This window comes from Carassius auratus, chromosome 29, assembly GCF_003368295.1.
Source record: "Carassius auratus strain Wakin chromosome 29, ASM336829v1, whole genome shotgun sequence".
NCBI classification, from domain to species: Eukaryota; Metazoa; Chordata; class Actinopteri; order Cypriniformes; family Cyprinidae; genus Carassius; species Carassius auratus.
Window position 1 is genome coordinate 14,594,173 of NC_039271.1, and position 71,348 is coordinate 14,665,520.

The 71,348-nt window shown below is 37.2% G+C and overlaps 6 protein-coding genes across 9 annotated transcripts; 2 read left to right on the forward strand and 4 right to left on the reverse strand.

The window, feature by feature from the left end:
- The first annotated feature begins 1,066 nt into the window (after window positions 1-1,066).
- Window positions 1,067-1,937, forward strand: LOC113048626 (uncharacterized). Its single transcript, XM_026210491.1, has 2 exons — window positions 1,067-1,425; window positions 1,518-1,937. Exons 1-2 carry the CDS (start codon window positions 1,317-1,319, stop codon window positions 1,775-1,777), a joined length of 369 nt encoding a protein of 122 aa, XP_026066276.1. The 5' UTR covers window positions 1,067-1,316; the 3' UTR covers window positions 1,778-1,937.
- A 496-nt stretch (window positions 1,938-2,433) lies between these two features.
- Window positions 2,434-8,348, reverse strand: LOC113048182 (L-lactate dehydrogenase B-A chain). The gene is made up of 8 exons (XM_026209804.1): window positions 8,183-8,348; window positions 6,466-6,601; window positions 6,041-6,158; window positions 4,603-4,776; window positions 4,182-4,355; window positions 3,936-4,053; window positions 3,195-3,318; window positions 2,434-3,055 (listed from the first exon to the last, which is right to left on the reverse strand). Exons 2-8 carry the CDS (start codon window positions 6,592-6,594, stop codon window positions 2,888-2,890), a joined length of 1,005 nt encoding a protein of 334 aa, XP_026065589.1. The 5' UTR covers window positions 6,595-6,601; window positions 8,183-8,348; the 3' UTR covers window positions 2,434-2,887.
- A 4,339-nt stretch (window positions 8,349-12,687) lies between these two features.
- On the reverse strand, window positions 12,688-16,856 carry LOC113048627 (phosphate carrier protein, mitochondrial-like). 2 transcript variants are annotated; one of them, XM_026210493.1, is made up of 8 exons: window positions 16,571-16,856; window positions 16,304-16,448; window positions 15,368-15,495; window positions 15,067-15,246; window positions 14,740-14,921; window positions 13,865-14,037; window positions 13,605-13,715; window positions 12,688-12,998 (listed from the first exon to the last, which is right to left on the reverse strand). In XM_026210493.1, the coding sequence occupies exons 2-8, from the start codon at window positions 16,431-16,433 to the stop codon at window positions 12,835-12,837; spliced, it is 1,068 nt and encodes a 355-aa protein (XP_026066278.1). In that variant the 5' UTR covers window positions 16,434-16,448; window positions 16,571-16,856; the 3' UTR covers window positions 12,688-12,834. The 2 variants fall into 2 exon arrangements, with proteins under 2 accessions (XP_026066278.1, XP_026066277.1); XM_026210492.1 differs by having other exon boundaries at window positions 16,304-16,451.
- Window positions 16,857-17,111: 255 nt separating this feature from the next.
- On the reverse strand, window positions 17,112-26,691 carry LOC113048183 (lamina-associated polypeptide 2, isoforms beta/gamma-like). The gene is made up of 6 exons (XM_026209805.1): window positions 26,380-26,691; window positions 23,173-23,290; window positions 21,749-21,898; window positions 21,524-21,666; window positions 18,927-19,030; window positions 17,112-18,326 (listed from the first exon to the last, which is right to left on the reverse strand). Exons 1-6 carry the CDS (start codon window positions 26,614-26,616, stop codon window positions 17,978-17,980), a joined length of 1,101 nt encoding a protein of 366 aa, XP_026065590.1. The 5' UTR covers window positions 26,617-26,691; the 3' UTR covers window positions 17,112-17,977.
- Window positions 26,692-27,275: 584 nt separating this feature from the next.
- LOC113048184 (serine-threonine kinase receptor-associated protein-like) lies at window positions 27,276-33,377 on the reverse strand. Its single transcript, XM_026209807.1, has 10 exons — window positions 33,167-33,377; window positions 32,883-33,007; window positions 32,618-32,753; window positions 32,439-32,520; window positions 31,780-31,852; window positions 31,571-31,670; window positions 31,288-31,425; window positions 31,041-31,177; window positions 30,762-30,911; window positions 27,276-27,980 (listed from the first exon to the last, which is right to left on the reverse strand). The coding sequence occupies exons 2-10, from the start codon at window positions 32,992-32,994 to the stop codon at window positions 27,919-27,921; spliced, it is 990 nt and encodes a 329-aa protein (XP_026065592.1). The 5' UTR covers window positions 32,995-33,007; window positions 33,167-33,377; the 3' UTR covers window positions 27,276-27,918.
- A 1,736-nt stretch (window positions 33,378-35,113) lies between these two features.
- On the forward strand, window positions 35,114-49,510 carry LOC113048185 (ethanolamine kinase 1-like). Of its 3 annotated transcripts, XM_026209808.1 has the most exons (8): window positions 35,114-35,320; window positions 39,759-40,018; window positions 40,813-40,953; window positions 41,417-41,559; window positions 44,954-45,037; window positions 45,128-45,288; window positions 47,933-48,006; window positions 48,103-49,510. In XM_026209808.1, the coding sequence occupies exons 1-8, from the start codon at window positions 35,174-35,176 to the stop codon at window positions 48,173-48,175; spliced, it is 1,083 nt and encodes a 360-aa protein (XP_026065593.1). In that variant the 5' UTR covers window positions 35,114-35,173; the 3' UTR covers window positions 48,176-49,510. The 3 variants fall into 3 exon arrangements, with proteins under 3 accessions (XP_026065593.1, XP_026065595.1, XP_026065594.1); XM_026209810.1 differs by lacking the exons at window positions 47,933-48,006; window positions 48,103-49,510 and adding an exon at window positions 43,199-43,293; XM_026209809.1 differs by lacking the exons at window positions 44,954-45,037; window positions 45,128-45,288; window positions 47,933-48,006; window positions 48,103-49,510 and adding an exon at window positions 43,199-44,945.
- Window positions 49,511-71,348: the final 21,838 nt, after the last annotated feature.

Here is a 71,348-nt window from a genome sequence, read left to right on the forward strand (position 1 = left end):
AACCTGCCAAAACTCAAATGGAATCCCAATTACTTTAGCATCTGAATTTCCAATGCCTCACATGGAAACCTGTCAATCTGTGTCAAGGGTGGGACAATAATATGGCCGTGTTTGCATTGGGAGGTGACATCAAATGCATTTTGCATTTACACTATGTCACAATTTATGCGTCCACATGTGGAAAAATGCAATTAAATATACAATTGCAATTCCTTGTGAAAATTGTCCAGAATATCCTTACCTGTCCATTGATTATGATCGATGCCTGATAGATCTGCTGGCATTTTTAAATCACCATGACAAACGGATGGGGGTTTTGTGGACTCTCCTCGGTTAAGGAATTCCATGTTTGTTATTTCATCCAACCTACAAAATAAAGTAAACAAAAAACAGTGTTTTAATAGCAGTGATTCAATTCAATGAACTGTGTTAAGTTCGTCATGAAATTGAGTTCGTCATGATTATTAGTTCAATGCACAGGTCCACAGAAGCTCAAAATATATTAAATGGCTTTATCGATACATAGATTCAGAGTCACTGACACAAAGATATGGGATATCACCCTGCATATGTACACACAGACATTTCTATGACAAGCCACAGATGTACTGGGTTACTCCACAGCTTTAAAATAGTATATAGGTTATATAAACACTTAGGTGTACCAAAAACGCGATTTGGAAAAATGGGCATAGCTTTTTATCTGTGCACCATCACAAATGTGCTGTACCAAAAAAAAAAATCCTACATTTGCATTATTCATACTCACACCATGTAAGATAATGCTCTATGCCAGGAATATTTTCTTCTTGTTATGATATCCAGGCATGACCGTATGCTGAATGCTGAAGACAAGATTACAATGAAAGCTTATGGTGTTCTTCCACAAGTTACAGAAAATGACCATGATTGTGCACCATTACGGTGGCTTCATTCATGATTCCCTATAACAAGCCCTCATTTTACTTTCATATCATGTTTTCCCTGGCAACAAATGAGAGTAAACTCAAATCCAAATGTGTATAAAAACACACATAATGTGCTTTGGTGGGATCTGCAGAACTTCAGCAGCTATCTGAATAATCACAGTGGATTTCAGTGTACAATTTATCACGAAATAAAACATGTGAACCGTGAAAACGCTCTGGATGAGGCTACAGGGAGGTCCTATTTGCCAGAGACACTCATACATGTAAAATAAGGTCAGAGGATGTCAGCAGCAAAGCTTTATATTGAAGCAGGACAGCAGAGCATGGGTTTGTTCACTGAAGAGAGAAAGGCTCAGCTGTGCTCCATAAGCTTTCCAATTCAGCAGCATGAAAATCAAGGCACTGATTCTCTTCATGTCTGCAATGATCTGTCAGTCCACAGCTTTGAGAGCATCATTCACGGACATGGATATATCTGATTCTGAGCCCGTTCCAGGTAAGGCAATGCACTGCAATCGAAACGCTTGATAAATAAATAAAATAAAAGCTTGTTAAAGAGTGCTTTGAAAAGCGTATATTACTTTCCAGACTCCAAGCAGCACTATCTCTCAGTGGAGCGGAGGCAGTTTGATGAGCCCAGTTCTTCAGACGATGCAAGCCTTTGTTTTTTCTTCCAAGAAAAAGACGAATCGACACATATTTCCTGCCAACATCGATTACCACGCAGTAAATTCAACTACAACCCGTTTGGGCTGCGCTTTGGGAAGCGAAATGAAGCGCCAACTGACAGACCCAAACACCTGCTGCCAATGATGATTTACCTGAGAAAACAGTCAGAAACTTCTTGAAAATCACATTTCTGTCAGTCTTCTTCAGAATGGAAAACTGTGGGTAATTATTTCAGGCACGCCTTGCCTGTTATTATGCTTTTTTTATTTCCCAGTCATGGAATTTTATGGCGCGCTTGTTTCAGTCCGTAATTGTATTTGTGCAATAAACGTTTTATTTAGTTTGATGGCTTCGTTAAGTAAATCAAATGTATTTGATTGTTGACACGGTTTGAATTGGGAGTTTAATTATTTAAAGTTTAATTATTTTTTTTACAAATCGGTAAATATTATTTTTAATGTGTTTCAAACATTTTAATAACAGCTTTAGGTTTACAAGTATTTTTAGAGTGAGTATTTTCACTTGGCCGTTTACTGCAGATCACTTTTATTCAATTCAGAACATTGACAAAAATACTTAAATTTCCACTTATTAAACATCAGTTTTTAAAAAGTTTTTTTTTTATATCGTTTTCAAAACTGTTAGCTTAATGTGAAATGGTGCAAAAAAAAAAAAAAAAAAAAAAAAAAAAAACGAGAAAAACCGTTTTAAAATTATTATTGTATAATTTGCACACATACTGTTGAAAATCCTTTAAGTTCCTGAATTTAACCACAGAAAGGTACAAAATATTTGTATTAGTGCATGAAGATGACAAAAACAGCTAACAGACAGATTTGAAAAGATTGATTTATTAACTTCTTATACACACTCCTATGACTGACACTTACAACATGATTCAGAAGAATGAATACATTTGTATCTATTTCACTTCAGTCCCTTCTCCTCTTCAGTTTAACAGAAAGCCATAAGAATGGTCCCTTCCCTAACGATCACACTAAATGATGTCCAGACAAGAGAGGTGTTGGTTCTTTCTTCACTGCCCACGCAGAATGACTTGGTTAACAAGTGCAAGTGTGAAGAACCAAAGATATTTCCCTTTGATCATTCTCTTTAGAAGAAGAAAAATTCCACATTTTGGATTATTATGCCTACACTAGCCACCATGAAAAAAAGCAATCGTGTCCAAAAGCAAGTGATAAGAAGGAACCGACATAGAGAGCGTGTAAAGATACAGAGGGAGTGTGAACAGAGTTGAGGGAAGCGGTGCAAGGTGTCCAGCGGTTGATCTACAGGTCCTTCAGGTCTTTCTGGATGCCCCACAGAGTGTCTGCACTCTTCTTCAGCTGAGCAATCTCTTCATCGGTCAGGGTCATGTTGATGACGCTGCCCACTCCACCGCTGTTCAGCACACAGGGCAGGCTCAGGTACACCTCCTCACCAATACCATACATGCCCTGCAGAAGACACCATAGGAAACACATGAAGTGATCACTAATAATAATAATAACAAAAAAAGGATGTTTACACATTTCATCTGTGCAGTTCTATGACATGGAGGATCATGATTCTACTGCTACTGTAAACTCCGCTCACCTTCACCATGGTGGAGACAGGGTGGACCCTGTTCAGGTTCTTCACTAGGGTTTCAGTCAGGTCGGCCACACTGAGGCCGATGGCCCAGTTAGTGTATCCCTTCAGCCTGATCACTTCGTACGCACTAAGAGAAGATAGCAGCAACTAATTAAGAATAGATATTTATTTTCATTATTCAAGCCTGTCATGCAGTTTCAATCCTCGCAGCTGCCATTTCTTTGTTTCTGAACACAAAAGGAAAATTTGGAATACAAACCCTGCATCCAAATATACCTACTATATAAGCAGTATGTGAGAGGACAAGTATGTCCAAAATTAATAGTATTTTGAAAACAGTAGGCGAAAAGTACCCAGATGAGATGAAGATTCTGAAGTGCATTTCTGATTAACATTTTACCATCCCATAAGGTCATGGATTTGAGATGGAAGGTGCTGGTAGGTCATGTGACAGTGGCAAAATATAGATATTAGATATAGAACCAACTTTTTAAAGTTTAAATCTAAACGTAGTACCAACTAGAAAGTACGTGATTTCGTTGCGTCTTTTTGGAGCAGTACAGATGTGATCACAGTGTAAACTTTGAGTTTTAGTGTAAGAAACTTGACAAAACTTCCTTTGGTTTTCAAAAAAAAAAAAAAAGTGTGTCTGAAAATTATTTTACCTTCTAAACAGCACTGTGGTCATCTAAAATGCATTGATATATATTCCCGATCAGTCAGATGACAAAAAATGTGCCCTACCTGTCCACAACCATCTTGTGAGCTTCCTTCCAGTTCTCGCTGTCTTTATCTGTGCCGATGTCAGGGTTGAGTTTCTGCAGGCTCACTCCAGCCACATTTACTCCACTCCATACAGGCACTGTTAAACACAAAAACAGCACTTTACGCCGTGACTAACTGAAATCACGCCACATCATGCAGCAGTTCACATTCATCCATCTTATTCTTTCTACCAGCCCTTCATCCCCTTCCAGCTCCCCCTCTCACCGCTGGAGTCTCCGTGCTCTCCCAGGATGTAGCCGTTGAAGCTGCTGGAGTGGATGCCCAGTTTCTCGGCCATGATGTAGCGGAAACGAGCGGAGTCCAGGTTGGTCCCGCTGCCGATGACGCGGTGCTTTGGCAGGCCGCTCAGCTTCCATGTCACGTAGGTCAAAACATCCACTGTATGAACAGAGATCCACACTTACAGTTATAAATGCAGCACAGGAGTATGAAAGGGACATATCTTTAGAATGCCATTTAGAATTTTGCATTCTTGATCTCATTAGGAGTTGCACAATATCTGGGGCTAATATTTTATTTGCCATTAACTATTAAACATATACTGGTATTTCTTCACATTGGTTGTTGTGCTGCACAGGAAAGCATTGAGATTAAGCATGATGTGGGAGTGTGTTCGTTTGCTCACCTGGATTGGACACCACAATGAGGGTGCAGTCAGGACTGTATTTGACAATCTGAGGGATGATGTGTTTGAAAATGTTGACGTTCCTCTGCACCAGGTTCAATCTGCTCTCACCCTCCTGTTGACGCACTCCGGCCGTCACCACCACGATACGAGAGTTAGCGGTCACGGAGTAGTCTGTCAAGCAAATACAAATCATAAACATAAAAACTTTGGATACCTCTATTGAAATAAACATATACCTTCAAACATTTCAGCATTAAGGCACAGTCCCATTTAACACTCACTGTTCATGGGCAAAATCTAGTCATTTCACTAGGTATGCATGTGATCTGGAATTTCGTGTCAGGGTGAAAGATTACCCCATGCTGATTTCGCAATGAGTTCAAGTTGTTTGAGCAAAGGCTGCTTGGTTATGAGTTTTTTTTTTTTTTGAGAGAGAGCGAGAGAGAGATATGTGTCACTACACTATTGACAATAAAAAAAAAATAAATAAAAAAATCAGCAACTGACATTTGTCTAAAATTTCACTATTGTGACCACACCTTATAACTTTAGCTAAAAAATCATAAGATAATGGGTCTCATTCATGAAACATTCGTAAATATACGAGTAAATATCTGAGTAATTTGCGCCTAAAGAGAACTTCCCGAAAACTCTTCTCCTGATTCACAAAAACTTCGTAAACGTCAGATGTGATAGTGAAATGTGTGTGTGTGTTAATGAATTCCAATCAGTCGTAAATGGGACGCGCGTGCACACTCACTCTCAATTACCATAAATCACGCCCATTAAATCCGACTGACAACTATAAATGAGCATCATATTATGACAACAAACGAAGGATTTCAACATGTCTTCTCAAAAGCGACTGAAAAAGAAACATTTCTCAGCTGCAGAAATTGAAGTTTTATTATCAGAAGTTAATTCAAAAGGCCACATTTAATTTTCAAGCTTAGGCCTACTAGTGGCGTATCAGGTCCTAAAAAAGGAAGTTTGGCAGCATATTACAGATCCTATTAATGGCTCTCATAATAAAAGTTAAAAGAAAAACCGTATGTAATTAATATATATAATATTTTTTTTCAAAATGCTGTGTAAATATGTACTAGATTAAGGTGAATTAAAATGCAGCCGTATTAATGAGCAAAACGTTCAGACTTTAAACGCACTATTTACGCGTGGCTGGGAGCAGGTGTAGACTTCTTTCGTACCAACTAACATTTGGAAAATACGAACGTTTTAATGAATCCGAAAATTTACGCCAAAACCACTTTACACGCGATTTACACAAAAATTCGTTCTGCTCGTGTTTCATGAATGAGACCCACTGAGTGGAAAAAATGAGTCCTTCTCAACTTAATATACATAAATATATCATTTATAATAATCCGATTTTTAACAGTAAGAGTCAGCCCCATGCAATGGAAGTGCGACCCACCCTTATCAGCCACAATCTTAGGGGTCTTGAGGAAAAGGCTGCCATGTTGCAGATCCAGCATCTCCCCCTTCAGTCTATCCTCCACAACATCCACCAGAGCCAGTTCATCTGCAAGCTCCTACAAGACCGAGAACAAAGTGTATGGAACATTATAATAGATTAAATAGCTGACACAATAATAGTATAAAGGTGTGGTGGTCTTGCATGTGAGTGAAATCTGCACAGGGAACGTTTGTGCCCTCAAGTGAAACTCCTGATTGCACAGATTTCTATTGCAACCACTGGATTTTGCCAGTGGAACTTCAAGCAATGGTAAATGTGATTCAGTGTGATACATTTCAAAATATAAAAGCTTAAAATAAAAAATATTTGAATACTTTGCTCAATACACAAATAAACCTTCATTGGTGATTAAGATCTCTTACCCGGAGCAGGATGCTGACAGCACATGCCATGCCCACCTGCCCCACGCCAACAATTGTGACTTTGTTCCTGGGGGGCTCAGCGGGGCCGCTGGCCAGAGGGGTGATCAGCTTCTCCATTACTGAGGCCATGATCACGCTGGAAGAATGGGACAGATCATGTTCACAATGTAAACTATTAAGAGTGTACAATAATAGAAAAAGAAAAGTTCAGGGACAACCACAGTTATCAGTGGGGTAAACCGGAAATGTTAACTAGGTAGAAGTTTCAGTTAAACTTAACATGATCAGGCACCAAAGCTGGGTCAACATAACGAGTTACAACATTACTCCATACTGAGAAAATTACCATATCCTAAATTTCAAGCAGAGGCCCACACAGTAATATAATTAGCCACTGGAGTCAGGTCACTCTGCCCACCTTTGCTAATCTAGACAAACTGTAGGAGTGTTTCTACACATACACACAAGGTTATTTAGGCAATGTGTGCTCACTTTAGTCAATGAACATTTTTTTTTTCATTCATTACAAGTGCAAAGGGAAAAATCCATTACTGATATAAACTAAATTAAAATTAAGTTTATGCATCTAAAGGGACTTTTAGAGAGACATTACACAAGTAGAAATTTATATTTAGACCGTTAGAATTCCATCCAATCAAGTTTATTCCAGTTGACTAGACGGTTTATGAGCTTGCAAACCCTGACACACACAGCCTTCACGTGAAACACTAATCCTCAATGGGCTCATGAGGATTATGTCAGACATTAGATATATTCAAGAAAACGTCATATATTGCCACAATAAAAGGTAAATCTCTTCCTTGCCAAAACACGGTCGTGTGCTTTTATATCACCCAAGATAAACCTTATCTTGGAATGCTGGCACTACTTGACATAACTTTCTTAATGAATGGAGAGCCTATAATGAGTGGATGCTGATAGCGCTTGCATTTTAATTATAACAACAACATATACATACATACCGTACGTACACACTTCAATTTTGTTATGGTTCAATTATTTTGATATGGATTCAAACAAGCATAAAATAAAGTTTAGTTTAAAATGTACACATTTTATTAAAAGTTAAAGAAAAATTACTGTATAATTCAAATAAATATTTGCTCATTTTAGATACAATAATAATACATAGGTTGTTGCAATTTCGTTTACAACAGAAAATCACAAATGGTTAAAACTCTGAAAGAGAAAGTATTAAAACATAATTTGGCGCTATTACGACACAACCGTCCTTATAATGTCCTTGACGATTCGGATGCAACGATTGCGTTTGAAAACAAACTGTTAAATTGTAAAATCATGACGGTAATCGATCTGCTCTTATTTTAAGCGTCTCGAGTTAATCACACATTCGCAGTTAGGTCTCGTTCCATCAGATCTTTCCAAACAAGTCCAAATTCAAGTTTAGCGTGCTCTGGATTCCTCCATGTTCATGCGTGCACCACTTAATCGTCATTGGCTGCTCAGCTAACAATTCAGAATGGAAATACGATTGTGGCTTCACTTGTAATGCAACAAAAAACACTTTTAACTTCGAGATGTGGTGCACGGAAGTGTTGCATTCATCACTGAACAGCCGATTATCCGCCACTCTTCAATGTCAATGACACTGGTTTAACGCAATGCTAATCGAGAGAATTTATTTAGATGAGGCATATGCAAAGCAATAAAACAGCCATTCAAAGTATATACATACATTTGTAGCAGGAATGTTAAATAAGAATCCTTAGCTGCAGGAAGGGCAAGTGAGAGCCGCTGTGCACCGGTGAGAGAGTGCGTGCGCGTTCGCGTGACTCGTGGAGGAGCAGAATTTGAGCGTGGGGCGTTACGCAGAGAGCGTATGACCTTCTGCTACAAGTGCATGCGAAGCCCTTGATGATATGAGGAATATGAGAACGACTGACCAGCCCACTTTCTCCTTGGATAGTTGTGTCAAGGATTTCACTGCCATCATCATACAAATACTTCCTCTTCACTGACCTTGGTGTTCAATGGCATCTGTTTTAATGCAATATTTGCCACATTAGAGACGTATCCCAGTCAGCACGATGCAAAGTTAAATATTACAGTTAATGTTTTGTGATCTTGGTTGCCCAATGGAGTAGGTGGAATTGCATGAAGGGTAATCTCTGTTATGCAACCAAGGCCATGAAAAGGTTTTGACCTGTCTAGTAAACACATCCAGAAGACAGCAACAAAATTAGTGAAACTTGTGGGAACTCAATTATAAATATATATATTTCTTTTTTTTTATGCTTGGCTACTTTATGTAAAGAGGACATATAAGAAACCAAATGTTGAAATACACATGCATGTATGTACATAAACATGCTCTAAATTTTAAAACCCAAGAACTGTTTGATAAAAATTAGTGTTTCAAATGATTTTATTTAATGTTGGAGCCATATAAATGTTTACTAAAGAGTGAGGTCTATTATAGATAGATAGATAGATAGATAGATAGATAGATAGATAGATAGATAGATAGATAGATAGATAGATAGATAGATAGATAGATAGTGTTTGACATGAACAAACAATACTTCCTTTACTCCTAAATATGGGGACCAATGAGGCTCCTGTTCCTCCCACTGGCTTGTCCAATAAGAGCATTTATCAGTCAGTGACATTTGAGCAGCATTAAGGGCCTTGTCATTATTTGCTAAAAGGAAGAATGTGTGTCATACTTTAAAAAAGGGAAAAAGATGAAAGATAAATGGAGAAAGATGAAAAGGAAAAGAGCAAGAGAGAAGAGGCGATGTGTTTGTGTGTGTGTGTGTCACAATAAATTATCTATCATTATTTACTCTCCTTCATATGCTCCAAACTCATTTTTCTAAAATGGTTGATTTCTCAAAGATGTCTTGTGTTCCACAAAATAAAGTCATACAGTTTGGAATGACATGAGGGTGATTAAATAATGACTGAATATTCATGTGTGTGTGTGTTTACTATTCCTTTAAGGCAATCAAGCTGCCAAAGAACACTCATACACTCATCAATCTCACATACTTTTTATCTAAACTGTGTCAATCCTGCTAAATTTAGATTTTTGTAGTCTAAAAATGACACTTTGTAAATATCCATGTACAAATACAACCTTTCATGTCACTGAAGTTAGTTATCAGATGCTAGTTAAGAAATTGAAGTTAAATATTTATCTCTTACCACGGCTAATACGTGTTTTCTGTTTAAACAGTGCAGTAACTGTGTACACATCATGGGTTTGCCCCTTATTGACATAATTTACCTCATTTTTTTTCTCTCCAAAGAGTAACCAATCACTGCAGAGAGAGAGAAAGAGAGAGAGAGAGAGAGAGAGACTGTTCTTCATAAGGGTAATGAAGGCAGCTGGAACATAGGATATGTATAGGATTTCTTCCATGAGTTCTGACTATGAGCTTGCTCTTCAATCTCTCTCATGGAATATTACAGCGGCTGCCAATCCTTTGGTTATTAATGAACTCGTGAGACCCGGCGAGAGGACCGTATGCTATTTCAGACTGACCTTTATGAGACAAGGGTTGTGACAATAAAGAGAGACAGACACATTAACTCACACTCAAGTGCACTACTCTCTTGTGAAGCTGTACAGGTTAGGATCTCTTCTTCTGGCCTAAATGTTCTACTTCAGCCTTTATTATAAACTATTATAAATGTGGTAAAACTTTACAAAAAAAATAAGTTTCATTTGATAACATACGTCATGAATGAAAAATACTTCTAAAGTATTTATTAATCCTAGTTGATTCCAACATTTACTAATACTTTATTCGAATTAAAAGTATCTAATAATGTTAGTTAATGGATGTGAGCTAACATGGACTAACAATGAACAGTTGAATTTTTATTAACTAACGTTAATACCAACAAATATATACTGTAACAAATGTACTGCTGATTGTTACTGTAGTTCATGCATTAAATACAGTTAACAAATGGAACCTTATTGTAAAGTACAAACAGTACCAAATCTTTATTTTTGTCAAATATGAAGCCAAAACTAAAGGTAAAGCATCACCATTACTGCCCAAGATCTCAGTACTGTAACAAAAATAAATGATTATTATTTAAAGTTGTAAATTAAACAAAGATAACTGTAGTATATTTTACATGAAAATACCATTTCAGTTTTTCTACTTCAAAAAGTCATGTTTATTTAATTGTTACTTGCTGTTATTGTTTATTTGTTTGAGAAAACAGTTGATCAGTTTATTGATATTCTATTGTAGTTTGCAGTTTTTATTGTTTTAAAAGAGTTTTAAGTTTATATATATATATATATATATATATATATATATATATATATATATATATATATATATATAAAATACACACACACACACACTTATAAGTAAAAATAAGTTTATATTCTTTTATATCTTAAGTTTATTTTTATCTTATTTCAAGCCTATAATAACTCTGTTTCTAACGTTCTAATTAAGTAACTTTCTAATGAAATGTTTCATCCAAACACCGCTGCTTTTAAATTTTTCGAGCCATGCCAGACTGAAGTCTAACAAAGTCAAACTGAACTTGTGTGATTTTACTGCACATGATCACAAGAGCTCCACAAATAGCTGTTGGAACCCTCTATGCATGTGTGTTCACTAAAAACAGCCAGCTGCACTAACAGTATTATGCACTCATGTGGGTTTTGATTTATTCATTCATTCCAGTTTGTATGATTTGTAAAACTAAAGTTCAGTTATATACCAAAGGCACCGTGAAATCATGTGCTTTCAACGCACTTTGGATGTCTTGATGCTGCATTACTCACTAGGGAGGTGAAGGTGCATGTGGAGCCATTACAGAATGAATGCATTAGTGGCAAAAAAAGGTTACAGTGAAATGCAACTCAGAATCCCATAACCTTTGACCCTCAGCATCAGTGGCTTAGTGAGAAAATCAGAGAGCATTAGTTTCTCAGAATTCAACTTCACAGTCCTGCCACTGCAAACCACATTAACAAGACAAACCTAATGGGATATAATGACAAAAATGGAGCACACCGACTATCCCCTTCCACACTTATATGTGAACACCCAGTCCCTCGCTCTCAAAAACTCATACACTCTCATAAAGACGACCCAAATGTAGGCACACTCTGTGAAGTCAATGACCCCTCTCTGCTTGGTGTTTCTTTGATAGTCATTAGGTCATGGGTCATCATATTCCTGTTGCTTACATCAAGCTGATGAGGAAAGAAGAGGAGAGAGAATCCAGGGGCATTGTGACATTACAGTGAGACTGAGCAATCGAGACCCTGTAGATACCACATCTCTTAATGTGACTGAAATATTCTATAAAACATTCATAAATAAAACTAATTAAAGGTGAATTCAAATGATATTCCAGAACAGGAATTTGAATCTTGTTTGCTTTTGTTAGCAGAACTGGTATGACCTAAAATGTGTACTTGACTTAATGCTTACCTTTCAGAAAATGTCATAACAGCTTCACATGTAACTTTTAAAGATCACATTCTTGTTTTTTTTTTATTCTTAAATTGTGTGTTTTTGTTTTAATGATACACTTTTATTTAACAGATCTTTGCATTAGCATTTCTATCAAAATCTCATATTGTTTTTTTGTATTATGTATATACTATTCTAGAATTTTGAATTAGCCTTTATTAATATAATACATTATAAATATAATCATTTATATTCTAGTTTTAATTTTTAGATGCTTTTGTCTTTTATAAGTATTTCTTCAATTTTAATAAAATGTTTATTTGCATTTTATTTTCAGTAATTCTAATATTTCAGCTTAAACTTACAGTATTTTATTTCAGTTGGGTGCCACAGCAACATTTGTAATTTTCATTTTTTGTGTTAATATTGTATTAGCTTTATTTCAATTAACAACAACTTTTAATTATTTTTAGTTAATAATAAAAACAATGAAACCCTGTTTTATTGCATGCAAATAAGAGTATATAATTAAACTACATATAAAATACGTGCATACCAATATTACCTAATTATAGAAAAGTGTTCTACATGTATTGTCAAAACACATAATGTCTACACTAATGTCAATAATACCCAAAATTATATTTCTAGTAGATAAATACATTACTCTTTGTGGTTTTAGTTACCTAATGAGAGCAAAACAGTTTGACAAAACACACAGGAGTCACATAAAAATCAACAGATGTTTAGTGTGTGATTGATTTTACTCTAATACATGCACACAATGTCCCTGGGAGAACCTAGTGATAATTAAATACTGCCTTCAACACTGATAAACACTTCCGGGACTGGAGTTTTTTGCAAGTGGTGAATGTGGAGAAAATCTCTGACTTTGTTTAGTTACTCAGGATACTGCTGATGAGAGAAAAGTCTAGCAGTCCAGGAGACCCATCTTCCTCTTAAGGGACTCGGGCATCTCAGGGGGCGGTGGACGAGGCAGACGGAAGTACACCTTCACTGAGTCATAGATGAACCACTGTAGAGCGGTCAGTGTGCCAATCATAATGATTCGAGCAAAAAGACCCTTCCACACACCTGTGGGAAAAACAGTGCCCACATCAACATTCATTTACACACAGAGTGACTAGACCGGTTACTAAAACTGTGCTAATCTATCCCTCTTATCTCATGTCATGACACTTAAACATGCCAATAATTAATCATCTGAGAGAAAAGAACCAAATGAATTGGTCATTATTCATTTCTAATGAGATCCCTGTGATACTGAGCTGATCTAAAAGGAATAAACATTAGACAACAGCCTCCTCTTTTGGTAATAAGGGGTATTACATCCCACAGCAACCTCAGTGAAAAGGTGCTTCAAGGTCTTTTATGAACAATATAATAACAATAAACATGTACAAACAGTTTTTAATCAAATAAAAAAAATGAGAAGGTGAATAAACAATACAAAAACTTTCGTTTTTTTGTTTGAGGGCAAAATTGATTCAGTATAATGTATTACTTATTTTTTAAATACCAAAAAAAGAATGGGTTCTTTCCTGAGAACTTGCATTCATCCATTAATAATTTAGCCTTCACGAGATATATATACACACACACTCATCTGTATCTTTGATCAGCAAAGTATTTATCTGATCTGCTGTTGACTATTATGTTTTATATACGTGTCTGACTCACCTGCGGGGCCCAGCCTTTTCAGCACCTCAACAGCTGAACTGCCGCTCTCTTTATTCAGTACAGACACCACAGAGTCAGCGGGATGGGACACCACAGCACAGAACACGCCAGCTGAGAACAGACATTCATCTTAGCTTATTTGGATCAATCTCTTTTGAAGCACTTCTCTTTTCAGATATATATTCACATCAGGCTAAACTGTATGTCTAAATATTTCTAAATTGTACCTAAGGGCCTAACCACTATTAAAGTTAACTTACCAATATAACCAGCAACGAAGGTCACCACCAGCTGCTCAGGTTTGGAGCACTCACTACGCGGTTTTGGTACTATGTACTTGTACAGCATCTCCACGGTTCGCTCGAAACAGGCAAACTTCATCATGGTGTAGGGGATCTGCCTCAGCCACAAGGGATAAACACCTTTATAGAACCTGCACAGACAACACCACCCACAATCAGGACTCCAGCATGTTTTTGTCTACTAAAGAACCCTTAGGTTCTTCATGGAACTGACGATGTTGATTAAAATGCCTTCATTATTATTATGAATGTAATGCAGTCAATGACAATGACTCACATTTTGTACAGCCTTAACACTCTGGATATCTTTTTAGAGAAGTAACAAAACTGTGCTTGATGCGTTATATTTATTCAAATACAAAACCTAATAAAAGTTAGTTATTATATCTGAAAATATTATATATATATATATATATATATATATATATATATATATATATATATATATATATATATATATATATATATATATATATATATATATATATATATAATATATATGTGTATATATATATATGTGTGTGTGTGTGTGTGTGTGTGTGTGTGTGCGTGTGTTACATATATAAAGAATATTTCATTTATACAATATATAGCCCTGTATAAACATTTAGAAGATACATTTGCCTCATTTTAACTGTAATTGGAAATAATGAATTTTTGTATAGAAAAGTAAATATTACTGAATAATAAATATTACTGAAATAAAATGTAGCATTCATTTCATAACTCATTTCATTAACAAAAACGTTTATTTGGTATGTTTTTTTAGACCTCCAGTGATTATAAGTGTGGCCCCTGAGTGACGAGTACCAGAGGGTTAAGGATCTACTCACGCTTTTAGCCCCTCCTCAGCATGCATTTTGGGGGCGCACTCTCTCAGGGTGTTAGCATAGCCGGGCTGCGTCTGGATACGCACTTTACATGCTTCCATAGGAGCCAGTGCAATATCAGCAAAGAATTCAGCACTGGCAGATGCGGCCAGATACACTGAAGTCCTCCACAAATAAGCATTCTCCTGCTCACCAGACCAAAAAACAAACACACCAAAAATGACAGCAGTTAGCTGGTGATCTATCACAAATAAATGTGCAAAAACATGTCAAATTAAGCATTTTGGAATGATATTTGCAAGTTGTCTTTGTATCCCAAAGACGACTTACCTCTCCAAGCATGTCATTGTACAAGACCTTAAAGACTTCATAGAAACCAAACTTGCAAAGGCCTTGCATGGAGTAACCAATAAATGTAGGAGCCCACCCTTTGCCCAGCCCCCTCAAGCCATCCTCTCTCAGGGTGACGGAAAATCCATTGAAAATAGACTTGTACTTAACCGGGTCCACCTGGAGGACAATAGAAATGATGCATTTGCCCAAGTCAGGTTACACAGTCAGTCAAAACAAGTTGGTAACTTCTCTAATGTAACATTAAAACATCTAGAAACTAAAGTAGTAAAACAGACACCTGTATGCGGCATTTAATGAGGTCGAGGGGCACGACTGCTGTGTGTGTGAGACCACAGCTCAAAACCCCACCGAAACCGCAGAGGGCGTAATATTTATTTGACCCATATTCACAGCTCACATCTGCATCTGAGGGACAAAAACACACATTCAACAACAAAACTGCTCGCCAACATCAATACTGTGTGTGATAAAACAGAGGACAAAATTGTTTGAATTAACAATCAAAATTGTGCATTTCAGTCCGATCCAAATTATTTACTTCTGAACCGGATATTGTGCCTTTCTCGAGTTCAACTCACTAATTCAATGAATGGTTTGCAGCAGTTACCAGTTGATAAATTGAGTTTGTTTTGAGTTTGTCACACAAAACTATGGCACGACTGCAAAAGACTTCCATTATTCATATAAATTATATATTCTTTACAAACCATTTGAAATACAATCATGATGATTTTGCAAGCGTTGTCCTCACTTATTGCAATTGCATATAGAAACCAATCAGCACAAAAATGTCTTCTTTTGTGTCCCATGGAAGGACGAAACAGGAACATAATGATATTTGGGGTCAACTATTCTTTTAACAGGGAATAGGCGTCCTACATATTCAAGTGCAATATTTTCTTGAGAAAAAGGGTCTAGGAATTAACAGGCAATCATGACAAGGTAAAGTCTATTAGCCAGACGCGTAATCCTCGTGGAAGAGGTGAATTCTTTACGAATGGAAAGGACGAGCATTCTGACAGTCGAAGTTCACTTTAAATATAGTAGAATATTTCCACTCTGCATCATCACAATGCCAGCAAGCCAAAAATCTTACAACACATAATAACTACCATAAAAGCAATACAATTATCTATTTTGCACAAAAGTCATATTCCATGTCTACTACTTTCTGCAACCAACTTTCCAATTCAGAAGATAAAGAACTTCTTACCAGCATAAGCTGCTGCAGCAAGTTTGCGTTTTATCTGTCGGCTCTCTTGTTGCTGATCTGGTTTCATGAGAAACAGAGGAGTCTGGAAAGGATTCGACCGTGCCAGCTGTGTAAGGGTGGTTGGGTACATTTTCACCAGGGTTTACTGCTAAAACAGACCGGTGACAATTCAAATCAAATAAAACTAAGCCGATTGCTTTGAAACAAAGCATTTATCTCTCATTGACATAGTTTAGAAATTCATATTGAAAGAAACGGTCCACTCACTTGGTTGTAAAGAAACGTTGCCTCCTGGGTGCATCAGCGGCGGGCGAATCTAAGACATCAGATGACCTCTCGGACTAAATCACCGACCTTCTGTGACGTCATCACACGGAGAACGAACACCAATTCATTTCAAAGAGGAATTATGGGCCTCACTAGCATTCATAAAAATGAACAGTAAAATAAAAATACACCACTTTATTGGTGTAAATAGGTGTCCAGCTAAATTATAGTAACTGATGGCTGAGTCTCAATGCAAACTTCAGCTCATGGTAGCGTGTCTGAGCTTATTACGCACAGCAGTTGCAAGTGTAAGGCGATTAAACTCATTGAGACGGTCTATTCCTGGACCTTGCAGTTATATCCTCCTTACCTATCCCAGATCAAAGTAAGGTCAGCCTTTCCAGTGTCTCTGTGAAGAACTGCAGCAAACCCATTCCCTCAACCTGAAGACAATGCATTAGGTAGAGGAAAGTGCTAATAAATAAGGTCAAACATATACATGAACTTATCCAAATAAACCAGCCAACTGAGACATAGCTGATATGAGGTAAACTGCTTTATTAAAACATATTCTGGCATATACATAAAAAGTACCTGAAAGCTCCCAGCTTTCCCTCATAAATCTACAGCACCTTATGAAAATTAAGTACATTTTCAGAATATGGAATCGTTAATGCATCAATCTTAAAAGCAGAGTAAAGGGCATAACAGTGGCCATTCTACTCATTGTCGAGTTCTACAAATGTAACATATCAAGTATCAGGGTCTTACAATGTCACTTAAACTTAGAGAGTATATTTTTTCAAATTTGAGAACTAGACGAGTCGAGTTTTGTTGCAAATTCTCAGTTAGTGTTTAGGTTGTTCAGATTAATTGTTGACATTTTATGAAACTGCTTGTAACGCCAAGATCCTGAAAATTATTCAACAAATTTATTGAAAATATTTGTATTTCCACAACATACACAGATACTACAAGGGCCTTCAATGTTAAGATACGGCACCTATAAAGAGCTACATGTGAAAATAAATGCAAAAATATGGTCACAAGTAGACACTAAATGTGGTTTACAAAAAAAAAAAAAAAAAGTATATTTAGCCAACTCCTTCAGCACTTCTACTCACATTCATGGACAGCACCAACATTTATCTGGAAAATAATGTACAAATGACACACACACACACACACACACACACACACAATACAAAAGGCAAGAAAAGTGACAATGAAATTAAAGCCAGGCTTCATTTGAAAGAGGGTATGAACAGACATGATGCAAAATCTGGGGTTTTCTGTCTTTGTATGAATCTATAAAGATCGCAGATAAAAGTCCACGGCTGCCGAATCATCAGAGATGTACTGGCTGAGTACGATAAAGAAGGAAGAGTGGGGTGATCCGCATAACATTCATTTGCTGGTGCTATCATCTGCTCCGCTCTGCTTGAAGAGTCCAATCTCATTAGTCTCCATGGCCTGGTAGACAAAGAACAGGAATCCAGCGACTGCACTGAGCAGCAGAAGCTGCACCCACACTGGCAGGCTGCGCCGCGCTCTGCTCTTCACAGCAGGGGGCGCCGCAGGCTTGGAAGCGGTTAGAGGGACTGCGGTCACACGCGGGACAGATCGGGTCTCAGTGTAAGTGGAGGAGGAGCTGGTTTCTCTGAGCTCCTTAAGATGGAGACGGGATTCATCTAACCATGAATCACCGACCAGGGGCCGGCCAGCTGCTCCTCTGATTGGTCGGCGACAGGTGGCACTATAAAATAGATTGAAAAATAAACTTCATTTAAGATGGATTCTCTTAACTTTTCGAAATATAAAAAATAAAAGATAAAAAAAAAAAAAAAAAAAACACTAAGAAAAATGTACCTTGTTTTTATATATAAAAAAACAAGACAAAAATAGACAATTTTCTAAACGTACTTTTATTTTGTCCGTACGTTTTAAAAATGTTGGTTTACAGTGGTTTATTTGCAATCTTTTGATACTTTTTAAGATTAGCTGAAATTACCTGTTGTTTGCGTATATAAAAATTCAGTTTTAAAGTTCACAACACTCATTTGGTTCAGTTATTTTACTCAATTTTAATAAAATGAATGCAACTCATGCCTACAATCACTTAAATAAACCTCTATTATAAGCATGTTAATACTTTTTCTATTTTTTGGGAGACAAATTCAGTGTAATACAACGATCCACAATCTATTATAAAAATAAATAAAAATATTAAATAATATTTTTCCCCTTTACATTTGTATAAGTTTAAAGGGAGTTCAAAAATATTATTATTTAAAGATTATTTAAAGACATGGACACACTTCTTTCTGTTTGATCTAGAAACCTCTTCCCTTCGTACCTGATTCCAGTAGGAGTGCTGAGGTTTTCACTGGGAAAGATCTCTTTAAGCACATCTCTCTCTACCGTCCTCGGGGTCTGATCAATAGCCGACACCTTTTCAACCTGCGCACAGAGACAACCACAAAGATGTGAACACTAGTGCGGGATATAACACCACCACAAACATTGCAATGCTGAAGATCCATGTATCAGCTTTCACTTTAAAAACAAGAGAAACTTGTTTCATCACACCAAAGCCGTGCATAACCTAAGTGTCTCGAAAATCCCAAGTTTCCTCGTTCCCTTTACACACTTGTGGAGCCCAAAACCATAAAGCTCATGAAATTACCATTGGTGTCTTTGGCGTCTCTGTCTGGCTGCTATCAGGTCCTTGGACACAAGTGATTTGAGGGGGGAAAAAAGGGGTTATTTTGGACTGTCTAGTCTTGGTCTTTGGTGAGCCAAAGCTCTCCTGATAAACCAACAATGTAAATTACAACTTGAAATTCATGTAACATTGTAACCTATTACTGAGTGACACACATACAACAAAACAATTACCAACTCTATTAAATGTGTTGCTTTCATTCTCAAGTTAATACCTTGTCAGCAGAAGTGGCACCGTGTAAACCAGATACGGTTGACTGGTAAGGAGTGATTCTGCAAAATCAGTTGCAGACATAAACGGTAGGAGCACTCTGAGAGTTTGGGATCCTTTGGTAAAAGAAAACACTGTGGCACTAGAAAATGAGCTGCATCACGTTCATGTGTGAGGTTCATTCTGGACCTACCAAAGGTTGTGCTTTCACCCTCACCTGAGGAATAAAGACCTCCTTCAATACTAAGGGCTCAGAGCAATCCTAAGAGACATGACCTCCAAACCTGTATGAATTTTCTTCTGTTGAACACAAAGTGACATTTTGAAGAATGTTGGTAACCATCGACTTCCACAGTATTTCTCCATACTATAGAAGTCACTGAAAACCTGTTTAGTTGCCAACGGTCTTCAAAACACCATCTTTTGTGTTCCACAGAAGAAACTCCCTCACAGATTTAGAACAACTTGCAAGTGAGTAAATTATACGATTTCATTTATCACTTTAATCGTTTTCCCTTTTAAGTCAAATTTAGATCTCAGACAAGGGCTTTTAAGCAGGAAGACACCTCATCAGTAACAGGAGCCTCATTCAAATCAGTCTTAGATGAGAGCTTTGACATCTTATCTGTGAGCAAAGGTCTGGGCTCTCTTCTTGTTGGCTTGAATATAAAGGACCAAAGCATGTTCATAAAGCAAGGATGATATTTTAGACAGTTGGCACTAGGCCAGTTTCATGGCCACCTACCACAAGTCCTGTCCTCCTGTCTTGAGTAACATGAGAGCTCAGTTCTCCTGAAAACACCACACATGCATACAAACCTCATTAACTATTGAGTAATCAAGTATATTTCAGCTTTGGCTCATTTGTGAAGCAAATAGGAGCTCAACCAAACCCTGTGCACCCCGTGTGCAAACCCAAATAGGTTTTTAACTTTAATCACCACACACAGAAACCCGGTGACGCACATTAATATCATAACCACAGATTATGTTACATTGTCGTTGCTTGCAGGAACTAACTGATCCAGCCTGTGAGAAGATCTCTGCAACTTTCTCTTGATGTTGGATACTGGAAAATCCTCCTCCTGCTTATGTGCCTCATCCTCCTACACGTCGCACAATGAAAGGTCTAGAGTTTTCCAGACATGAACAAATGGCGTATCTGAATTCTTACAGCAGGTATGACAACATTCAGATGTGGAGCGATCAAGGTGACCACCTGCAGTAGGCCAGATCTCTTCTACACCAGGTGGTGCTACTGAACCCTGAACAGATAATGCTGGGAAAATATGCAGGCAGGAATATCACATGGGGGGAAAAAAATGCAACAAAGTATAACAGACAAAATAACTTTTTTTTTTTTTTTTTTTTTAAATAGTAAAAGCTTTGATGGGAGCATATTATTAGCTATTTGTTTACAACTGACTTGAACAAGTCTACACAGAAATGCAAAACCTTCACACAGGAATGAGAAAGTAAAGTGCGCCTGGAGGAAGGGAGGAAGGAAGAAGATAAACCGGATTAAAGTCTGGGCCAAGTTGAAGCTAAAGTGAAAGAGAGAAGGGATAGGAAACGGTAGGAGTGCTAGCTGTAATTGAGATCATGTGAACATATCTTCAGTCTGCAGAGTTTGCTTCATTTGCCACATACGCACAACTTCTGCCAGACTGATCAAATCGGCTTTAGGCTAATCATTTACTCCTGGAACCAGATGCATTTCTGAATAAAACAACAAATATTAATGACTTTTTTTTTTAATGACAAAAGAAGCATGATCACCAAAGCTGGATTTATTTGATGACAAACGGTAATTTGTGCAATATTAATCAAAATTTCAAACAATCGCTTTCTATTTGAATACTCCTGTAATGGCAAAGCTACATTTTCAACAGCCATTAACACCAGTTTTATATATGAACAGTAGTGTATATCTGCCACCTCAGTCCCTAGATACCGACAGCTAGAGCTCGACCACCCAAAAGGCAAGGAAAAGCACAATGCACAAGTTTGGTCCTCACCCTGTTGTGCTGGCCACTGCGTGTTCTGCTGGTCACTGGGGTTTTCCCTCTGCTCCGGGTCGGTCTCTCCACAACTGGGATCGGCTCGGCCTCTACATCCGGTTCAGGTTGGGGCACAAACACAGGAGCTGCAGCTACCGTTTCTGACAAACAGGCAAAGGAGCATTTTTTAAATATTTATTTCTATAAGTATGTGCTTAAATAAAGGGATCTTTTGTCCAATACCTTCCTCCTTGTCGCTGTACCGGTCTGAGTCTGTGTTGCCATTCTGGCTGCCGTCTGTCTGTGATGTCTCTGAGGGAGGGACCAAAGTCTGAGGAGGACCTTGATCCAACAGCTTCTGAAGCCTCTTCTCGTAAATCTTCCGAGTGGACGCTGATGAGAAAACATTGGTCAATGTCAGTGTCAGATCAGTAGACTTCTTCGGAGCATGACAGACAACGCTGCTGAAAAATATCGTCTGATTTAGATGAAAATTTATTTGCCCGTTCAAAACAAGCAGTGAGAAAGTCAGCTGCTTTATCGGAGGAGCTTTCTAACATACATTTAAGGACATTATAACCATTTAGGCCAGAGTTGGATAAACATGCAAAGCTGATTGCTAGGTGAAACTACCGATTTAATGATAGCCTTGCACAGGACCACAATTTTTTGTTGTTGCTTGTTTTGCGCGGTGACAAAAAGACAGTTTGTGTATATTACATTTCATGACGTTTTTATGGTATTGTATTATATTCCATGTCCATACATGTAAAAAATTTATTTCATGCCTTATTTATGCTTATAGGTCATTGTACTTTTTTTCTGGCAACATTTCAGTAATATATAATATATATAAAAAAAGGGGAATAAAAAAAAAATTCAGTACATATCTTAAAATATTTTATATCACACAAATGCTGTTTAACATACAGTGGCACTATTTTTTGCAGTTACTTTTAAGCAACTGTTGCCAGGTTTTTTTATTTTAAGGAATATATGAAGCCAGTTCTCATCCAACAAGTGAAGTTCACACACACACCAACATTTTTGCTGTTTTCATTGTGTCACGTGGTTGCAATTAAAGATTATTTGGATAATCGACTAGTTGGTCGACAATTTTTTCGATTAAATTGATGAAAACTCCTATTTTCTTTCATTTTTACTGACAAAAACACACTATTCCACTTTCTTCCCGATGTCCTTAAAACAAATAAGCCAACTTAATGCAATGAAAACATACAGGGCTTAATTTATTAGACCACCAAATTCTAAAAATGTCATTTTAATTGTTGTAATAAGAGGGCCTTCTTTGCCTTTGATAACTGCTCACATGCTTGCTGGCATTGTTTAGGGCAGCTTGGATCACATACTTTTTTAGCAGGAGCTCATTCTGTTTCCTCCAATATTTGTAGATGCATTTTGTTCACAGAAATGTGTTATTCAGTGCTGTAATTTCATGCGACCGGCTTCTGTTGTACATGCACTGTGAGCAGACTCAACTAATTGACAATGAGAATCATCCAATTAAAATAATCTAATTTTATCGATTAGTTGTTGCAGGCCTACAATTATGCTCAGTGTAAGTGCCCAAATACTTACAGTTAAAATGATACATGATCTGCAATATTTACACTTTACAGGCAGTTTGAATGTAATAAACGGCTCACCAACAATGGGTCCAATGATCAGGCCATACTTCAGTAACAGGTCTTTCAAAGCCTCGTTGCTCAGTTCAGTGACATCAACATCCTCTGGACGAACCTTGTCTGTTTTCCTGGTGGCTTTCTGTGAAGAGGATTCAGTGAAGAATCAGTTCTGTGACTTATCATTTTCAGCTAAATATTCACATGCACTTTGCAAAGCTGTAGTACAAAAAAATAAAAAATAAAATAAATATTGGCATGAAGGTAAAGTATCAGCGCTTGTTAAGCAATAGGTGCAAGGTAGTTTCAAAGGAAAATGAGGGTACATTCATTACATCCCCAGACCATAAACATACTATACACACTATTGCCTTTTTGAGAAACTCAGGAGCTTAGCGCCAACTGGGTGGAGTTTAAAACAAGCCCTATTAAGAATACACGCCTAGCATGTAAGTACAGGAGCAAATGTTCATTTGAATAAACCAATCAAGTTAAATTAGTCAGTGAAAATAAAAAATAAAAATCTATAATGCTAATGCAAATTTCCACAGAGATGGTGGCATTTGAGACTGAAGGCACTGCAAACAGACTTTCGGAGTGGGACAAAGCATGAACAATGAAAATCCAGCCACATTCCCTGGTGTCGAGTCTCGCTCCACAAAAACGACCACGTGACCGAGGAGAAATGGTGAAAACAGTGAAGAGAAGGAGGAGAGAATGTGTTACGAGGAGCAGGAGATCGTGAAGGCGCATGAGCTTCAGTAAGGGGCCTTCAGAGGAGCTGATCTGGAACACTGCCTGCTCAAAAAAAAAAAACTTTCATAAAATCACAGCATTCCAGCAGCATGGAGGGAGAAACCTTTCCTTAGTCCACGGACAACACCCTCACGCCTACAAAATTTTGTACATCGTGACTTTTTTTATATTTTGCAGTATTTTGTCAGATTAAGCTTTTGCTTTTCTGACATTTCTGGTTCCAAGTTTCAGATCAGCAAGATTTATGGGCCATTGCAGAGCTTTTTCTTTTTCTTTCTTTTCTTTTTTCACAAAAGCATAATCTAGCCCAGATACTTTTAAAATGGATTGAAGAGGTCGAACATGAGATCAAACAACGGAATTCTCAAATTCTCAAAAATGAGAATGATGTGCGTTAATAAAAAAACATGCCAAAGAGGAGCGTCTCGCACGTTTCTGAAATTACTCCCTGAGAGACAGTAACTTCAAAGCGGAATGCAACACACACATCTGGCAACCGAAGCAGAAATTCCTCTTCACAAGAGAAGTATTTCCTTAATAAAGGGACCAAACCCACTAAAAAAAAAACAGCCTTGTTTTACGCTCATCTTATTCTTATATAGTTCCCATTCGATCAAGTCAGGTGTTTACAAAATAAGGTCCAATGACCCCCACAGGGGACAAGAAGTGTTTTTCTGTACCAATGTGAGTGCAGAAAAACATTATTTTTATATTTATAATATTAATTTTCAAAGTAACTTGCATCTTTACACATGACAGGCACACACAGAGATATATACTATGCACACAAGAGCTGCCATCTAAATTTTGAAATCTAAAATCCCTGATTTAAGCGATTTGTTTACCAGCTGAACTGAAAGAGTAAGCTTTCATACCTGAAAAATACTTACTGGCATGTTTATTGCTAAAGAAAAATATCTTAGCAGGCAAGAAAAGGTGGTTAATGACAGAGAAACTCCCATTCAGGAAGAGTTCACAATGACAGGCCACAGTACCTCATTCACTGGCACTGGAGTACAGAGGTGCCTTTAACATCAAACATCTAACCTTATGTTAAAACATAAAAGGAGTCTGTGTAAGTTAGTTGTCTGGGTGGAGGGTTCAGGGTTGAGGTAATCTGGTTCTCAGAAAAACTTGAAACTTGTAGCATTCACTCTAAAAATGTATAATGGAAACAATCGACACATCCTTAACTGATAGAAAAACTACGTTTATTCAAAAGCAGTCTGGCTTTATAATGAGTTTATGAAATTGCTATTGGTATTAAAAAATGAGAAACAAATACAGAGAAGTGAGGGGGGAAAACGCTCTCACTTCTCTAAGACCAGGTGTTTAATTACTTCAGTGGTATTTATGAAATCCCCATAAATATCATATCAAAATAAACCGATCAAAACAAAACCGTGTGCGTTTTCTTTAAAATTACCATGGTACGCTAGGTACGAATTACGTACGAATTTCCACAGTATGGATCTTCCCTGAAGTGTACGTTTCATGTGACTGGAATGGACACGCCTGAAACAGATGTCGAACGGATGAGATAACAGCAGTGTAAGATTCCTGACACCTTAAAATCTATGCAAAAGTCATGCATTTATGATTTTAAATACTTAAATCAATTGAAGACCCTCTTGACGCATTTACGCGGGAAATAGGAAGTCTGAGTAGCGTTCGAATCGGTTCTTTCAAACGGTTAGCTTGAAACCCCTGCTCTAAAAACGATTTTTTTAAGACACTACGATAGAAGCGTGGTACTATATTTTTCTGCACGTCATTACAATAAGCGTTCAAATAAAGCGATAAATACATTTAGCTGTTCAGACTACATTTGTAGTTAAATGTGTTAACAAACATGCGTTTTGATTAGATCTTAAGGGCGTACCATGAGCCCAAGTTGGGTTAGCTTTGATTCAACTTATAAAAAGTCATTTAAAACCAAAATATAATTTGCATTTGAGTGAATCAATGGTAAAAACATGATCAAATATTGTCAATATATTACTGCATGTTTTAATCTAATATTATTCCATTAAATATATGCTGAGAGTGTGATAAAATTACATATACATATATTTATAACATTTATGTTGTGTAACACTTCTATTCTACTAATTCACTGTTTGCAAACGAATCGTTCAGACATGTTTTGGTTCATTGAAATGATCCAACTCAAAATAACGATTCGTTCACGAATCGGACACCAATAGTAAAAGTTGCCGTGCCATGCCGGTTTGTTTTCATTTTGTGAGACATGCATTGGCAAACCGGACACTTTAGTAATTCATTTTACTTACTCTGATAATACTGACCTCTTCACTTTACTCTAACCTCGAGCATCTTTTTGATTCAACGGATAAAAATCGCAACTGCGAATTGCATCAAATTCTGGTTCGTTTTATATGAAATCAAATAACCAGCCAAAAAAAAAAAGCAAGCATTTTCGAACCAAGTCAGATCAACGATCAACCAACCCACCCTGCCAGAGCGGCTCCTGTTGGAAACCACGGGGGCTGGAGGCAGTTCCTCGTCGCTGGAGAAAACATCCGGAGAGCCGCTGCTCTTTTTGTTTTGCGCGGTCAGATACTTCAAGTACAGCTGCACGTACACGTCCTTCTTCTGGTCGCCGTTCGGCAGAACCACATTATGGGCCAGCAGTGCACTTTTAAGCTTATCTTTAGTGAGCACAGACGGGTCCTCCAGAAATTCCGACATGTCTGTTAGCTTGAGCAGGACACTATCGCTGGCAGAGACTGATTTATTTTATGGGATCAGTGACCATCTTAGAAAAGAGACCCCTATTGGACGCGTTCCGCAGAAAGAAGCGCTCTGATTGGTTGTTAGACTATTTAAACTCACTAGCGATAAATGTACGGGTTGAACCACTTGTTTATAAAAGATAGATCAATAAAGATTTGATTCGAATTAGAAAAGTGAACTAGTGGGCATTTGAAGAGCAGTACATCACAGCATTACGTTATCCGTAATATAACGCTTTGGAATTAAAACCTTTATATATTATCTGATAAATAAAAACTAGTGCCGTCAAATGATTTCTCGCGATTAATCGCATCCGAAATAAAAGTTTTTCTTTATAAAATATATGTGTGTGTACTGTGTATATTTATTATATAATTAACATGCATGTATATATTTAAGAAACATTTTATGTTTATATATTATATTCATATATAATATACAATATATAAATGTTTATACATGTAAATATTTCCAAATATATATACGTGTTTGTTATACATAATAAATAAACAGCACACATACATATATTACATAAACAAAAACTTATTTGGATGTGATTAATCGCGATTAATCGTTTGACAGCACTAATAAAAATACAAATACACAGAAAAATGTTCCATTTGATAAAGGTACGTCATCATTTTATTGGCCAAATTATACAACTTGTTGCAACCAAAGACAAAATTATTAAAGAACTTAAGTCACTTTTTAACATATTTCCCAGGCTATCGCGGAAAACATTTACCACAAATTCACACTACTTTTGATAAACACTTGAATAACACGTTCCTCAGGAGCACTTCCGCTGAGAGATGATACCAAACCCAACATTGAACTCATTAACAAACAAAATGTGCTGAAAGCACATGTTGTAACACCAAAAACAAAAAGAAGAAAAAGAAAAAGTCTTAACGAAAGTGATCACAGTGCTGCAGAAACTGACCGCTTGTGAAGGAGCTGACTGTTGTATCATGGGTATCAAAGAAAGAGCAGGCAGCTGGAGGATTAGCATCTGAACTAGCGCTCTCAGCTCAACCGCCATCTCCTGATGCTCATTTCAACAATGTGTATATGCGTGATGGTTTATCTCCACGCTCAAAAGTCATGCTCGGCAATGCGGTCCGTCTCATGTGAAGAAGGGTGGTGGCACAGCACTCTGCTGGGGTGTGGTTTCTTTGACCCATCCCGTCCCCTGACCTCTCCCTCTCCTGTGATCTCTCCTCCTTTGCCTCATTGTCTTCCTCTTTCTCTCCCAACTCAGGCCTTGATCTCTGCTGGAGGGCAGTACAGGACTTCAGAATTCTCTGATGACAGCTCCTCTGAAAGGGACAGAGAGATTTTAGTATAGGATACATGATCTGATACACAAGGCCACATATGAAGCCTATTCCTGACCTATGAGGCACTTTCAAATAGTCACACACAAAAAAAAAATCACTGATAAACCAAATTACTTAATATTGAATTACTGATGAGCAGGCACTTGATTCATTCTCATTCAGCTAGAATCATGCCAGAATAATAATGATGACACAATATAGACCTTGTGTAAAACTCTTAGATGTATTTTAAAGATTCTATGCTCCGAAGTTTAAATGTTTCACATACTTTTGAAAACAGCTTTCTTCTAACATAAGGGGGTTTGACGTCACCGCATATTTGGAACGCTAAAGAATGTGATACGCACATCTCCCGGAAATCTTGAATAATTCAACCAATCCGATGAGGACTTTGAAACTCCCAAAGTGTTTTTAATTTTGTGTGCCATATGCATCAGGCATTCAGCCTGCGGTCTGTGAGCGTCGTCCTAGGCTGAGACCAAGGCAGTGACATCCGTCATGAGGCTTTCAAATCTAATGACAGTGCTGCAATTCTGCTGGACTTAGGGCTTATAATATAGCATTGTTATATTTTCTATATTGCAAGCTTTTCTTTTGGTCAATTAATAGAAGCGTATTAAACTGATAATGTACGTTTAGTTTAGGCTTTCAGAAATAAAGTGTACATCTTTTTACATTTTTGTGATGTTGACACTGGTGACAAAAAATATGAAATTTCTATGGTATCAAACATTTTGATATCATGAAGACCTAATTTAAAGCAAAAATAACTATATTGTGGTATATACCGTTACTGTGAAATAAAATTACTCCTATAATCCATCCCTAAACTTTAAAATAAAAAAAATAGGAGCACTGAGGATAAACATACTGCTACTACTAATAAGTGTTTTTTTTTTTTATTAAAGTCGTAACGTCTTTATTTAACCCCTTAACTGTCACTCATATTTTTGAACATTGGCTTTGTAGTGCACGATCCAAACTTACATTTTTATTGTTCATGAATGAAAACATTTTGTAACATGATATTGATGTACCATTTACATGGTAATGCAATGTCTGATTTTAAAATGAGTTTTAAAGGATGATTTTTGAGATTTTAAGTTTTCAGTTTTGATTTCTTAAATGTGATAGAGAAAAAGGCAACAAAGTCGTCTTGTTTTTTTAACAAAGGTCAAAATTCCTGTTATAATGTAGATTTTTGAGGGTGCACTCTTGTCATAAATTAATCTATTACTTTTCCTACATAAGTTTTAATAAAAAACATTGATAAAATATATATTTGGAAGTCTTAGACCTTTCCAGCGATATATAGTTTGTCAAGATTAGATTAGATTTAATTGTAATATAGTGAAGTAAATGTAGGCGTCCCACAGAGCGGACGGGTGACAGTTAAAGGGGGGGTTAAATGCTATTTCATGCATACTGAGTTTTTTACACTGTTAAAGAGTTGGATTCCCATGCTAAACATGGACAAAGTTTAAAAAATTAAGTTGTACGTTTGAAGGAGTATTTTTGTTCCAAAAAAACCTCTTCCGGTTTGTCACAAGTTTCGGAAAGTTTTTTTCGAGTATGGCTCTGTGTGACGTTAGATGGAGCGGAACTTCCTTATATGGGTCCTAAATGCGCGCTCTTCTGCCAGAAGAGCTCGCGCTCCAGTATAGCAGAGCACTGAGAGGCTGAGCACAGCCTGATCAGAGCAAGAGCGTCGCGAAAAGTCACAAAAGAAGTGTGTTTTTGGTTGCCAGGGCAAGACAACCCTGCACAGATTACCAAAAGAGAAACAGCATTAAGGGACCAGTGGATGGAGTTTATTTTTATAGAGCATCAACGGAGTTGTGCAAGTGTTTTTGTTTGTTCCCTGCATTTCGGATTACACATCGTTTATTTCTTAAGGATAATGCAGTCCCAACGGAAAAGGGTCACGATTGTGTGTTGGAACCACATGCGGTGAGTAAAACTGCTTCAAATATCTCTGTGTTGTTAACTTAGCTATCAGCTGTAAGCACATCAAGTAAACAACATGCGATGTTGTCATCAAACTGCACTTTCCACATGTACAGCTTAAAAAAAAGAAAAAAAAGACGACATAAAGTGGAACTTAGTCATTTTCCAAAACCGCTAAGCAAATATTTACAGTTTCAGTACATACCACATAGCATACCGCCTTTGCTGATGCTGCTCTTGTTAAATTTCAGCCTCTGGATCTGTGTCACAGCTTCCACATGCTCTCAACTCAAAAGCCTACTGGCGCTCGTGATTCTTTAGCTCCGCCCACACGTCACGCCTCTAGGCGCTCGTGTTTTTTCCGGGAAAAATCGGTACAGACTATCTTTCTCTTATAAATATAATAAAACTAAAGACTTTTTGGAGTTATGAAGGATGCAGTACTACTCTATATGTACTCAAGATTAACAGGATATTGAGTGAAAACGAGCATTTCACCCCCCCCTTTAACAGGTTAAGTCTTAATTTCTTTATTTTAAAATGTTAAACCACCAAGCTTTCACTTCAGTGGAAAACCCTGGAGAGAACCCTTAAAACATCTGTTTTGTTGACAACAGGTGGATTATTAGCAGCACAAGTTCTCATTACAAGTTTGTTTAGACAGTTGGAGCATTTTGTGTTCCCAAATAAGTGTGTTAAGTGACCCAAGCTCAGAGTAGCATTTACTGCAAACTGAGCTGCTCAGAGACACCTTTTGCAGCCTGACATACTAACATTCTTGACCGTATCTTCACAGTATCTGTGTAAACTTACCAGGCAGGACACATTTCCACAGGCCGTATGTTTTCCCAACAGCTGTCTGCCACAGACGCAGAGTGCCATCCTCTGAGCCACTGGCATACAGCTCTCCATCAGGGCTAAACCGCACACAGTGTATGGGTCCGAAATGACCCTTATATGACTCTGAAAGAGAGACAAACTTAATGTCAAGCATGAAGAAATAAGTATAAATTCATGAGCCAGTCTATAATAATAAGCTTTGTTATTTAAATAATGTAGTTAATTACATTAACTCAGGAACTTTATTCCTACCCATTTCCTCTTTAGTTGTGTAGTCATACTTATAAAGCTTGAAGTCATCTCCTCCTGCCACAAAGAAGTCTTTCTCAGGATGCAGTGAGGCAGAGTGAATGGAAGCAGGGGCATCAACAGTCTTAATCAGATCCAAACTGAAGAAAACAGAAACCGTTCAACTTTCAGTTCTCGATGCATTTTAATTGCATGTTTTTTTAGCCCCTAAAGTAATATTTGCATGATTTGACCGATTGTAGCCATCTACCTGTGGGCTTTGTAGAAAGCAATGGTCCTCCCGTACGTGATGACGAGGATCTCCCCATCAGGAATGTACTCCATGCTGCTGACTGAGGCATCAAACGACAGAGTCTTCACTGCCTCCTTTGTGTTCTTGTCCCAAAGTCTACACATGAAAGACAAAACACACTCAGAATCAGACACGCATACATAAACCAACATATATAGACATACTGTAAAATATCTGTCTGCAAAAAATGTATCTACTGTAAAATTCAAAGACTTCATCCATTACCATTTTGGCCACTTACCGGACAGTTTTGTCATCAGCAGCTGAGAGAATCTGTTGGTCATTGTTACACCACAGAGCTTTCTTTATGGCAGAGGTGTGGCCTGCAATCTCCTGGGGTTCTGCATTACAAATGCCATTTAGCTGAACATGTCAATTTATCTTTAAGCAGTTATGACTGGGCATTGGATTTTGAGAATCAAAACAAATCAAAAATGTCACTTTACATACCTGCTTCAGGTTTGCTGAGATCATAGATGCGCAGCACTTTATCATTCCCACCAGTCAGGAGACAGTTACTGTCCTGTTGATTTAACAGGTGCAGATAAAAATCTCTACATTTAAAAAAACCACTCCGCCCAATTAATGGTGTTTGAAAATATGATATGAATGTTATTTCATTAGAACTGAGAAAATAAATCTTAATATCGTTCAGCCTTAGAATTCAACATTTTTGTAATTGAAAACTGTTTTCATTGCTTTGGGTAGATTTTAAATATTTAATGCAATAAATAAACTAATAAATAAGTAATATATTTAAAATTAAGTATTTCACATACATAAGAATTTTGTAAGTACACTATTGTTTCTAAAAGTTGGGGTCTGATTTTTTAATGCTTTAAATGCTCACAAAGGCTGCATTTTTTTTTTTTTGGACAATACAGTAAAAACATTAATGTCATGAAACATTACAATTTATAGTAACTTGTTACTATTTGAATTATTGAAAAGGAAAGTAACTTTTCTATTTTAATTAATTTTGATTGTAATTTACTCCAGCGGTGACAAATCTGAATTTCCAGTAGCGATTACCCTTCAGGTGTCACACAATCCTTTAGAAATCATTCCAATACGCTGATTTAGTGTGGGCTCTCTGCATCATGTCTTACCTGTGTGAAGTTCACAGATTTCACAATGTGCTTGTGCGCCAGTGTGAGTACCTCATCTCCAGTGACAGCATCCCATACCTTTCTGCCAGATTCCAATAAATAAAAGGTAAAATAACGTTTCACCAATATTACTTAACCTATATCATTATTATTATTTTTTTCCTATTGCTTGTACTTACGCTGTAAAATCTGCTGCGGCTGTAGCTGCTTTTGTAGCTTCGTTATTTAAGGTGGCACCCCAGACAGCACCCTTGTGACCCAAGAACGTCCCGATCCAGTCCCCTGTGTCTCCCTGGCGCAACATAGGTTTGCCATCTGCAATACAGTCATTGAAATTAATCTATAGACAGACTTTAAACAAATTGTTACTCTACATGCTCAATGCCCAGCAAGCAGACCATGTTTTCTTTTAAGGGTTGGTTTTAAATTTCAGAACACACCTACCTTTACAAGCGCTAATGAGGAAATATCCATAAGGAGTTATTCCACTGAACGCCAGATCCACAACAGGTCTGGTGTGACCAGAGCAGGTGAGAGGAGTCTGTCTCATAGCCATACTCACTGGAGACCTAACAAAAATAAATAAATAAAATAATTGCAGGGTAATTTTGGGATTTTACTCAAAAACAGCTACACGTGTATGTCTAAAAACAAGGTATTTAACAGGACAGGACAGAGCAGATGTGCTGGCTAACAGAGGCTTGGCTAGCTAAGAAACCAATCATTACCTTGCAAAGACAGCAAAACAACGACACACACCAGTACTTTGTGGCCAAATTACGTATCGGGGAGGACCGTGGAGCTCAGAGCTGCACTCCCAGCTACAGTGCTGTGCCACCAGCTACACGAGGTGTGTGTGAGTGTGAAAGCTATACTCGAGCCCTCGCTATCGCTACAGGAACATAATGGAAGCACTAGCGTGAAAACCGGCCATCATTTCCGGCCCGCGGCGCCACGGGATTGGTCAGAATCTTGTCACGTGGAGCGCTATAGAGTCCTTTCTCTAACACCAAGTGCATACAACATGCTTGCTAACGCGTATGGTAAAATGTTTATTATGTAATATAAAAAAAGAAGAAAAGCCCATAAGGGAAGCTTATAACCGTGTATATGAGAACATTTTTTTTCATTATTATGAGGTACGAGCTCAAAAATGACGAGAACGTTGTTGTTATTATTAAGCTGTACGGAATTATAAAGATAATTCGTTTCAATATTATTTAATTATTATGTTATTAAGAAACACATTTTAACCAGAAAATGTACTTTCAATCCTTAAAGTACACTTTTTGAGCCTCGGAGCGCCCCCCATTCCTAAAATTTGAACTATGCTGCCATTTTCTTTTTAATTTTTTTTTTATAAATACAGTGGTCACGAGATGTAGGCTGTTACACATAAACATGTTTCGAAGGGAAATGTTTTACATACAAAGATCCAGGTGCAAACGTTGTTTTAAAATTAGGTAACATCTAGTGATGCTTTATTATTATTATTATTAATGCTCAGAAACAGTATAGAAAAAGTAATACACAATTACCAACAAATAAAAATGATAAACAATGGCAACAAAATACAAAATAAAATAAAGAAAGAAGAAAAATGTAGACGAAATGTACATTTCCATCAAAGATAGGAAAAGAGTTACAAACAGATAAAGTTTTTTAAAGACAACTGGACCAATGAAAGGTATAGCTCAAATTCTCTCATGAAAACAAAAAATGGTATTCTGTGATGTCATGATAATGCCGGGGTCATTACCTGTTTTAAAGGCAGGGGATACCTTTCTGGATAGATATATAGCTAAATATAATGATAAAGTATTATTAACTTGTCAAATACATGTGCATCTATTAACCAATCAATCCGTACATATTTATATGGTTTATTTATAGTCTTGTCCTTTGTTACATTTATATTACGTCAATCTGAAACTGTAATGCTTGTGATTGCCATTAATCACAGGTTGCTGCTACACCTTAGATTATTTTATCTCGCTAAAAGCTATTCAAAATGAACATCGACAGTGAGCACACATTTTCATGAGTCGAAAACAGTAAAGCAAACACGAAAGCCTTTCTACCTTAAGTATTATCTTAGTGACACAGTAACGCAGTAGATGTAAAGCATTGTGAGTGTGAGTCATATAGTACCAGCATGCACTGCGAGAGTCTCTGAAAGCACAGGGGTGGGATCACCTGATAGCACTGAGAAATCGAATCACTTTAGCGAATCGGTTCGTTCGCACTGTTCACTTGAATGAACCGGTTCAAAAACCAATTCACTGATTTCCATCAATCATCGCTCATGTTAAATATTTAGTTAAATACTTATGTTTATATTTCCAGTGCACAGATGACACCAAATTTATTCACAGCAACTTTCACCCAGACTTTCAGACAGCCCCAATTTTTTATTTGACAGCACATCTTTACATCTTTTTTTAATCTGTTGTGTTCCGCGTAAGAAATGTACACAGGTTTGAAGCTATACAAGATAAATAATCATACAATTTTCACATTTAAGAGAACCGTCCGCTCAAAATGCTCTGCGAATCGGTTCAGTTGAATCGCGAAAAAGAAGAACCGAGTGGTAAGAACGCTTGATTCGCGAATCGAACATCCCCACTGGAGGCGTAACCGTGCAGAACCTGAGCTTAAATCCTCACCCTGCGTTAGTTTATCGCATTCAGTGAATCTTCTCCGTCTCAGAGCAGCACCAGCAAGCGTATATAGCAATGGCCAATTACATTCACGTCCCAGAAGGCGCGCCTTTGGTTCCTAAATTAGACGTGACTCTAGACGAGCACGATTACAGAGCCGGAGCGCTGAAACTCATCAAAACGTTGAGACCTCACTGGAAACCTTCGGAGGTCAAAATGAAGGTAATTCTCGTGTCTCATTTTTTTTTTGCCTACGATTCAGGTGCTCGCACGCTGGCTCTAACCGATGCACAAAGTCTGCATTCACCGACAGCAGCCGATTTGACGCCTTATATAATGCATAAAAGCGAAGTTAAGCGTGTTTCGCCTTCAAATCCCGAGCTGCGTCACCAAATGGACCCGTCGGCACCATGGCGCTTAGCAGAGACACGGCTGCCAATGCGAGCTGTCAAAGCGCTTATGTTGTAACACTCTCATTCATAAAAGTATATTGCTCTTCGCTTCAATATATTTAATGCACCATTACGAGAAAATTAAAGCAACAGTATGAATGTAAAGTGAAACTGCAAGGGGAAGAACGTGGGTGGTTGGATCTTTGGATGTTGTGTATTGACTTTTTTTTATAGCTTATTTATTCCCTTAAACGAATTAAAATTATTGTCTGTATTTATGTTATTACTATTTAAAAAAAAATACTTTAGGTATTCCAATAATGAGTGGTTACTTTTTTACAATTCGTAATTAGTACTTATTGAGATACTAGTACTAATTACATGAATCCTAATAATGACTAGTAATTGCTATGGTTAACAAATTTACATGTTTGGCTTTAAATTCTATACTGTAAAAAGTGGTAACCTTTAATCCGTACCTTAAAGAGGTATTACTACCTGATTAAAACTGTAAAACGTAGTTTTGTTGGTTTAAATGATGTATTTAGGTCGATTCAGCGATTAATAAATAATATTTAAAACCAGTTAATTTAAAGGTTACTATTTTGCTCAGTGTATGGAGAACTATAGACTTTCAGCTAGTATTACAATAGTTGCTGGTGTCTATTATAGTTGTACTAGTCACAAGGTGTAGGTACATTGTTACTAAGGTGTAAGTAATTGAAACTAGTTAATAGTAGGGATGTATGATACCATTTTTTTTCAGAACCAGTCTGATCCCAAAAATGTTGAGTATCGGCTGATACCGATTCTAGCACTTTAAAAAAAAAACTATGTAGAATATCTATGTCTCTGTGTGTTGACTTTACCATCACTGATTTTTGTGTTAAATGCAGTCTACTTAATATAGACAAATTCATTATACAGAAAAATAACAAATGAAAAAATATATAGCTATAATCTATGAAAATACTATTATAAACTAGGTAAATGGATAATTCAGCAGCAAAGGTTACTCTAGAAAAATGGTCAGTGCCAATACTTATAAAATCTAAACATTTAGTGAAAAAAAAAACATTATTTAGTAGGGGAACAAATAAAAGTGAATATGTGTAAGACTAAAACTGGTATAATGTTATATATTGCTCTTTGTATTGTTGTAAAATACATTCATTTAAATTTCAGTTACTGTGCATGTGAAGAACAATTAATTGTGCTCACTATTCTGGTTTTGTGATCTAACAGACACCCTGTAGAAAGTAACATGATTTAGAAACCACACTAAACTCCAGCAAAATAAAGTCCTTTCATGCAAAACCATTGATCTTTTATCTACAGATCAAGTATAATAATAGGAACATTGAATAATCTTGGAGAGAGAGTTTCGTTGTGGTTAACACCTGACACACAGTTTGAATACTGACTGAAAGATGACAGACAACTGCAGTGGAGAGAAAAGTTTATGCAAACTTGAATTTAACATTAAACAACGGAACAGCTTCAGAAGAATTGGAAAATAGTGCATGGAAAATTTACTGTGCTTCATAATGTTTTTATGCCTTTAGTGTGGCTTAAAGATTACACAGAATATTATACACACAATTTTGGATTTGGATCATTCTCCTCTTACCGATACCCGATCCGGCAGAAAATGGCAGTATCGTAGCCGATACCTACCGATACATAGTATCGGATCGGCACATTGCTAGTTAATGGTGTCTATTAAGGTTTAATTAGAACTTATCGGATATTAGATCCAATTTTTGAAACCTGAAGGCACTGGAAAAGTTATATAAGACTTTTTTATTTTTATTTTCAATTACCGTTCACTGATGCTTTGTTGAATTATATAATGTTATATAATTATATAATGTAGATGTCATTTACTGTTCTGACAGATGTACAGGACAGATGAATGAAGTATAAGGACATTTTCTACCTGCGTTAGTGCCTTATGGTCATACAGCATTCCTCATTTTTAAAATGGCTCAAAGTCAATATTTGTGTAGGATAATCAGTGTCAAGGCATTTGTTGCTATCCAGTCAAATTACTATAACACTATAGGTGTGTGCTTTCAGCTGACATGCAAAGACGTCTGTGACGGTGACATTACACTGCTCTGTTCACCCCAGAGCACTCTGCATTCATTAGGGCTAGGACAATAAATCGATGCAGTGAGATTTTCAGAATGCATCGCAATTCCTCTGGAATCGATTCTGAGTTTAGATTTTAACAGCAGATGGCGCTCTAATCTACTCTCAAATACTCATGAAGAGGAGTGCTAAAGAGCGCTTGTGCATTCGGCTGAGTCACGTAACGTTAATTTAAACTCAGCTCAGAATGCTTTTTTGACGCAAGATTAATGTAAACACAGCCCACTCTGAACACCCTTGTAATTCGCTTCAACCTTTTCAAATTGTATTAATTATTTTGGGTTCAAGTGTGTGTAAGAATTTGGAAACGAGCAGTAGGGCTGTGTGATATGGGGAAAATATCTAATTGTGATTTTTTTTTGACAGATATTGCGATTGCGATTTGATTTGCGATTTTAAATTTGCAAAGCCAAGCTTGAAACCGGCTGGTTAGTAAGACTGTCACTGAAGACTGACAGTCAAGAATATGCTCAGGAACAGAGTAATATCGCATCCACATCGCAGGCTTTTACGATTAGGAAATCACAACATCTCAAATAGCGATTTCGTTTCGATTTTAATTAATTGCACAGCCCTAACGAGCAGAGTACGGCTTTTTCTAAAGCATGCAGTGTCATCTGCTGTTCAAAACTAAGCTCAGGATCAACTCAAGAAAGAATGGCTATGTATTCGGAAAATCTCAGAAACGATGCTTAATAATCTCTCGATTCGCGATTCATCGATTTTGTTTTCTCAGCCCTTGCATTCATAGATGATTAATACTGAGTTGGGTGGAATCGAGAACAGTGGAGTACATCTATACACAAAGCCAAAATCTTCTTTAATGATTGAACAAGGCATCTCACAGAAATGCCTTTTCCAAGAACAAACATATTTCACATGACTACTCATTCTCCAAGAAGTTTTCAGCCTTTCCAGGCAAGAAGAATTTCAAGTAGTTTCTTAGAAACGTGGTGTGTACGAAGTCAGTTTCACTGATTACAGAACCGACATGTATTGACTATTGACTACGGCATTAACAATGTTTATTGTGATGGTTCAGGTTTCAGTTGCCTTGGTGTTGTTTAGTAATGTGAAGATAGCAATCTTTTCTTTAGCTGGGCACCAGGGGAGACTCCTTGAATCAAGTTTTTCAAGTGCTACTACAGGCATTGAAACGAATGCTCCCTGCATTTGGGATTGCGAAAGGCCGAATGGACATTTCCATGAAGTCATTGGTAAATTATTGATGATTTTACCACAGAAGCTCACAGCTGAAGAGATTTTGAAGTATATCTGAAAAACATTGGAACTCACGGAAAAAACATATACAGAAACCTGATATGTTCTTCAAAACATCTTCGTTGGTGTTGGACAGATAAAAAAGAAAGTCGTACACACTTTGGAGTGACATTACAGAATAAAGGATTACAGAATTTTCATTCTGGGCATTTTAAAACCATATAAGAACTCACTTCCCCATTACAGTGTAAACCCAAACATCCGAAGCCTCCATCCGGATAAAAAGTCATGAGTCTGTAATTATATATTAGTAAACTGAAGACTGTTTAGCCTAAGGTGTGGAACAGTGTTTCCTTGTATAAATAGAGTTGGTAGGGGTGTGTCACGTCGCTTGCATGTGGGAGGGAAACCAGATATGTATTGGGTTGTTTTCATCAACTTTGAAACAAAATTGAGTGCTCAGCACATGCCAGACCACTCTGACACTGGCAGAAATCAAATTCCAGACGTTTCGCCCACTGCCCGTCCTTCCCAAATAGTACAGATGATTGTGGCCTGGAATGCTTGGCGTCCCAAACACGCTCCTTTTTTACATTAGTAGACAATGTTAATTTGTTCAGCTCTGTCACCCTGAATACACCCACTTTTGATTCAGAATAAACTAAAAGTAATTTAGTTGTTTTGCCACACTAAGTTTGGTGATCAGTCGTTTTTTTTATACATGTAAATATGAAGTTTCTCTTCAGCTTATGTAGTGGAAAAAGGAACTTGAGGCATGTGATGCTGATCTTAACAATTCGTTTTTTAATGAACATCACTAAAGGTTAACCTCAAGCCATCTGAGTGAGCTGGAAGCGATGACCTCTCCACTTGTTTTCTTCCTCTTTCTGCAGTCTTTCACCGACGGTATCACAAACAAGCTGATTGGCTGTTACGTCGGCGGGGCCATGCAGGACGTGGTCCTGGTTCGGGTCTACGGGAACAAGACAGAACTGTTTGTGGACCGTGAGAACGAAGTGAAGAGCTTCCGTGTCCTGCAGGCGCACCGATGTGCTCCACGCCTCTACTGTACCTTCAACAACGGCCTGTGCTATGAGTTCCTGCAGGGAGTGGCCCTGGAGCCCGAGCACATCCGTAGCCCTGCCATGTTCAGGTGAGCAACTGCGTGTTCTAATGGGATGATCATCCAATCATCCTTTATAATACTGAGCTAATTGATTCAGGATGACGTGACGGGGTGGAGATACAGGGGTTGATCTTCCAACTAGCCAGACATTTGTCACACAACCCCAAACTTACTAAGGCACAACCCAGTAATGCCTTAAGACATGAATAACGCACTACGCTTTCTCTCTCGCACTCTGACCCAGGCCTCCAGCCAATACTTGTCGGGTCTCAGACAGCTGTGAAAGAACAAGGCTACTGTGTTAGCAAACCAGTGACTAAAGTGTTGGCATTAAAATGCACTACTGCTCAGAAGTTTGTAAAAAAGTAATACTTTTATTCACCATGCTGCATTAAAGCAAAATTGATAGCAAAGAGATTTATAAAGCTACAAAGTTTTTTTATTTCAAATAAATGTAATTCTTTAGGACTTTCCAGTGGTTTTTCACATTAATAATAATAAGAAGTGTTTCTTTAGCACCAAATCAGCATATTAGGATGATTTCTGAAAGATTATGTGTAACTGATGACTGGAGCAATGATGTTAGAGATTCGACTTTGCCTTTACAGTACATTTAAAAAAAAGATTATAATAGATAACAATTTGCAATAATATTTCACAATATAATACTTATTTTTGATCAGATAATTGCAGCTATGGTGAGCATAAGAGACTTTTAAAAGTCTTAAAAAATCCCAAACTTTTGTATATAATATACTGTAGAGCCACTCTAAAAAACCAAAACCTAAACCTGAAAATAAGACATTTTTATTTGTTTACAGGCACATTGCGAGGCAGATGGCAAAGTACCATGCCATACATGCCCACAACGGCTGGGTGCCCCAATCAGACCTCTGGCTGAAGATGAGCAAGTTCTTTTCTCTTGTTCCAACACACTTTGAAGACCCTGAGATGGACCAGAGGTGAGCTTTAATTTTAAGGATTGCTTTGTGTTTTGACATGTTTTTTTTTGCAAAGCAGAAAATGTAGAGTAGCACACCCTTCGAGTATAATGTCTCTGGGCGATTTTAAAGCTGTCAGTACAGGGAGGTTTTTTTACATGCAAAACTGAGACATGGAGAATGTTGCTCTGTGGATTGTTAGAGTGTCTGCCCTAGTCAAGTTTGAGTAAAAGTAATAGTTCAGGTATGTTTGAATTTAGGTATGTTAATTTTAATGCCTTAGAGGCACTAAAAGTTATTGCGTGACAACTGCTGGAAACAAAACAAACACCCATAAGTGTCTGTGCAGTTAGTTTGCTGTTTTTAAGATGTTTATCTTATTGAGTGAAGCAGGTTTATGTACAGTGTGCCTTATTTGAATCACACTGGAACAGAAGAGCGCGTTTGTGTTTTCTGAATGTATGTATGTGTCGTCTGTTTCCAGGCTGAACAGTGAGGTGCCCAGCACCGCGTGTCTTAGAGACGAGATGATCTGGCTTCAGCAGAACCTTTCTAAACTGGGTTCCCCAGTCGTTCTGTGTCACAACGATCTGCTCTGTAAGAACATCATCTACAAACAACAGGAAGGTGAGTACAACAAACCCCACCGGTTTCCTTCAGCCACAGCGTATGTTTTCCCAACCCCCCCCTGCCTAAGGTAGGCTTAAATTTAGTGTTTTCACCTCTGAAATATAGCATGGATGCCCTTTCATAAAGGGTAGTACAATTAAATGATCATCCGATTTTAATCAAGGCAATCAGGAGAATCCACTGGTTTCCATAAAATGTGTTTTCTGTTCTTGAAATCAAAAGCAAATGTGTGTTTGTGTTTGCTTTGGGGAATGTTGTTGAATGCTGTGATGCTGTTTACTATCTTCATGATGTACAGACTGGCGACCGTCTGCCGCTACCTGGCCCACAGGATGGAGAGTGAATGCCAGTGTGACATTCCTGTTATGCGCAATGTTTTCAGTTCGTTCCTTTCTGCAAATATATTTATGAAATGAGGAAGTTTTTCTATAAAACACAGTATCAGACTTTCATAAATATGCCCAGCTCAGGCCAAGGCACTTCAGCTTTATTTATACAATGACAAGAAAATATAAGGAAGGAAATTCAAAGCCTAATTTGAATAAAAGCAAGTAATTTGATCATTTTGAAGTTTCAGTAATACAGTATTTATTTATTATATGTGAATTAGACTAGGAAAATAAAAGTAATTTTTCTTTAGTTTGAGTGAATTTTGTTGTCATGTTCTCAGGTGCCAAACCTAAAATAAAATACAATATTTTAATTATATTTATAAATAATATAATGAATAATTAATTATATATTTATTATATTACATATTTAGATATATAGATATTTTTCATATAATATACTGTAGTTGTTATTTAAAAATGTATATAATATATAAACATTATTAATTAAAATTCACTCAAAATCGACAGCATAACAGGAATGACCCACTTTTGAAGAGTAAAAGCATGAGAAAATGTTTGCTCTGCCACAGCAGTAGTGTGAGAATGTAGTTCCTGTCTCTCACTTTTTTTTTTTTTTTTTTTTTTTAAGTGGCTGCAACCGTCAAACTGATTACCAACAGCACGTATCGGTTGCCCTAAAGGTATCACTTGCCCCTAAAAACTGTTCTTGAAGCAGTAAATAATTGACAACAAGCGATTAAAGATTGGCTCATGGAAATCTGCTATGAGAACAGGGTTTGGAGGCAGCTGCGACCTTGGGCACTTAAACTTAGAGAGAGGAAGGAGGCTCTGTTTTGAGAAAAAAAGCCAAGCCACTTCCTCCAACTCGCTTTTAACACACAAACCAAGGGGTGGGAGGAAGTTTTCACAGTAAAATGTTTAAGTTTTTGACATTCCTGCTCACTCAGCCCCCTCCCCTTCCCGGTGAGACCTATAGAAGCCAAGAACAGGAGTGTTATGCAATAGGCCAGCCTTCCGAGCTCGTACCTGTTTTTGTTTTTCTTGCCTTTCGTTGACACTTAGGGAGTCAGATAAGTCTGAGAGTCCCACAGGCTCGACCTGCACAGGAAGCCACTGTGGCATTTGCATAGAGCCAGTTACTTGGGTCCTCACTGGCTGGCTAATGGACCAATGGGGATGCTGTGTGGTGGGGGTGTGCGTTTATGAGATGAGCCGTGTTTGTTCTTAACGGGGGAGGCGCCCAATGGCCTCTCTGCAGTGAAGCTGTGTGTGTTCTGTGACAGATGTGAGTTTGCCCAAATCTCTTCATCTGCTGCACAGGGCTATAGCCACTGACTGGAGGTGTTCAGTGTGTCCCGCTAGGACGCCACCGGGCCCGGTAACCACCTCACGTGTCTCTTTCTGTAGACCAACACTTCTGTCCAATGTCAATCAAACTTTTTTCTACACACCAGGAGCTCTAGAGCACTGGGAATGCAAGGCAACGTAAAGTCAAACACACATTAGGTGCAATAATGTGCATTTTAAAAAACTAGGCAGTGATTTGTCATATATTATACTGTATTTGTATACATATATATATATATATATATATATATATACATACACACGCATTACACATTTGTAGAGTGGAGTAAGGCTTTGTTTTCAACACTGTCTACATCACCTGACTGATCAAGTCACTGCTTGCTAGATCACTGCTATACAGACTATGTGCCATTAGATGGCAACATTGCCCATTTTCTCTCCTTTACCTCCTCTGTCCTTCCAACCCTGTGGTTTTACAGTACAGCCGTTTCCGTATTTTTTTTTTTTGCATTTTGCATTTTATAATGCTGTCAACTCTTATCTAACCTGATTTGTTTATCCATTTCTGCTCTATTCACTTTTATTTTACTCTCTTCTTACTTTTACTGTTTCCTGAAGACTGTTTATGCGAGGTGCTCTTTCTGTCACCAGTAACGAGATTTCCTGGAAAACTTGGAATAACTTTGCCCACTCACTAATCATTTGTATTTAAGCCGGAATCATTGTTTGTTTTCAGTTGAAAAAAAAAAATATATATATATATATATATATTATAATACACATTTTCCTTTAAACTAAAAAATCAAAGAACGTTGCAAGTTTTCCACTTTTCTTCTCAGCAGACTCATGTAAATGGTGATTCATCAATTAGATAAACTTTGTATTTTTTTTAAATTGATAACATAAGTAATTTTATTTTGAAAAGATGATCATAATTTTTAAATCATTATAAAAACTTTAAACGTGTTGTTTTTAATTGCTTGTGTTGAAATATTGCACTTTTCAGAATAAAGAATCTATTTAATTTACCCCATACACTTAAAAACTAATACATTATTGAATTATTAAAATCATGAAATGATGATCATGATTTTGATGGTCATGTTTAGTTATGATGGAAATGATACCTGATGTGGTAAGATGGGTATAGTGAACATCAAAATTATAATGAAGAATGTTGCGTCATGATCTGAAAGTACGTTTTTTGACATCATTACCAAAATAATCAGTATTTGAGAATTTTAATCCAGAAACAGTATCTTTTCAACCGTTCAAAAGTTAATTGAGCGCAATGTTGTGTCCACACACAAAAATTCATTACCATCACGCACAAAATCAAAAACCTATCATTAGAGGATGTGAAAAATATTTTACATGAAATGAAACCGTGTGATAAAGTTTCATTTTTCAAAGTTACCCTAATTGAAGAATCACCCATATAACATGCTGTTTTTTCCACATGCATGCTATAAGTGCATGAAATCTGTCCCTGTGTCTTGTTCACATCATCATTCGTTTATTCTTTCTCGTCTTGCACCAGAATGCAAATCCTTACTCCTTTTTTCCACATTTGATTTGATAAGTCACTTAAATTGCAGATAATGCCCATTGTAGTGTTGGTTTGCTAATACAGGCAATAGATTGTTACAGTAAAAAAGAACAAGGGTTATTAAGAAGACAATGCCCGTGTGCTTTTCTAAACAAATTGCTATTTGTTTCCCCTCCTGCAGGAAATGTCAAATTCATTGACTACGAATATGCTGGGTACAATTATCAAGCCTATGATATTGGCAATCACTTCAATGAATTTGCAGGTAATGCTCTATGAACACAAATTAAGCCATTGGATAGAAGAGTAAAGAACCTGCTTAACCAAGTGGATGTGGCCTTCTTGTGATTGACAGGTCTGAATGAGGTGGACTACACGCTGTATCCCGGGCGAGAGCTCCAGTTGCAATGGCTCCAGGCCTATCTGGAGGCCTACAAGGAGTACAAATCTCAGGGCACACAGGTGTCCAACACTGAAGTGGAGGTGCTGTACGTGCAAGTCAACCGCTTCGCCTTGGTGAGTCGAAACTGGATTCATCTGCCACAGTCTAGAATCGTGACGCACTTCCATCCATCTGCACCCTGCCAAATTAAACATCAGACATTTGTTTTTTCAATGTAATTACTTTCTTTAATGACACGCAGCATTTTACAAAGTAAACGGGAACATCGTGAGCAGTTTAACTATTTAGCAGGTAGATGGTCTGCATTAGGGCCAGTGGAGACGAAGGTATGAATAATGATTGGAAGATGTCAGGGAAGAAGCCTTGAGATCCTTGCAGGCGTCGACCTCTGGGTGTTTGTGTGTGCACAGGTCATTCTTCCACAATCAAGTAGCACACCTGCCCTTTCTTGACAATGATGTTTACTTTCAGAGGAAAACTAATTTAATATCTAGTTTACTCTCACCGTTCAGTCTTTTGGGATAAGCAGATGTGTTAAAAGCAGGGCAGACATTTTTTAATTTCCAGTCTGTTAGGAGAAAGAAGAGAAAGAGAAAACATAATCATCCTCTGGCTCTCGGTTATGGAGGCGCAGTTTTCTCTCCTGTCCCTGAGAGGGACCTTGAGAGACGCTAAAACAAACGCCAGAGGAATGCCACAGTGTGGGGCTTAATGATAACAGATGTGCGTTGCCTTTGGGATTTGTTGCCTTTCACTTTGGATTCCTTTTTCTTGCAGTTTTAATTGAAAGAGAAAATAGAAGAGTCCTTAAAAATATGGGTATATACTGATTAAGTATCATGTTAACGCACCGTAAACAAATTAAGCCGATATTATGGTTTCTAGAAGTTGTAGGCAGCTGGCGTAGCTTTTAATAATCAAAATGTTATATGGTGATCATTCATTTATATCTATATTATATAATGTAGATGATATAATAGTAAACAAAGGTTTTCTGAATATCAGATACAGTTGTGAAAGTTACAAAGATGAAATCAATAGAAAATTGCCAGAAACTGTTTATACAATTATTTATAAGCTTTGCACACCAAAGTTGAGTCAGTCAAATGATTTTCTTTCAATAAAAATGAATACATTTAATCGGCAAGGATGCATACAGTTGATCAAAAGTGACACTAAAGACTTTGTTTATCAGAGAATCCTGAAAAACTGTTTCCACAGAAATATTAAGCAGCTGTTTTCAACATTGATAATAATAATAAGAAAAGTTTCATGAGCAGCAAATGATTTCCGAAGGATCATGTTACACTGATGACTGAAGTAATGGTGCTGAAAAAACAGCTTTACTATCACAGGAATAAATTGTTATATAATAACTATATTATATTGAAATAGAATACAGTAATTTTAAATAATGTTTCAAACTGTATTTTCGATCAAACTAAATGCAGCCTTGGTGAGGATAATGGACTTCGTTCAAAAACACTAGAAAATCTTACCCAGACCTTTGAACAGTAGTGCATTTTACATCAATTCATAACTGTATAAAGTAAGAATTTAATTGAGTTTATTGAACTAATATTTCCCCCCCAAAAATCTTTATATATTTCAAGGACTGTGTATTCATTTTAGATAGACGTGGGTGTGTGGCGCCCACTGAAGCTCTGCTTTGTAATGTTTGCACACCATCCTCACATGCCTAGCCAGGAGACTTTTATGAAAGATGGTCTGAATATACTCCGAGATTGTGTCTGAGGGGGTTCAGCACCCTTGGCTCTGGCAGAGGCAAACATTTGAGCAAAAAACACAGAGGATAGAGACTTTATTATAGGCCAGCAGACAAATGATCTTTACTCACATGATGGCAGGAGTGATTCAGTCTCTTCAGAGGGCTTTTATATAAATGCCACATTTTATAAGCTTTTACATCACTGTCAGTGATCCAGAATCAACACCGATAACTTCCATGCAGTTATCGTTTTTTCCCTTTTTTTAATGGGTCCACTAAAAGGAAGCCGTCTTTGCTTAGAAAGGCGTGGGTCAAATGTTTCCAAGCAACAATACAACATGCAATCTGTCCCAGTGAACTCCAGTGTCAAGGTGAATCTCACAGAGCCTGTCGAGAATATTCCTTAGTCCTATTTTCCCCTGAAATCAAAATAGAAAATTAAGAGCATTTGGTGTTTATTAAAGGAAGCCTCTTTTTTTTGGGGGAACATTGAGATCTGGGCATTGAGAGATTGTTTTTTTTTTTTATAACTGTTAAGCATCTGCCCCCTTCAATGTATATCAAATTTGCATTAATGTAATCAGAACAAATTATATATTTATAAATCATTTGAAATATTAATACATTAAGGCAGTATTTGTTGCACTACATTTAAATTACACTGATTCTAATTAAAATAAATATGCCTGGTTTGTGGTTTTGAGGATTGATTTTTCCAATGATTTATTTATTTATATATAGACACAGAGTTACTGGAAATAGGCTTCTTTCATATACATTCATCTTATTAAAGTAAAATAGCTTAGTTTTTCTTTATTTCAAAACATTGATATGAATATATATATATATATATATATATATATTTATTTTTTCCTTTTGGGGTACAGTATGATTTTATTTATTTATGTTTATTATTATTATGATTTGTTTGTCCTCAGTACCCTGATATATTCCTCTGTGAAAAAGTAAAAAAAAAAAAAAAGTCTTAATTTTTCCTCATGGTCTTTGTTTTTTTTTGTTCTCCCCAGGCATCTCATTTCTTTTGGGGACTGTGGGCATTAATCCAGGCTCAGTACTCCACTATCAACTTTGACTTCTTGGGGTAAGTTTTCACTTTTGAACAAGACCGAACAGCATCCATATAATCAAGACTGAAACTATGTATGCTCATTCTCGGCCACCATATTTGTTCTTGCAGATATGCAGTTCTCCGTTTCAACCAGTACTTCAAGATGAAACCAGAGGTGATGTCACTGCTCCTTCCAGAATAATCTCTCAGGTCATGGCTTGTGCTACTCTCGAGAAGGGCTCCCCCTGGTGGACACAAGAACTAGCTGGAGACCTCTTCAATTTGTAGACCGAACACTGCACTTACTTGTCTGAACACATTATATTAGATAAGCCCCATCTCTGAACTCAAAGTTGGTTTAGCGTTGTAGAAAACCAAGCACTTAAGCCCCCCTCCTTTCTTTAATGTGGCGATCAAGAGAGAGGGTCACCCCTGTGCCCTAGTCCATTTTAGTGATATTGCCAATAGAGGAAGCAAAAACTGACACACAGATGGCTTACTCTGGAGCCTCCACTTGCCAATGTATGTGACGAGCGAGCCCTGGAGAATTTCAAATAAAGAAAAGCTCCCAGATACCGGTCCTCCAAGGACAGGGAACCTCCCTCAACAACAATTATTATCTGAAGTCAGAGAGGAGGGCTGCTGGGTCTGTTCCCAGCAACTAACTGTTCTCACCCTAAAGGTCATTCCTGCTTGTTTACACACCTTTTAATGAGAGAAATCAGTGTACTGTAAGATCATGTAGGGTTTACTGTATGGATAGTCACTGATTCGGTCTAAACAGGGAACTTCTGGCCTGTCTGTTCCTTTAAGTGTTGTTCCTGGCACAGCCGCGGTAAGATGTGTAATTCGGGGACCAATAGAAGCTTCGTTGTTCGTTTCTGGCAGACGATTCCTCCCCCGTCCTGTCACTGTGAACCACTGTATAGCGCATTCATAAAGTTCTTCATTGTTTTCTCAGCGTGGTGCTTGAAGAAAGTAGCCAAGGCTACGACGAGCCTGTAGCTAATCTGAAGCCCACACCAAAGTGCTGATATTTCTTGCTTGTACATTACAGACAGTGTATTTTTCCACATTAGAAATAACGTCACATGGTGGTTTTTTACTGATTTAAGTGGCGCTGTTAAAGAGGTGGCTCTTTTTCAGGGAGGTATCCGTGAACTTGTTGTAATGGATGTATTTCCTGGAAGCTTTAATGATGGTATCGCTTTCTGAATGCACTACTAAAGCTTTTATATTCATACTCCCCATCCGCCTAGCTAACTGACAGGCCTTTTTGCACAAACTGACTGCTTTAAGAACAAAACCAGTCCTCAGATCACCGTGCGATGGGCCGCTCTTTCTGCTTTAGGACTAGTTTAACTGCACATGGTGAGAGTAGAGATAATGCTTTATTTAGCAGGGTCCCTCCACAAGCCGCTCCACACAGTAATGGTGTAGTAGTTTATTCATATTAATCTGGACTTGGGGCAAATAATGCTTGAAATGAACAAAAATGCCCTATATATATATATATATATATATCTATATATCTATTACACAACTGTTCAAAAGTTTGGAGTCAATGAGATTTGATTTGATTGATTTCTTTATTTATTTTAGAAAGACATTAATACTTTTATTCCGTTCTCTCCTTTTTATTCATTAAAGAATCCTGAAAGAAAATCAGTTTTCACAAAAATATTTAGCATCACAACTGTGTTTAATGTTTATGTTAAGAAATGTTTCCTGAGCACCACATTATTATATTAGACTAATTTCTGAAGGATCGTGTGACACTGAAGACTGGAGTAATGGCTGCTGAAAAGTCATGGTTATGGTTTCTACATTCTGATCAAGTAAATGTTGCCTTAGTGAGATTGAATCTTCTTTTAAAACTGTTAGAAAATCTTCCTGACCCCAAACCTTTCAACATTTGGTTTCATAATATTTTATTCTAGGCTGATCTAGTGTTGTGTTTAGACACAATGGTGACCACTCCAATCAACCAATTCATTTCAATTATTTGACAAAATATCTTGGAGAGAAAAAAAAAATAGCCATCATGAATACAAAAAATTTCAGTTAGTTTCAGATTATGCTCAGGACACTTGAACAATATAGTGTAAAGTGTGACCAAGCTTTTTCTTTTTCTCCCCAAAATTACTGGTGCAAACCTTAGCTCTGAAACTTGCCTTTGCACCGCCTGGCCACCCTCATTTACCTCAGTTTCCTGTGTCAGTTTGCCTATACTACAAACAACCATGTATAATTCTGTAAATACTAGAAACTGTGAATTTCAGGTTGTTTTATAGTATTTTGATCTATGCTTCTTTTTCTATGCCAGTTCTTTTGTAACGGTCGAGGTTGCACCTTGATCATGTTTTTGAACTGTCAAAGACCACACAGAATGCTACATTTTCCTTTTTTATTTTATTTAATACACCAGAAATGTTCATCAAACATCTAGTGGAAAAACTCACTCTTTTAACAGTCTATAACTGATTTGCACTCTTTAGCATTTGTTGAAAACCGAAAGTGATGCGTGGTTCCACCTTTCAGGCAATGAAGTGCTTCTGGTGAACATCAAATGTAAAGGACTGCCTCATGCAAGCATCTACTGGCAATTTTTAATGTAGGTGTATATGTACAACTGTAAACATACTGTAAAAGAAAATCTTGGCTTATTATTAAACAATGCCTGTTGTCAATAACTAAACAGAGATAGTCTTTTTCTAAGAAGAACTGTTCAAGTAGATTTAATAATAATCCGGGGATTAAATCCTGATTAAAAGTGTAGCATAGATTCTGTTACAAATCTGAATAGAAATAAAATTGAATGAAATAAAAAAGTTCTTGGTCTTGATTTCCCGTTCTGCTTACCAGAAAGAGATTGCGTCATAAAAACAAAATGTAATGTGGTTAACCTTCATGTTGTAGTTGGATCATTTTGGACTGGGAACACCAAATTAATTTAGGGAAAGGATTTTCAGCGCAGCACAATGGTTAAAACTGTAAAGTTACACTGAGTGATGGATTAAGCCACCATTTTTTTCCTTCTCAAAGGTATTTAACAGCAGCGATTGGGGGGGGGGGGGGGCATGCCTGTGTTTTATGCTACGGAGTGTTTCCGAAATAAATAATTATAACAGTGCTCCAGTTCAGACTGTAATTGAATTAGTTCCAGTCCCTCCAGCGACTTCCACCAAGAGCTCCGCATTAATTACCAAATTCAATATCTGTATTCACGCCTCAACTTATTTCCATTTTACAAAGGTCAAATTACAAACACCTGTCTGAAATAATTACAAGTGTGCGAGATGCACAACATATCGACATATTAGGACAATTCTTGTGCCTAGTTTACATAAAATAATATGAGCAAAAACATATAGTTTGTTCCCGACAAACACCTCTACAATCGTTTGTCATTGAAAGCAAGATGCATCAAACAAAAAAGCCCATGCACACTGCACACATCTATTCATGCCTCCGATTTTTTTCCACAACAGGTGTTAGACATGGACTAAATGACTGAAAAAGCTTTAAAGCAGCTGAAGGCGGAACAGACCAGACAAAGCTCGCATTCACAACATCTCTTTTAACACACCGCAGGAGGGTGTAATAAAGCCATACACCGTTATGGGAGCGTGTCTCATAGAGACAAGGTCATGATAATACAGTTTGAGGAATAAAGATGTAAAAGCCGCTGGGTTTGTGAGTCACAAACAATGTGCAGTGGGTCAGGACGTTCATTCATCTTGATTAGATGTGCCAACCTAATTACAAGCAGAGGAAACAGTAATTAGCACAAGTCTCACCTCGTTAATCACAAAAGACGTCTTCAGTCTATTTTTATCTGATTAATGGCTCTTTAAACATGGGGTGGGGTATATAGATTTGGGGTAATTGTACTCAGCTTGCACGATCTAGTTTTATTTCACTTTAACCTCATTAGTTTTCATTGTTTAATGGGAGCTCTTGTTGTAGCTAATGCGTGGATCTTCACAATGAGATGACTGTAATAGGCCGATCTGATGTTTTGAGGATGTTAATGAAGACTGTTTCGTTTATGGCTAGCAGCATTTGAATATACAGGTCACATATGGCTGTGTGTCAAAGCTAAATCACATTATGTGGATTCATGACTAGTAAAAATTATTAAGATAATGACATGGAGTAAAACTTAATAGATAACACCATACTAAGCTGATAAGTCACATAAGACAGTTGTTTTGTATGACAACTTTTTGGAAATGGTATGTTTAAATAAATGTGCACAAATCGGCCTATATTCCCAGAACAGAATTCTGAACCTAAATAAAAACCAGGTTCAGAGTTTTATGGCCCCCCAAAAAAGGCAAATGATATATGAGCAATCCCTCTGGAAAAACCTTTTCTGGAAAAAGAACTGTAATGTTCGGTGTAAATACTGTGAGGCTACTGAGGTGAAGACTCATTTTGAGAAAACAGATTACTGACATCTACAGATGCAACTAGATAAAGTGTAATAGAGTCCACTAGACTAATGGAGACATAAATAACATAAAATCTCAAAATTGACAGCCTCAAAAGAAAAAAATAAAATAAATGGATTTGCCAGTAATGTTTTGCCTTAAAACAAGTCTACAGCATCAAAATGGTGTGAATGCTTTAAAGGGACAATATATATATATGGTTTCACAATTAAAAACAGTGGAGTCCAAAATGTATTTTCACTGTATTGAAAGAAAAAAAAAACATCTAAGTGCCTTTTATAAGTCATCAAGGCTATGGAAGAACATGACGGTGAGTAAATGATGACAGAAATTAAATTTTCGGTGATCTATCCCCTTAAATGAATACGGTTTGATCCTATCCAGGTGCATTTTGACAAATTATTTTCATCAAAGCACTCAAAAGTCATTGTTGTCAGCTAATAAATGAGTCATTGTACAATGAAAGATTGCAGCGGAGAAACATCTGGCAACAGCAGGCCGCTGGAGCGTTTGTGTACAGATGTGGAACAGTTCCAGCTCAGATTTACAACAAAGACTACATGCAATATGCGGCGTAATGGCCCGGATCAAAGCCCTAAACTGAGAAGCTAAAGATCACGAAACAGATTAACTACTCGCGCACAATACGGACAGCTGTTCGTAACCATGAGAGCTAAAGATATTCCCTCAGATTAACAGCGATGACAATGCCAGCAGCTGCTGCTAGAGCGGATAATAACAATAGACGGGCGAGCGGACTAAGAAGATGGAGAAAAACATGTGCTATCATGACAAAGGGGTTGACAGACTCAAACGCTTTACATCCCACAATCCCTGAGGATCAAACAGGCTTTGTATCAGCGCGCCGTTTAAGAGAAAGCTCCGATACTAATCTTGCCGTTGCTTTTCTCTGAGCAAATCCTGACTGTGATAGTGTTGTTACAGGCCTGCTTGTCTGTGAAACGAAAATGATGGAGTAAACGCCATTAATTGTCAGTTCTCAAAGCAGGAACAAATCAGCCTAGGACAATGTCAGTGTTCAGTTAAGCACTGTCGACTATGGGAAGCTTCCTGTGTGGTCTCCGCTGATAGATTTACTGTTGTTATCAATAGTTCGGTCAATTGATAATGTTTTACTCACATACAGTAGCCTATATCCAATGCATCACAAGCACAATATATGCAGACCAAGTCTTTTCATTTCTATGAGATTATGGGACTAGTTTGTTTTCTTTATTGTCTTTTACACTTTAAAAAGGATTCTTTAAAGTTTAAAGTTAAATACACTCACACACTCGCACGCACGCACACACACACGTTGGTATATAAGTGGTTTATGGGGACTCTCCATAGGCATAATGGGTTTTATTCTGTACAAACTGTATTTTCTATTGCCCTACCCCTACCCTACACCTAAACCTCACAGGAAACTTTGTGCATTTTTGGATTTTCGAAATAACTAATTCTGTATGATTTATAAGCGTTTTGAATTAAGGGGACTCTAAAAATGTCCTCATAAACCACCTCCTCATTGTAATACCTGTGTCATACATATGTCATTATACAAATTTGTGTCCTCTTTAACCACATGAACAAGCTCACACACACACACACTTTTTTTCTATCATGTTGGAGACTTTCCACTGACTTCTATTATTTCCATCCCAAAACCTAACCCTCACTGGAAACATTTTGCATAGTATTTTCATCAGACATCATTTTGAATGCTAATTAAGTCATTTTCCTTGATGTAGGTTTAGGTTTAACTGTACTCGAGGGACATTCGGTTCACACTAAAAATGCAACATCTAACCCAAACACACTAGAATATGAGACAAACGCCATTTTCTCCTGATACTCCACATGCAAATGCTCCATTCATGACTGCACATCAGGAGTCATGTGCTTGACCCTTATTTCCTAATGTTCCTAATGACATTACCTTTGGGGTCAGAGGTCATCAGAGACAGGTCTATGGGGTGTCAGTAACGTTGTGCAGTGGGCCATTAATTATGATCATGCAAGCTTCCTGCCAGAATCGTAGTAAAGGTAAATTTCAAAACATTAGATTTTTTTTTTTATTTAGTTGATTTTTTTTTTTTTTTTTTTTGCTGTTTGTGTATTTTTAACTCCAGAGAAGCCTGGAGTCATTTGTATCGCCATCTGTAAAGGGCAAGTTTTTTTATTAGTTTATTAATCATTCTGTCTTAAATCAGCATACATTTCAAACTCAAATAGATAGGATAAAACTGGATGATGAATGCTGACTATTTAAAGCAGACTATATTGTTATAAATCTAATAATGTAATGAATGACGCATGCGTTTCTGCGCCACAAAAAAAGGCCAATAGATGGCAGCAGTGTGCTGTCCATGGCTTAGAGTTAAAAAGGGCCTCTTTTTAAGATGATAAAAATGCTCTGTGGTATATGACTTTCAGCTACAGTAACTTCAAGATCTGCAATTCCTTATGTCATATAAGTGCATTTAATGAGCAGCTGGATGGCAGTAGAACTGAGGTGAGTTTCTTCTGTATAATCATGATCGAGCAAAAATAAAATTAATATTTGTGTTTTAAAGTAAGAAATATAAACAGATTATATGATATATGTTCAGCAGTGTTCAGTACAGTCTTTATTTCTAGTTTGCTATGCAGTTTTTAAGGCCTCAGAAGTTTTTGAAACTACAATTAGAAAATTATTTGTCATACCACAGGATCATTAAAGTAATAAATAAATAAATAACATTCATAGATTTTACAATAATATACATTATGACAAAAATATCAATCCTATGTCATTTTTTTAAATTCCTTTATATTTTATTCTTTCTTTTAAAAGGTGATTAAAACACTATTCAAACTTTTATTATTATTTTGCAAAAGACTATACTAATTTATGTGGTAAACACATGCAAACATTTTGAATGTCTTGACAATTTACATAACACATTTTATAATTGATATAGTACATCTTACTGTTTTAATCATTTTTGCATTAATTAAATACTTTTGAATTGTAAATTGGAGATAATGTTTTCATCAAACTGTCATATACAGCAATTTATCTGTAATTCAGAATATGCTTTCCCGCTCTTATGAAAAACTATATAATTTGATGTAGTTCATAATAATATATTATTAGGCCAGGGACATGTTTACATTTTCCTCCCTCCAGGTATTTAACACATTAAATGAAGAATGAAGTCATTCTTGAAGCAGGAAAACACTGTTGTATTATTACAGCAATGTGTTTAGTCTCTGTAGCTGAAAGTGACAGAGTTTTTCGGAGGTGTTACAGTACGACTTGTGTGCTTTGTGAGTCAGTGGGACAATAGGTCATCTGTGCCCCACACAAGAGGGAGGAGACGTCATCGCCAGGGAGACTAAACTTCTCACCTGATTGGCTGAATTGGGGTTCTGAATCGTTTACTCTGGACTGACTCTGGTGTAAGATTTGGTTCTCAATTAAATGTGGAATGCAGAGTTTTTTGGGGGGTGCCGGTGTGTATATGTGCCCTTTCTTTTCATTTATAGGCAGATATAAGGGTTCCTTTAGAGAGGCTTTTTGAGTGAGCGAGAGGGATATCACATAATCCGAAGTCTTTTTAGCAATCTGATTTTACTCTAGTGTTGTCAAAGTGTTTTTGCTATATGCGAAAATACACGAGAGACGCTTTAAATCTTATTTTGTTGTTGCTTTTCTTCTCACCTTTCTTCTTCTTTTTTTTGGCTTAGAATAAACTAAAAAAAATGCAGGAGAGGTTACTCCTGCATTACTGAAGTAGAGTTTATTTGGTTTGAATGTAAAAAAAAAAGTGCATTTAACGCAAGGGATATTTACGCTTTAATGAACCGACATTAGAACAAACACTCTTCGACAACTTTGAAATGTGTCTCTCTAGTGTTCATACGCAGGGAAAACATAAAAGTCGAAGCAATCTTAGACGACACAAAGACGAGCTTTATTCTGAGCATGAAAATAAGGTTGATCTAAAATAATGACTATGTCCTTGAGAAAAACAAAGGGCCCTCACAAAGCAAGAGACTGAGCTATAGAGATAGGAAAGATGGCTGATAATTGTTTTCAAGTCCTAGGTTATCTGTAAATGAGTTTGTTGTGCTGAAAACACCGTGTTTCCTGTCTTTTATACAGCTCCCAGTTTTTTTTCTTTCTTTCTACTGCTTGCCTTTGTCTCCTGTCATCTCAGCTCTCATATTTACTGTCTCCCTGGCTTTCATGATGCTCCCGCTGCAAATTCTTTTGTGTACCAGGCTTTTAACATCTTTGGCCGGTTATTTATTTCTCCTCTCTGCTTTCACCCCAGACTTTGAATCTGTGCAACAGAAGACATTTTACCTCAGCTTTTATTGGTAATTAGGCGATGTCCTCCCTCACCTCAGTGACCCCTGTGAGATGCATCAGGATCACAGAGTAAACAAGCACAGAAGGGCCTCACGCTGCACGCACAGAGATGGTTTGTGTTCAGTGTTTATTTTATCTCAGTGCAAATATTCTGAAACAGTCTGCAGTATTTGCTTTCACATTTGTTCAAAATGAAGTGCTGATATCAAATGCTTTTCCACTAAAATCAATATTTTTTTTTGCTATATGATTTATATACTTATATAATTGTTATATTCATTATATATATATATATATATATATATATATATATATATATATATATATATATATATATATATAATTGATAATAATATAATAGATATATAATAGAAAAAATAGTAATTTGAATGAATTTCAAACAAATTACAATAAACAATCAAAAAACAATGAACAATAAGGAAAAAAAACAAACAAAAAAAAACAATGTGGGAAACGTCATTGTCAGGAATGGAGTGATGGGTCTGCAGCCGTTGCAAAAAAAGATTAAATAAAGAGTAACAAAGCTGCATTAGACCAACAAGCCTTTAAAAAAAAAAAAAAAAAAAAAAATATATATATATATATATATATATATATATATATATATATATATATATATATATATATATATATATATATATATATATATATATATATATATATAACGCAGTTTGCATCTCTGCAGAGCTGAAAATAAGTACTTGCAGCCTTTATGTGGTGTGAAAAGATGGCCAAGCGGTCAAAAGAAAACAGGTGACTGCTTGATAACCTTCCACGAGAGACTGGCTCATTTCATTTTAAAAATATCTGAGGTTGTTTTGCGGTCAACATTTCAATTGAATCTGAGGCGTCATCCCACGATTTCAAACACGGAGACTGGGACAAGTTGCAAATCGTTTACAAAACGTTTCAGTGATCCAGGGTTCACCATTAGTCTTGGTAAGGTCATGTGAGCTCTCATGTGGCCCATCCTTCGGGTCCCCACCCCCACAATCCACTCACATTTTCCACAAAGTGGGCTCGGGGGAACAAGGTTTCCCTAGACGCATCTCCAGACTTCACTCATTCTGACAGATGAATGCTGGTTATACATAGCCCTATTTGCAATGCAAGTTTCATTAAATCCCAGAGTGTCATTACAGTTCATATTATTAATTATATCGCAAATTTCCCTCAGGGAACTTTGTGGAGGCCACTTCTCCCCACGATCTGTCCATATGGTGTTTAATTAAAAGTTTTCTTAAAGAGTAAATTGCATTCAATTCAATTAAAACTGTAATGTCATAGCCAAATAATGGGCTCAGCCAGTGTGGAGGAAAAGGCAATATCATTTCACAATATTTGGGGAAAAAAAGTGCATTTTTTCGTTCTCTTTCTTAAAAAAAAAAAAAAAAGAAAAGAAAAAAAATCCCTGAACAAAATATGCAAGAGGCAAATATCACTAAAAACCTCCTACATGTTATCAGGCCTCAGGCACTGCACATTAACATTGCTGGAGCTATTTCTAGATTCCACTCTTGGATTTCATACCATGACAAATGAAGCGTTGGAGTTTGGAATTCCTATTTATCTGCAACGAACAGAGGCACCTCTTTGGGGGAGAAGAATGGAGGCTTTAAGAGTGAGAGACAAAAAAAAAAATCCATTTTGCAGGATAAATAAAAAAAATAAATAAATAGATGGCGTAGTGTTTTGGAAGGTAAACTGGCGTGATTGCGTTTGGTGAGAAGGCGGCACGGTGCTGGTGTCAAAACATTTCTATGGGCCCAGCAGTGCCAGACTGTTCTCTATGCAGAGTTTAATAATGTGAGGGCAGATACAGTCCTGGGGGCAGAGTGGGTGACCACAGAACATTTTTAAACGGGGGGAATTACAACCATCTGCTGGGACTGAGCTAAGGTGTCTTCTTTTTTTAATTCGTAAAAACCTCTAAATCGTCATGGAAAGTAGAAGATAAGTTCTCATCTCCCTCCTCCTCTCTGCCGTTCTCACATGTCTGAACAGTGGAGGCCCCTGAAGCATAAACAAAGCCCAGTGTATTTCCTCTGTGAGTGGAGGGAAATGGACTGCAGAATGTTGGCTCCATGTAGCCTCTTGCTGATGGACCGCACCACAGTGTTCACCCCCTCCCCCCACCATACGACACATGCAAGACAAGGCCAAAGACTCACACACGAACTGATACCCCATCCCTTCCAGATCAATGGATTCAAGAGAAGTTACTGGGATCATGTGACCCTCTTTATGATTGTTAAGTAATCTACACTGATGTCAGCATGCTGTTCTTGGCAAGATATCTCAAACCTTCACAAAACCATTAAAGCACATGCTCAGTACAGTATAATATTAGTGGGGAATAAAATCTATTTTGTATTAAGATAACAACATTGTTTTCCATTATTAATTGTTCCTCTTTTACTTTAATGACAGCAGCATTTTAGCTTCATTATCTCTACAAGTTTGTGTGAAACGTAATGATAATGTTCTCCAGCATGATTTGAAATGATTCAAAGAAGAATATCTGACTGTATAAAGGAGTCACATGATCAATGTCACGAATGAGCTTATTTTAATTTTTTTTTAAATTCAGAATCTGAAATATTTCTTATTGATTATTTGTTTTACATTTTACAATCCTAAAACTTTCTGCGTGTTTTCAGGTTAAAATTAGATTTTAAATATCATATTATCAACGTGGCAACAGTCTTTTGAACCCAGTGAATAATATAAAAAATATAATGTGATGATTTTATTCATTTATATGTTTACTCACAGCAAATGAACATATTCACCATAGCGCTGGTAGTGGACTAATGGTTAAGGATCTGGATTTCTAAACCTAAAGCTTGATGGTTCAGACCTTAGCTGGGTTAATGCAGAAATGTTTAATTCCCTATATAAATGTATATGTGCTCATCATGAATACACAATAAAGGAGCATTACACTGCCCCCCCCCCCCTCCCAAAAAAAAAAAACTAAGCAGTTGTGACATCGACCTAGTGCAAGATGAGCATTTGTGGTTAAAAAGTATATACATTTTTATACATTTTGTTTTTTAGAAAATGACTAATTGTTTTGCTAGAGAAGACCCATATTCCTTGGCTGGGATCCTTGGTAGAGCCCTCTGAAGCTGAATTGGACCTTCAACCCGGTGATCCCCAATGAAGTCCACTATATGTGTATATATATATATATATATATATATATATATAAATATATATATATATAAAAATATATATATATAAAAATATATATATATAAAATATATATATATATATATATATATATATATATATATATATATATATATAATATATATATATATATATATATATATACTAATTCCTGGAATGTTTTCCTCATAAACCTTAATTTCTTTTTGAATTAAGAAAGTTAGTCATGAACATCTATGACATGGGGATGGGGGTGAGTAAATTATCAGGATTTTTATTCTATAAGTGGACTTATCCTTTAAGTCAAAGGCAAAGGGGTGGTTGAATTTGAATTGAATTGAATACCCATCCTTAGTATTATGTTCAGTTGATCATGCAGTATACTCCTCTCTGATCTCTTCCTGTAATTTCAAAATGGGACACATGATTCTTAAAGGGGGGGTGATCGTTTTCACTCAATATCCTGTTAATCTTGAGTACCTATAGAGTAGTACTGCATCCTTCATAACTCCAAAAAGTCTTTAGTTTTATTATATTCATAAGAGAAAGATAGTCTGTACCGATTTTTCCCAGAAAAACACGAGTAGCTGGAGGCGTGACGTGTGGGTGGAGCTAAAGAATCACGAGCGCCAGTAGGCTTTTGCGTTGAGAGCATGTGGAAGCTGTGACATTACCGTGAGGACAAAACCAATCAAAACAAACCATGGCTTACAGTCAGATTCAGCGTATATTTATTTTCCAGAATCAGATCCAGAGGCTGAAATTTAACAAGAGCAGCATCAGCAACGACGTCTCTATGTGGTATGTACTGAAACTGTATATATATTTGCTTAGCGGTTTTGGAAAATGACTAAGTTCCACTTTATGTCGTCTTTTTTTTTTTTTTTTTTTTAAGCTGTACATGTGGAAAGCAAACATCGCATGTTGTTTACTTGATGTGCTTATGCGCCGATAGCTAAGTTAACAACACAGAGATATTTGAAGCAGTTTCCAACACACGATTGTGACCCTTTTTCATTGGGACTGCATTATCCTTAAGAAATAAACAATATGCAAATCCGGCGTCAAACTGGGCCTTGTTTGTAAAACAAGCATCTTCGAAATGCAGGGGACAAACAAAAACACTTGCACAACTCCCATGATGCTCTGTAAAAATAAACTCCATCCACTGGTCCCTTAATGCTGTTTCTCTTTTGGTAATCTGTGCAGGGTTGTCTTGCCCTGGCAACCAAAACACACTTCTTTTGTGACATTTCGCGACGCTCTCGCTCTGATCAGTGAATGTCTCTGCTCTGCTCTTCCGGCAGACGTGCCCTAGGACCCATATAAGGAAATTCTGCTCCATCTAACGTCACACAGAGCCACACTCGAAAAAAAACTTTCCGAAACTTGTGACAAACCGGAAGGAGTATTTTTGGAACAGAAATACTCCTTCAAACGTACAACTTAATTTTTGAAACTTTGTCCATGTTTAGCACGGGAATCCAACTCTTTAACAGTGTAAAAAACTCATATGCATGAAATAGCATTTCTCCCCCCCCCCCTTTAAGCTTCTAAAAAAGCCAGTGCTTCTTGACATTTTTGACTACAAGGTCTTCCCCCATGGCTTTTCCATTTGTTTATGATGGAAAAAATTATATTCTTGTCAAGTTCTCAAATGTATTTTGAATGTTAATGTTTCTTCTACATTTTTTTTTCAATAAATTTTTTTACTAAACTAAATATATACTAGGCCTACATATTTTTGAATGTTCCCTTCTACATTTCTGATTTTTCATGAAATAATTCTCTTACAATTTGCATTTGTGCTTAAAATAGTTTCATAGGCTCTTGACTGAACTTTCATACTCCATTACAGCGTTCACCTGACACATCCATATTTATATTGCATTCAGTTTTCAGCGTTTTTTTCTTCAACTGGACTCAGCTCTTATCTCGACTTATCTCTGTTTGTCTGTTTCAACTCTGCGGCACTAAGCTAAACAAGGCAGCCAAAGTCTCTTGAGATCCCAACATTGTCACCGAACTTCTCATCTCCATGTATTTATCAAGCGACCGGAACACAGAGCTCGCGGGCACTGTGAGGGGGGCGCGCGAGCGGGTCCACCCATGAACTCGTCCGAAACTCTGAGGGAGACACATTCTCCACTTTTAATTGAGTGTCAAGAGTGGTCCACAGATTAACTCTTCTCCCATCACACAGATAAAGCAATGCTTCATTATTTGTTATTGGTATTTACGGAGTGTCATCGCTCCTCACAGGCGGAAGGGATTAGAGTCCGAAAGCTTGCGGCTTAGCGGGATTCTGAGAACCCTTCCCAACAACCCGATATGGAAGAACTCCACGTCCACCCCTCGCAGAAACAATCACAGAGATTCCCCACCCCTGATGACATCCCTTTCAACAGCCTCTCAGGGAAAGTAAGTTGGGCGAATGTGTGTAGTTCAGAGCGCGCAACATATGGAGCCGAAGGGAAGATGAATATAAAGAGGGAACTGAAGAGAAATGGTTTCATGACATCAATTAAAAAACATTATCGATGTAGGAACTCAGTTTCGGTGAAAACATGAGTAAAAAAAAAGTAAAAACAGGTATTTTCTAAAAAACACAAAAAACAAACAATAATAACAATAATAATAATAATAATGACACCTTATTGAATTAATTAATCCGCATTCTCTCATTAAAAGAACAATACAATATAAAATACTTTTGCATTAGTTTCTAATTTGATTGTTTTCAAGTTAATTCAGAATTAATGAATGAATAAATAAACAAACAGGCAAAAGTTAAACTTCAATGCAGATTAGTTCTAATAGTACATTTCTCAGTAGCCTATTTTTCGACTTCTATGTTTAATTGTTCAAGAATGTAGCCTAAACAAAGATTACTTTTTTTTTTTAAAGAACTGGGCACTGAAAAACTAATACTGATTTCCACTTTCAACGAGAGCCCTATTAAAACAAATAAATAAAATTACTTTCTTTCTGTTTTGCATCAGTATTTCAAGTGAGGCATAAAGCTATTTGGAGTCTTCCACTTGTTTCTCTGATTTTCTCAGGCGCTTTTACACACTTCTAAATTAACACCAGTGCTCTCAAAACAAAGCACACCCACATCTGACCCACATCAAAAGAAATGTGTTATGTGAAAAGAATGTACTTCATTATAGAGTGAAACTGTACAATGTTTTGGCAAATTAAGAGTCAGTTTCAGTCGCTATGTTAACTGTTTTGACAGCACTGACCTTAGTTTGGAGATTAGGACACTTAAAATGCTTGAAATGTCATTGAATTAAAACAAACAATAAAAAGAGAGAGAGATTAAAACAAATAATGCTAGATCAATGCTCAGAACTAAATTCACTTAATTGCAGATTTTTGGAAGTTTGACCCTTCAAAAGTGTTCTTGAGCAAAATTCTTGAGCTTTTTTCCTTTCATGCAGTTTTGTTACACACTTCAAAGTGACTCCGTGTTCTGTCACTTCCCTCTATTGACGTTTCTTCCCTGGTTTTCCTGTATTTTGGTATTTTTATCGCTCTGCTTTATCCTACAGCAGTGGTTTTCAACCTGTGGTCCGCGGCCCCCTAGTGGGCCGCGGTGGTATTGCAGGTGGGCCGCCAATTATTTTCTGTTCATTTCCAGTCCATTCTAGGGCTGTGCGATTAAAAGAAAACGTCCTAAAATCACGATTTGAGCGTGCGCATATGCCTAACTCCAGGTTCACACACTGTCTGTGATGCGCCTTTTTTCTGAGCCAATGTTGTCGGATCAGAGCGTTCTCACTGCGGTAAAAGGCTAGAAATAAAACGTGCGAAAATAATTCATGTCTAACAAATGAGCATAGAGTGAATTTGTTAGTGAACAGGATGCAGTTTAAGTGAGAGGAGACACGTTTTAAGTGTGCACACTCTCTCTTCGCAAAGCAGCGTGTATCTGAGCAAGCACGACTGGTTTTGTGACAGAGCAAAGGAAATCTGCTGCGAACAGAGAGATTCGCACTCGTGCATTATTTTAATGTGCTTTCACGTTATATTTATGCGCTCTCACTGCTGACCTCATACACATACTGTATACACACTGCAAACACCTGAGGCACCTACAATTAATGAGCTCTATGAACAATGCATGGCAAAAAAGAAAAAAAAGTCCCTGTATACAGGATTTTTTTTTTTTTTTTTGCCACAAGTCTATACATTTTTTTACATCTTCACTATAGTGATAATTTTGACTTATGTCTGTTCTAGAGATGTTACAACTTTTTGATAAAGCTCTGATTGGTTTTCTTTTGGAAATATGTTTCAAATTAATCCTGAATGCATTTATGACTGTAAAATCACAATTGCAAAATTGATCAAAAAAATCGTGATAGTTTTTTTTTTTTTTGTCCATATCGCACAGCCGTAGTTTATTCAATAAATATAGTTTAAAATCTAGCTTCTGAGTACTAAGTTATTAACCCAACAATAGCGGGGTCAGTTAATTTTTTTGAAGTGGGCCGCGCAAACATATGTGTTTGGTTGTGTGGGCCGCGAGTTGAAAAAGGTTGGGAACCACTGTCCTACAGTCTCCATTCGAGTCGTCCTGCCACCGTCACTCCATCTTTCCCTCAACGTTTCAGCTTTTTTTCCTCTCTCGACTGCTCTGTACTGCCAGCTTTGCTGACAGACAGCCGTGTTCTGATGGCATCTGCCTGCTGCTCTACAGCTTGTGTGTGTGATCAGCTGTCTCCAGCTCCTCAACTCTTCATCTCCTCTTCTTAGCGGGCCTCTTCTGAGCGCGTGCAGCTTGCGTGCCAGCTTCCAGCCTCCGTTAACTCCTATACCATCTTATGTACTGCCAAAGCAGATTGTGTTTGGAGGGCAAGCAATTAAGGGGTAGAAAAAAAACTGTAATGTAATTTTGGCTGCAATATTTACAGGAATGGTAAAGCTTAAGCGCAGAAACATGACAAAGTCAACGCCGTGGAGAATAATGATTTAGAGCCCAGATTTAGAGGGAAGGGAGGCTGGCACATTCCTAATTACGCAAGGCCAAATGTCAAGCCTGCTTGCTGTCAACGTGTTTCGTTACTGTTTTTTCTCCAGCTGCTTTTTTCTCGCAATTTCAGCCTTGTTTTATGAATCTCATTATAAGTCATTAAGCTCCACTACACATCTCATGGGCTCCTCTCTTTGAGGCCTGTGCGAGAAGGAGTTTTTTCTTCTTCGACGAGTGCCTGCGAGCACCCGTGTCCGTTTAATGGAATGAGGAAGGGCGAGAAATGACCACCATTAATTCACCCCTGCTCAGGGGCACCGAGGCAGCAAACAGCGGTAAATGAATTAAGACACTCCACAACAAGACGTTTAGCCTGGAAGACGTGAAATTTCTCACAGTAATATCATACTCAGAGCGTAATACAGTGTGTAATATCATCAAGCCCTCACGCTCTCCTCTCGGGAACGATCACCTGGGACCTCGATTACTGAGAGATAATTAAATAAACCTGTGGGGCTTTTGTCTGTTGTAAGAGCTAAAACATTCCGCTTTGGTCATGCATGCGCTTTCACTCTTCAACGAAATGATCTTCTTCTCTGCTATGTGCTCTTCTTTTTTTCCCTTCTCTGGATTAGAGTTTGTAGGGAATTAGTTTACATAGCCAGACATTTGACTTCCAGCATTAAGTCTAAGGTCAAGAACCGCTCACACAGACAGCAAAAGATCATCTAACTGACATATAAAGCAGCCAGCCGCAGATTGTTTTGTTTTTACGTGCCATTTAAAGGTGGGTTTATTTGAAAAGGTAACATTTGACAAAAATAGATAAATTATAACTATGTATATTATTACTTATACATATTTAACACATTATGTATAAACACACACACACACACACACACACACACACACACACTTTTTCTATCATGTTGGAGACCATCCACTGACTTCTATTATTTCCATCCCAAAACCTAACTCTCACTGTATAGTATTTTATTATTAAGAACATTAGTATTAATATTATAAAATAATATAAAAATAATATATACAAAATAAAATATAAATTATATGTATATATTTTTTCAAAATAAAGACACTAGCAGCAGAATGATCCATAAAATACAGGTAAAAATTGTGTAATAATTAAATATATCTTACTTAATATTACTATTTATGTATACATTTAATTAAAACATTTAAAACTTGAACAGAACCACATTGTCAATATATTTAATATAATTTCTGCAATTAGAAATGATTTCCATCTAAAATGATGGCTTAATGACTATTTCAAATATAAAAAAATATATACATAATAAAATAAAGTCTTATATAAATATATATTTTATGATTAAGCATTAGTGATAAAAAAAAACCTAGTGATTTTACAAAATGAAAAGCTGAATATACAGTTGTGCTAGTTTGATGCCACTAACCTTGCAAACCTTTGCAAATTCTTAACTATTTATTGTATCAGTCTGTACTATTTTAACATTTTAGGTGGACTAATACCACTGTGCTTTTACTCCTGGAAGTAGCAAAGACAAGCCAGTTTGAACATAACTGGCGATTTCATGTGATGTGTAGTATCCATCAGGTGGTCAGTTGACTGACTGTGGTCTCAGCCTAGTAGGGAACAAGCCCTCATCTTCTGTGCTTAAATGTGTGAGGATATGACAGGATATGTGTGTGCACTGCACGTATGTTGTGTGTGTGTGTGTGTATGTGTGTGCATGACTAGGCCGTGCGGGGGCCTGTGCTTTGGCAGTGGCTGGGTGTTAGCAGCGCTGCAGATGGTGAGCGCTCAGCACTGAAGGTGATAGGAGTGAAAGTGAGTGTGTATGTCTGTATGTGTGTGAGAGAGAGAGAGAGAGAAAGGTTGGCAAGGTGCACATTGCCAGAGAGAGCAAGGAGGCGTCGGCGGCGCGTGATATTGATGCCGCGCTGTCACCTCGAACCCCGCCGGCACCCTGTGACTTGGCGAGGGGTAAAACCAGGCCTGCGTGGGCGTGAGACGCAACGATCCTCTCTGTTTGCGTGTGTGCGCGTGCACGCGTGAGTGAGTGTCAAAGCCACTTTTCACCTGTCTCCTGCATGTGATTTGCCCTAAAAGGTGGGGGTGAGAGGGGTTGGACTCTAAAAACTACTTTTTTATCCAAGTATTGAACCTTTGCCCGGAATCCTATTTTGAGTACCAATTCACTGTATTAACATCAGGCACATCAACACTGAGCAGAAGCAAGAATAGACACGGTGCGGAATGATCTCATACTGCGAGAACCTTGTCTGTTTGATACGGAGCAATTCAACGAACGTTTGCCTGTCAAAACAACAAAAAACTGTTTGTCCAGAAGTCGAAATGAAAGAAGTTAACAAGTGTAATTTAACCTTACAGCTGGAGTCAGCTGGAGACCTCACCAGGGTGAACAGTCTGCAGGATGCTGTGGGTGACTTGAAACAGAGACTTGAAGAGATGGCAGGTATGTGGGATCTCAACCAAGAGTGTACTGAAGTTGACTAGTCACCATGTTGCCTGACCTTGAATGCTTGCTTATGAATAATGTCTCTCACATAAGAGGACCTTTGTGGGCTACAAGGACCCCATTTGAAACAGACCAGTTTGTAAAATAAGAATGATGGAAGAAAACCGACTTTGGAGATAATGAAATGTAAAACAAGCCTTGAAAGCCAATAATCGAAGCGCTCACTTTTTAGGGGAAAGTGACCCTAATAAGTCCAAGTACAACATAAACTTGTTTCTTCTCTTATTCCAAAAGACAGAAAGCACAGCAAATGGACATGTTTCGTTAACTGTTATCGTTGTGTTAGTTTTCGTTTGGAGCTGATTTTAATTGTAGTTTTTGAGTCATTTCTAATCAAATGTTATTGTGTGACAGAAACTGTAGAAAAGACATGTCAAAATTTTGTTGTTGAATTCCCCCAAAGATGCTATTTTTCTAGATTCTGGTAACTAAATGGGCAGAGTATTGAGTAGAATTGAAAAAATTACGATGTATTTTAAAGCTACATTGTGTAATTTAAAAGATGGATTTTATATCTGTGGCGTGCACAGTATTACACTGCCTGACAATTATTCATGCAGTAAACAACAATTAAAAAACTGTTGATATTCACATTACAAAATTGAAGAATTATCTTGAGCCAGAGATTATCATAATGCTCTGTCTGTAATTATAATCCAGAAATATTAAGTTTTTTGTTGAGTGAGCTTATTAGAATCATTTCACTGACCCCCTGTTATTCGTAATAAGCCCACTTAGCTAAGAACACAACAAACCTCATATAAAAAGCTTTAACTGAATTCATTGTGCTCAGAACACCTCATAAAATTTAGCCACTGATCATTTCAATGTGTGGAAAAAATTGAAACTGAGTAAAATAATCCACACTCCTAAAATTAAAGGTTCTTTATATTGTTCCATTGATAATATTTAACATATATGAAACCTTTCCATTGATCAAAAAAAAAATTCTGGAAAAACTAAATATTTTAAGAACAGTTCAGTAAAAGTTTTTTTGGGGAATCCAAAATGGTTTCTCTGCAGCCTCACTGTCAAAACCCCCTTTTGGAACCTTTATTTGTCAAAATTTGTCCAGTTTGATCTTAAACTATTTAAACTCAATTTGACCAATAAAATCAAATAAACACTTCAAGACTGAGAAAATGTGAAGCATTTATACATTTAAGTGCATAGAGTGGACTTATGTGGAACATGGGTGGACTAAAACAAAACACTACATCTTCAATCTTCAATTTAATGCTCACTTTATGAGACTACTTAATTAGATTTGTCTGGGCTTATATCAGAGTGATGATATCTCACCAAACACCACTAATAAGTCCATTGGATCAGGCGGAGCATGTGTACTTCTGTCAGTCAAGAAATGCTCCACCCATTCTTGCACATCTGTGCTCTGTGATTGGTTAAGAGAAGAAAAAATGTCTCACACATGTCTCTCGCTCCGGGTGGAGTGAGGTACTCTGACAGCGCTTGACACCCGGCTCCACCTCTCTCACTCAGGGATGGACGGTGTGGGAAACGCACAGGGCTCAAGTGAACACACACACACACACAGGCCCTGTGTGTATGACACTAAACCAGTCAGTGGAAAAGTCTTCACCTCTTTAACACAGGCTGGCAGGTGAAGCTAAAGCTCTCCACTGCTAACATGCTAGAGAAGCCAGCCCGCCAGCATGGCCTCCAATCAGGACTGTCAGAATAATAACGGGGTTTTCACTCAAGGGATGCACTCTTGTGAACCCTGATAAACTTACACTGTGTGATCTAGACACACATGCAAAGACAGACATGTTTCTGAGAGGGAGAATAGGGCTCAGTTTCTAAAACCTAATTTATTTTCTCCAAAACCTGCTTACTTTTCCCATTAACCTTTACATGAAATCTCATAGTTACTGATAACTAGAATTGACTCCACGCAACACATAAATAGCGCTCTGCACTGGATACTCTCACTATTGATTGTAATAGAGTTTGATGTTAGCATGTTGCTAGGTAACAGCTTGATACTCTAATGAGCATTAGGTAAAATAATCTATTTTAACTACACCGGGCATTTTTAATGACGTTTTTTGGAACTGAACAGATTTATTAGCTATTAGTTATTAGTATTAGACGATAGCATGTTGCTAAGCTAACAGAATAATACAAAATTATAAAAATCAGATATAATCATTAAATAGTACAAAAAATATCAACACAAATAACATTTTCAATTTCTATAGTGAACTATTTCACTGTCATCTGAACTTACAGTGGCTTTCAATAGTTAACTTCTAAAATATTGGGTAAAATAATATATTTTTAATTATACCAATATTTTTTATGTGTTTTGGAATTGGTCAATACCTTGACATTAACTTTATTTTAGTAGAGTTTGCGAAGATAACAGTTTTGTACTCTAATTATCATAATTTATTTTTTACAAATATTGCCAAAAATAGTCAGTCTTTACACGTAGGAAACTCATCTGTATATTAATTTTGTCTTGCAATTGATTTCATTAAAGTATATGATGTTAGCATTTTGCTAAGCTAATAACTGCTAATAACTTTTGAATCAATTCATAAAATAAGAGAATAAAAATAGTATCGCTCATATTTGCCTTGTTACTGATTTGTTAAAATGTGATCGTCTTTTGTTGGCAGTTGATTTTAATAGAGTCTCAGTAGCATAAAAACACATAAACATTAGGTAAAATAATATACTGTTAATTACACTGTACTGATCGACTCTTTTGAGACTTTTAAATATAGACATCTACATTTACAATCAGCATTTCTTTCACTCCATGGAATTTTTCACTTTTGCTGCTTTAGAATTGTAAATAGTATCTTAAAAGGAAGGGTAATTGAGGTACACATTCCTCAAAGAGTAGAGCATGGTACTAGCAATGCAAAGGAATTATATAAATGCATACACTGAATGCAATGTAAGTTGTTTATAAAAGCATCTGCCAAATCCATAAATGTAAGTTACCTTTTGGAACTGCCTTCAGGAAAACATTCCGTATTGACTTAAGATGCTGCCTCTGTAGGCAGCTCACTCAGTGAATCTCACCATACACAATTGTGTGCAAACACCACAAAATGTACAAGTTTAGTGTGTTAGACAAACTTTAAATAAATAAACTCAGCTCTGCACATGAAATTACACTAATGCGAGCGCCATATAATGAATACAGATGTTTCAGCAGCCAGAGACGGAGACAATCATGGAGAGTGGATGCCAAGCACAGGGTACATGCCCCTGAGGTTACAGGCTGCTTGGAGAAGGTGTCAGGTACGCCTCTTTCTTCCTCTCTCTCTCTCTCACACATACTCACACAAAAGCACTGCACACCCGGATAACAAATCACTGCCGGAAGGAGGTCTGTGAAGCTCTTCGGCTTTTCTAATAACATTTAGGAGACGCTTAAGCTGGTAAATTAGCGAATCTGGACCGCAGAGATATTATTTATGCTTGTCTGCGGTGGAGAATAAGGAGGCTTGATGGGTAAATTGTGTTTAATTCTTGGAAGGGGCCGTTTTTCTGCACCACAGCATGATACGAGATTAATCCCTTGACAACCTTTGCGACACACTTCAGATCACTCGCAAATGTCAGCGATGCAGATTTGCAGTGGGAGAAATGCAGATGGAAGGGACACAAAGATGGTCCGTCTGCACAAATGTAAAACAATCTGGTGTCATATGCATGCATACACATATGCAATACATTCCTTTGCTTACCCCCCCCATCTTTGGCACAAGGGGATCCCCAGTGCGCAAGGGTCTTATGTCACCCCTCCCTCATGTGTGTTCATCCCCGCAAGCTGTGGCACACAGGTTGTGTGTGTG

Coding starts and splice junctions, on each gene's coding strand:
- LOC113048183 (XM_026209805.1), bottom strand. CDS start 26,616: ATGTCGGAATTTCTGGAGGACCCGTCTGTGCTCACTAAAGATAAGCTT. Junction 23,291..26,379: donor ACAGGAGCCGCTCTGGCAGG/GTGGGTTGGTTG, acceptor TCCTCTTCACAG/AAAGCCACCAGGAAAACAGA. Junction 21,667..21,748: donor GTACAGCGACAAGGAGGAAG/GTATTGGACAAA, acceptor CCTGTTTGTCAG/AAACGGTAGCTGCAGCTCCT.
- LOC113048627 (XM_026210493.1), bottom strand. CDS start 16,433: ATGTACCCAACCACCCTTACACAGCTGGCACGGTCGAATCCTTTCCAG. Junction 15,247..15,367: donor TCATTAAATGCCGCATACAG/GTGTCTGTTTTA, acceptor ATTGTCCTCCAG/GTGGACCCGGTTAAGTACAA. Junction 14,038..14,739: donor GCTGAGGAGGGGCTAAAAGC/GTGAGTAGATCC, acceptor TTGTCTGTGCAG/GTTCTATAAAGGTGTTTATC.
- LOC113048626 (XM_026210491.1), top strand. CDS start 1,317: ATGAAAATCAAGGCACTGATTCTCTTCATGTCTGCAATGATCTGTCAG. Junction 1,426..1,517: donor TGATTCTGAGCCCGTTCCAG/GTAAGGCAATGC, acceptor ATTACTTTCCAG/ACTCCAAGCAGCACTATCTC.
- LOC113048185 (XM_026209808.1), top strand. CDS start 35,174: ATGGCCAATTACATTCACGTCCCAGAAGGCGCGCCTTTGGTTCCTAAA. Junction 41,560..44,953: donor CATCTACAAACAACAGGAAG/GTGAGTACAACA, acceptor CCCCTCCTGCAG/GAAATGTCAAATTCATTGAC. Junction 45,289..47,932: donor AAGTCAACCGCTTCGCCTTG/GTGAGTCGAAAC, acceptor TGTTCTCCCCAG/GCATCTCATTTCTTTTGGGG.
- LOC113048182 (XM_026209804.1), bottom strand. CDS start 6,594: ATGGCCTCAGTAATGGAGAAGCTGATCACCCCTCTGGCCAGCGGCCCC. Junction 6,159..6,465: donor CTGTCAGCATCCTGCTCCGG/GTAAGAGATCTT, acceptor TCGGTCTTGTAG/GAGCTTGCAGATGAACTGGC. Junction 4,054..4,181: donor AGAGCACGGAGACTCCAGCG/GTGAGAGGGGGA, acceptor TGTGTTTAACAG/TGCCTGTATGGAGTGGAGTA.
- LOC113048184 (XM_026209807.1), bottom strand. CDS start 32,994: ATGGCTATGAGACAGACTCCTCTCACCTGCTCTGGTCACACCAGACCT. Junction 31,671..31,779: donor TCTCAGCAAACCTGAAGCAG/GTATGTAAAGTG, acceptor TTTGTAATGCAG/AACCCCAGGAGATTGCAGGC. Junction 27,981..30,761: donor GTGGAAATGTGTCCTGCCTG/GTAAGTTTACAC, acceptor TGTCCCTTTCAG/AGGAGCTGTCATCAGAGAAT.